We start from the raw sequence: 60,948 nt of genomic DNA, 5'->3' as shown, positions 1-60,948 counted from the left end.
TTCACGTGCTCTGCTTTGGCAGCCCCGGGTTCGCAGGTTCGGATCCCAGGCGCAGACATAGCACTGCTGGTCAAGCCACGCTGTGGTGGCCTCCCACATAAAATAGAGGAAGACTGGCACAGACGTTAGCCCAGGGCCAATCTTCCTCACACACACACACACAAAAAGGTAGACACTCTGTCTGCACTGTCCAATATGGTAGCCAAAAGTCATACGTGGCTAAGTTTAATTAACATTACAGAAAATTAAAAACTCAGTTCCTCAGTCACACTAGTCACATTTCAAGTACTCAATAGCTACATGTGGCTTATGGCTACTGTATCAAACAACACAGATTCTAGAACATTTCCCATCATTGCAGAAATTTCTATTGGACAGCACTGCTCTAGGATTCTTGGAATTCAACTCCTTTTCTTTTACCTCATACATTGTGAATATGGACATAGCGAAAAAGGTGAGTCAGAATCTTCATTCATTTATTCAACAAACACATACTAAGTGTCTACTCTGAATCATACATCGGTGTAGGAACCAGGATGCCGGGAGGGCTCTTCAGGTCTTCTGGTCCAGTGGGTCTCACATTAAAATCATCCAGGGAGCTCTTAAAAGCAGTGATACCCCGTCCCACTCAGCAGAGATCCTGGTGAAATTGGTTTGGGATCGGGCTCGCACACCCGTAGGTTGGAAGAGTTCCCCAGGTGATGCTAATGTGTAGCTGGGCTTGAGAACCACTGCAATCGGGGCTGACCAGTGAAGTGATTTGCTTCTGATAACCTGAAAACCCGAATCCACGTGGGTCTGATCCTCCACTCTGGGGTTCTTCCGACAAACTCAGAGTTCTCCGTGGCTTTGGCATCTGTCTGAATCGAAAGCAAATTCTTGGAGGAGATCAAGTCTACTCCTCCTTAATCCAAAGGGAATCCAATTCGCTTCAAATACAGTGCCAAAAGAACTTCTGTTTTTCGTTTTGTTTTGTTTGGTGAGGAAGATGGGCCTGAGCTAACGTCTGTGCCAGTCTTTCTGTATTTTGTATGTGGGATGCTGCCACAGCATGGCTTGATGAGTGCTGTGTAGGTCCTGCCCAGGATCCGGGCCTGCGAACCCCGGGCTCCCGAGGCAAAGCACGCAAACTTAACCACTACACCACCAGGCCGGCCCCAAGCACTTCTGGTTTTGAATTGCCTCTCTCTCAAACTGTTTATGTGTTTCATGCCTGGGAACTGCATTCTTCAGCCAAGTTGGAGAAATCCCTATAAAAATAGTCCCCTTTCCTGAGTGCCTGGTGTAGTTAAGGCACTTGACATGCAGTTTCATTTAATCCCCAGAACCCTCTTACGAGGTGAGTTTTGTTGACACCAGTTTATAGATGAGCAAACTGACATGCAAAGAGGCTAAGGATTCTAACCTGTGTCTAAGCTGATACAGCTGGGATTCCAACCCAAGCATTCATGTGCTTCCCCTCACCACCTGTGCCTCCCGCGCTGCCCAGAGCACGGGGCAGCTGGCAGACAGTGGCGTTGTGCCCTGGATCCACAGAGGAAAGATGACTCTGTGAAGGTGAGATGCAGGGGAAGCCCTGGGGCTGATGCGACTCGGACACTGTGTGCAGGGAGAGTCCTGGGGGCCTGGAGGGAAGGGGAATTCAGGGATAAGACAGGTGAGGGGATGTGGAGTGGGGTCTCCTTTTAGTTAATGGTGGTTCTTGGATTATGGATTTGGAGGGAGCAGCTCAGAGCAATGTTGTACCTGCAGCAGTGAGCTCTTAGACACCCAGCAATTATGGTGCACGCTCGGTGTAGGCATTATCCATTCCTGGCCTGGATTCCTGTGGGCTGGCAGTGTGTCTGTGTTGCCCTGTATCTTTGCAATCTGAGTCCCTGCCTGATACTTCCTGGGCAGCCTGGCCTGACCTCGGGGGGCCGAGAAGGGGCAGGACTCATTATGTTCACTCCAAAGAACTTTAACAGTGGGGGTGCTGTCTCCCCCCGCCGTTCTCTGGGGGCCACCTTGTCCAGTAATTGGAAACCCCGGCCTTGGAGAGAAGTAAGGACTGGACTTGGGATGGATCAGGGCTCATCTGTACAGTATTCAGCAGGTCCATGTGGGAGCGAAGCCACGGCTGGCCATAGAAAGAGCATAAAATATCAGAGCCAGAAGGACCCTTCTCGTCCAGGTTTCATTTCACAGATGGGGAAACTGAGGCTCAGAGAGGTGATGGGACTTGCTTAAAATTGCACAGCCAGTCAAGGGCAGGAATCACACTTGCACTCAGGTCTCCCACCTGGCCCAGTGTGCCTGCCCTGATGTCTTCTCTAGCAGGGGAGAATCTGGCCGTAGATGAGCCCCTGAAAGCTCTGCCGGAGCCAGGGGGAGAGGTGGGCTCCCCATGTTGTTTCAGGGTGTGGCTGAGCCGCGTGTGTCAGTGGGTGGGTGTGGACTGGGTATGTATGTAGGAAGGCTCTGTTCATCACCCAGGAGGACTGGGTGATGGCCCCTCTCATTTTCTAGGCAAATCATACACATCCAGACTTGTGTCCCTCCTATCAGGAAACTGGCCTTTCCTTTGCCTTTTTGCTCCACGCACTATACCTGGGGTTTGGCTGGGGACGGGTCATCGGGTCAGTCAACCAGGAAGGGCCGGGCTGTGGTCGTTGCTCCCAAGCAGTGGCCAAGGCTCTGGGGGGGCGGGTCCAAGAAAGAAGCAAATGGCCAATCTCAGTCTTCCTGCTCACCGGAAGGGCCCGAGACTGGGTGAGGCTGTTCTGAGGTGTTGGTGCATCCTGAAGACTAGATCAGAACATTTAAAGTTGCAGGACTTCAGGGCTCTGAGGTGGGCTGGGTTTATTTCCTGAGCCTGGGCTTCCGGGGGAACACTTCACTCAGGTTCAACAGCAATTTCTGAATGCCTGCTGTGTGCACGGCATAGCCTCAGATGCTGCAGGCGATGCAAAGATATGCAAGCCATCGCGATGGCCTTCTGGATTGTACCTAGTAAGACATGTCCGTGTAACTTATTGAGCACTTACCCTGTGCTCCCCACAGAGTATTGTATGTAATCCTTACCATAACCTTGCGAATAGGGATTCTAATTTCCATTTTTCAGGTAAGGAAATGGTCTCAGAGAAGCTAAGCGACTGTTTCTGGGTGCTAGCCAGTAGGTAGCTGAGCCACAATTCAAAGCCTGTGCCTTTCTGTTGTACCAGCAGGCCACCGGCTAACTAGAACTCCTGGCAGACTCAGGCCAGTGCCCCAAACCAGGGTCAAATAAGGTGTACAAAGAACATAGAGGAGGAGGAGATTCGCTCTCATCCAGACGACGGTTGGCTTTAGGCACCATTCATATTCAGGGCCGCGCAATCCTTTGTCGTGGGGGCTGTCCTGTGTACTCTAGGATGGTAGCAGCATCCAGACCTCTACCCACTAGATGCCAGTAGCAAGCCCCCCATTGTGACAATCACTCCCAACTGGGCACTACTGGCTTTAGGCAAGAAGTGGCCTTCCCCTAGGGCCTGTGGGGATCTTGTAGACAAGACAAGGATTTGGGCAATGGTGAAAAAAGGAGGAAAAAATTCATTTGTTGAATGTTTTTCCGTTTCACAAAGAGCTTCCACTTACATTTTCTAATTTGGTCTTCCCACTGGCCCTGTGGCTTGCTGGTGCCAGCATACAAAGCGAACAACAGCCACAGGAAGTGGCCGTGGGTCTGCAGTGCAGGCTGGGATTGCGGGGTTGCTCTGTAATCAGCTCCTTCCTGGCCTCTGTTGGTTCAGCTGGCACCTAATGCCTGGTTTTCATCCCCTGCCCCTCTTGCTCTTCCAGGGGGCCTTTCGGGGGCCTGTTTCATCAACCACCACCCCCAGGTACAAACAGCCAGCACTTATCTGGGGAGTGGCTGTGTGTTAAGGGCTATAATTATCATGGTCAACTCATTCGGTCCTCACAGCATCGCTGAAGGAGGTGTTCTTATCATCCCCATTCTACTGGGGAAACGGGGGCTAGAAGAGGGGAAGCAACATGCCCAAGTTCACGCCACTTGCACCCCAGACTTTGCTCACTCTCCTCTCTGAATCGCTGCGCTCTGCTGCCTTCCAAGGGTGCCCTTCCCCCACTGTGCTGCCCACTGGGCTTTATGTACCCCTTGATGAGTTCCCAGGAAATTGAGGGGCAGTAGCTGGCTTGGCAGGGGTGGGGTGAGGTTGGGTGGGAGGTGTTAGGGCTGTGGGAGTCAGGAGTAGCTAGAATGCCCGGCCCACCCCATCAGTTGTGTGGAGAAAGGGAAGGCAGTGTTTCTGGGAGATCTTCCCCATGAGGGCAATCATCGGGCTTGTATGGTGTTGGGCTATCAGGGAGGGCTTCCTGTGAACAGGGCAGAGCGCCCAGTCAGGCTGCAAGACGAGTGGGCGGCATATGTGCTCCAGATCAGCACACAATGGGCTTGTTAGTTTGCATCTGCCGGCATGAAATAACACTCTATTATGGGAGGAGGCAGAGAATAAATGAACACAGCATTTGGGGCTGGGTTCTGAGTTTGTTGTTTCTCTGTCCTCCTTTCTCTCTGGGGTCGTGGCCCCTTTGGGACCATTCGTTCTGAAGCTTGGGGGTTTTAGCTGCGACAGAGTCAGACCAGCAGGTGCAAACAGGCCCTAGATGAACCCCCTCAAGAATATCTTGACGTTCATGCTCTGTCCGGCTCACAAAGGACCCTTGTTCCATCCGTTCGGGCTGCAGGGAGAGACAGGGAGTGAGTGATGGGACAGCTGAGGCGTCCGTGGAAGTGCGAGACAAAGTGGCCTGGCCTGTTCTCATCTGTCACAGACAGGCTGTGTTAGAGACCACACAGACGGTCAGGTTCCGAGGTTTCAGCGGAGTCAGGAATAAAGCAGCCTCTTGACAGCATTTGATGGATGAGCTAAAGCAGTGCTTCTCAAACTTGGGTGTGCATCGGAACCTGGGGGCTCCTTACAGCACGACTGGCTGGGCCCCACCCTCAGAGTTTCTCTGGGTGAGGTCTGAAAATCCGCATCTCTCAGGTGATGGGGCAGCTTCCGGAACTGCACTGTGCACATCACTATGCTACAGTATACTTTTGAAAAGGTAAAATTATGGCTCTCATATATATATTAAATGAACTTGTTTTAAAGATTTGACTTCTTTAGCTTCTTAATTAATGAAGGAACCAGAAAGTTGTTAAAACCAGTTAAGGGGAAAATTGGAACAGACATATATAATCAGTAATACTGAAATGAATTTGCCGATGCATGTAAAACTGGTTAATATCTTATAGGGCAATGAACTGGAATGGGGTTATCTTTTCTTAAAACCAGTGTATCTCTACTGGACAAAATTCATTTGCAATTCTATGGACAAGAAAAATTTGCATTACTATCAACTTTTCTACCACTAAACTTCTATCCTTAGCAGGGTCGTAAAATAATCTAGTCTGTAGAAAGACAACCATAAGTACGCACCTTATGGAATCAGATAAGCCCCAGAGAGCCCCTCCATCCTTCAGAGGGCTTGTAAAAACACAGATTTCTGGGGCTGGCCGAGTGCCACAGTGGTTAAGTGTGCACGTTCCACTTTGGCGGCCCGGGGTTTGCTGGTTTGGATCCCGGGTGCAGACATGGCACCACTTGGCAAGCATGCTGTGGTAGGCATCCCACATATAAAGTAGAGGAAGATGGGCATGGATGTTAGCTCAGGGCCAGTCTTCCTCAGCAAAAAGAGGAGGATTGGCAGCAGATGTTAGCTCAGGGCTGATCTTCCTCAAAAAAAAAAAAAAGAAAAAAGAAAAAAATTACTTAGAAAACAAAAAACAAAAAAATATAAAAAAACACAGATTGCTGGGTCCCACCCCAGAGTTTCTGCCAGGGTCGAGGAGGGGATTTAGAGCTCTAACTTCTTCTAAAGACTTTCAGCCAATCTTCCTGTCCTTCCTGCCACCTTCACCCTCACTTCTAGAGGTGTCTGTGCCTAACGTTTGGAGTGAGCTACATTCCTTCTTTCCCCAGTGTTATTTTAGTATTTAACTTTCTCTACTAGCTAAGCCATTTGCTAACTGGCTGTCTATTTTCCAGCTTCCACATTTTGTTGCTGTCATTTCCTTTCCTGTTGCTTTGTCATCATGGGTTTACGATCCCCCCTTTAAAAATCCACATCCCTTTATTGTCACTTTAGTAGAGTTCAGACGGGAGGGGAGCACACTACATCATCTTGCCTCTTGAGCCCCAGAACAGCACGCTGAGACGTGTTGTGCCCTGATTGTCATTGTGCCTGTTTTATAAGTGAGGAAACAGACTCAGAGAATGTACTTGACCAAGAATCTACTTTTTCAGATCTCATTCCATATTCCAGGCTCTTTCCACAAGAAAAATAGTGCTAGCTTGTTCTGGTTTTCCAAAACACTTACACAGTGTTTCTCTCATTGGCTCCTCATCACAATCCAAGGAGGCTGGTCAGGCAGGGGTTAGAGCCTCCGTTTTATGCCTGTGAAGACAGAGATCGGAAGGGGAAGGGACTTGCCCAAGGTCACAAAGTGTAATGTGCTTTGAGCCCACTATTTTGGAGTCCAAGTTCAGGGCCCTTTCTCCTGCTGACTCTGGAATAGCTTTAAAGACATCGCCAAATGATAAAACATCCAATTACTCAACAAATATTTATTGAGTGCCTACTATGTACTGGAAACCCCACTAGGTGCTGGGCATATAGAAGGGAGCAAGATGACTGGGGGTAGCAGATGCTGCCAGTGCCACCTACATGCTGGAACCATCCCCAAGGCCACGTGCAGACAGATCCCGAACATGTTCATGGCCTCCTGCCTCTCTCTGCCTGAGGTGCCAGGGAGTGAAGACCGAGGAGCGACCCTTGACAATGAGGCATGGGAGGTGCTGGGCAAACCCAGAGCTTCCTTGCCCCTCAGTGGGATACTTTTTCTTTTTATTTTTTTAAAGATTTTATTTTTTTAAATTTTTTTTCCTTTTTCTCCCCAAAGCCCTGCGGTACATGGTTGTATATTCTTCGTTGTGGGTCCTTCTAGTTGTGGCATGTGGGACGCTGCCTCAGCGTGGTTTGATGAGCAGTACCATGTCCGCGCCCAGGATTCAAACCAACGAAACACTGGGCCACCTGCAGCAGAGCGCGCGAACTTAACCACTTGGCCACGGGGCCAGCCCCTCAGTGGGATACTTTTGAGGCACATTTTATACCGTCTCTACCAGTGTCCCCCAAAGACCCTGCCTCCGTTGCCCACGGTGGTAACCCTCTCATTAACGAACTCTCTATGGCTTTCCTCCTCCCCTGTCACTTCCCCACTTGCTCACCTCTGCTTCCTGGGATCACTTCCTCAATAAGCAGCCTACTCTCACATCCTTATCTTAGAGTCTGCTTTTCGGGGAACCCAAACTAAGACCCCAGGCTTATAAAATCCTTTTGATTTACAACCGATGGTCCCAATTCCCCTGCCCTTGTCCCTTTCTCTGGGGACAGTCACCTCTCCCCCCAACAATGTAAGCTGCAAGAAGGAAGTGACTTTTGTTGCACTGTTCATTGCCATATCTCAGGTGCTTACAAGACTGCCTGGCATGTGGCAGGTACACAATAAACATTTGTTGATTCACTAAATAATGACTATTGCTATATTGATCACGGGCGGATCCAAGAGACTGGAATGGAAATGATGTGGGAGTAAATGACAGCAAAGTCTTTCTCCTTTGTTGTGTTCTATAAGTACTCTTAGTGTTTCAAAGGCTTCATTCCTGGCCATTTTCTTCTCCAGACTGGAAAGAGGATGGAGGTGAGAAGCAGAGCTGTGTCTGTGGCAGGAAGGGCTTGGCAAGTAGAGGACGGTGCCTGTGAAGCTGGGCTCAGAGTAGGGGGTGGGAGTCACCAGTTCGCGTTCAGAGGCAGCTGAAAGCGAGAGCATCAGCATTGCCAAGACTGTTCCCAGGAAAAGGCCAGGTGTGGCCTTAGTCTGTTCTGCAAATGAGAATTCCTGTGAAGGTGGGAGGCAGGCAGAGAAGCTGCGGTACAACCTCAGCCCACCAAGGGCTGGTCTAGGCTAGTTTTCAGCAACAGTTTCAGGAGCTCATGGATTGAATGAGACCTCGTATCAAGTTCCTGAGTTTTGATTGTATGATGTGCTTTTTGAGATTTTTTTCCCCCTGAGGCCATCTGGTGGCTGTTGGGTAAAATTCAAACTCAGGTTGAGAACTTGTTTTTTCTTAGAGTTTATTCCAGGTCAGGAATTCTCTTCTTGGCCTCTGATGTCCCCTTTTTGGGCTGTCCTGGTTGCATAGCCTCAGCATCTTGCTTAATCAGTAGCTACTGGGAAAGATGCCTTAAGGGTTTGCAGAATGGCTTTCCAAGATGATGTGTGTAGTAGTGTGGGTGAGAAAGAATATCTCAAATTTGTGTAAAGTTTTACATTTTGCAAAGTACTTTGCCCGAACATTATTTCCTTTAACTAGTATCTTTCATATTTGCCCATTATAATCACCTAAAAACATCACACATCTAGGAATAAATCTAACCAGCACATGCAAGACTTCTTCACTGAAAACAGCATATGATTATTGAAAGAAATTAAAGAAAACCTAAATAAATGGAGAGCTAGACCACATTCATAGACTGGAAGATTCAATAAGCGAAGATGTCAGTTCTCTTCAAATTAATCTTCTGATTTGACGCAGTCCAAGTCAAAATACTAGCAGATTTTATTGTGTAGAAATTGACCGATTCTAAAGCTGATGCTAAAATTCATATGGAAATTCATTTAGAATCTAAAACTGATTCCAAAATTCACATGGAAATTCAAAGAGCCCAGAAGAGTAAAGATAATCTGGAAGAGGTATTCCAGAAGAATCAAGATGTGCTATAAATCTTTAGTACTTCAGACAGCATGGTATTCCTCCGCCTGCCCCGTTTTATGTTCAATTTTACTTGTTTGTATGATTCTGAAGGCTGGGATGCAGAGTGTGGGAAGCATGGAGAGCCCAGTGCCCATCTCTGATGCTTTCAGTTGTCTAAACCAGGCTGGAATGTCTTAGCATAGAGTTTATTGCTACATGACAGCCATGACCAGTGACTTAAGGGCCACTACTGGAATTTCAGGCAATCCATTCTCCACATAGGAGCAAACCACCCCTTTGCTTAAAACTCTGGGATGGCTTCCCACTGGAGTAAGGGCGGTGGTCCCAGCTCCTTACCTGGACTTAAACTCTGGGATGGCTTCCCACTGGAGTAAGGGCGGTGGTCCCAGCTCCTTACCTGGACTTAAACTCTGGGATGGCTTCCCACTGGAGTAAGGGCGGTGGTCCCAGCTCCTTACCTGGACTTAAGTTGCCCTTCACACTCTAGCCCCTTCCTGCCTTTTCAGCTGTACCTCCTGCCACACTCACCAACCCTTCTGGACGTCTTCAGTTTCCTAATGACTCACAGACTCTGGTTTTAGATTCTGGGCATTAGCACATCCTTCTGTCTGGTACATTCTTCTTCCTCCTGATCCCCCCCCCTCCCTGCTTGGCCCACTCCTACTTAACTTCTACGTCTGGGTTTAAACTTTCATTCCTTGGGGAGGCTGGGTCCTTGAATTCTTAGACTGGGTGCAATCCCCTTGCCACACCCACTCAGTGCACCCATTGCTTCTCCCTTTTCAACAAGCACCTTGCATCCTTGTTCAGTATCTCTCCTTCCAGCAACATGAGAACTGGGACTGTGTCTGTCTTGTTTATCACTGTGTCTTCTGCTCCTAGAAAAGTGCCTAGCACAGAGAAAGCGCTTAATCAACACTTATTTAACACATGAATAAATAAGTGAATGTATGAATTACAAATCCATACTTGAAAGGCTGACTTTGTAAAATCAAACCTATTGAGTCTTAACAAACTTCACAGTTTGGCAAACATCACCAGTTTATGATGCCCTGGTGCCATGAGTGAAACTCTTACTACTCCAGCAGAAGGAAGGAAAAACTTCCTCCTTGCCCAGCAACAGCTCAGCCAATGAGAGACTGCCACAACTCAGCCAATGAAAAACCACTACACTTTGAACTCCCAGTCTCTTCCAATGGACTCTTCCTTTACAACAGGTCCTCCCAACTTCATAAAAGAAATTATCTCTGCTTTGTTTTCTCCTGACTTGCACATGGCTTGCAATAGCCAGATGTCCTCAATTGCATGTCTTTGTTGTTCTCCAGTGAACCCATTCTGTTGGTAAAATGAGTGGCTGTTTATTTGTTTTACGTCAACAAAAGCCAGTGTGGTTTGGTGGTGTGCGTCTTTGTGTGTGAAGGACACGACATGGACCCATTCCCTTGGGTAAGCCAGAGAGCTCCTTTCTTCTGAAAACCAGAGATTTTGTCTTGTTGGTTGGTTACAGCAGGAAGTCATCTGAAGGGCTGGACCTGCAGGACCCTGGATGCCAAGCTGTGTCCCATGGGGATGCTTTAAGGTCCTGGAGGGTGTTGCCTCTAGAAGCTGCATTTGCTCTCAGTTTTGTGTGTTGGCATTGCATAAAATAGGCCATTTATTTTTTATGTTTACCAATTTCTTGGTCCAAATAGTTTTCATTATCACAAAGGAATAAACCTTTGGTATTGAAAATTTTAAAAATGCAGATAGGCAAAAAGAAGGAATTAAACCTACCATTAACTCAACAATAAAAAATCGGTAACAACAACAAAAAAAGAAGGAAATAAAACTGAAGTAATCTCAATACTCAGAAATCAGGGCTGACTTATCTAATAGCCCCAGGAGCCACAGAGACTAGGGCCCATGAAATGTTTTAATTTTAATTTCTCTTCTAATAAGAAGAAAAAAATGACTACAGTAATGAACACATAACAATGAATCTAGCCTGGCTGGATTCATCTTTATACCAAAGCCATCATCAAATATAATTCCCCACATTTTTTTTAATGGAGGAAGAGTCCACAAGAGCAAAAGCTCCTAAGGCCAACAAAAGTCATAATGCAACCCTGGCACAAATAACCGCTTTTAATGTTTTGTTGTATATCCTTCCAGTTCCTCTGTATCCTGTATACAGAACACACATGCTTCCACATATACATGTTTACATAGTTTTTACAAAAATGTGATATTTGCTCAGTTTTATAGTATTTTTTAACAATATATTGTGCATCCCTTTCTGTGTTATCAAATGTTCTTCTAAAGTATTTTTCTTTCATGTTTTACTATTAAATATAAAAGTAACATATACGACATCATTCTTAATGGCTGCATAGTGTTCCAATGAGTGGATATATTGTAATATATTTAACTAACCTCCTATTTTTGCTGTTTCCAGGGTTTTGCTATTATAAATGACAGTAAGATGAACATTCCTCCAGCAAACTCATTAAATTCATCCACGATTATTTCCTTGCAATAAATTCCTAGATATATAATTTTGAAACTTGATACCTTATGCATATTTAACCGTGGGAGAGTATGAGTGCAACACGGGTCATTTATGATGATGCCCAGAAGACATCCCGGAGCCTTGTCTTACCATGGGCAGTGCTGCAACAGCCTCTCCTTGGGTTAGCATGGACCTCTCTGAGTGCAGATGGATCCCTGGGAGCCTGGAGAACCAGCGTGTCCTCAGGGCATGTCTCAGTGTATGGCACACGGTGGAAGCTCAGTACCTATTTGTCAAATGAACAAACGGATGACTGTATAGTCTGTGTGAATGTTAGTCCACAAACTCAGATGTTCAAGACTATTACATTTCTTTGCATTTTTAAAATCAGCTTGGGCTTATCTTACCTGTGAATTGGTCAGAAGTTAAATTTCCGTGTTTACTGGGTCTCCCCCACAGCACCCCACTTCTCCAGGTTAAACAAAGATCTTAAAACCTTAAGCACTAAAGCCTCATCTGAAATACTCTGCCGGTCTTGATCCCACTGGCCGCTCTGAAACCCCTGTGTCTCAACCACGTGTTCCCTTTAGGCCCCTGCCCCTGCTGCATCTTTTCAACTTAAAAGGCCTGTTATTTAAATTTGCCTGTTATTTTACCCTCAAAATGAGTTTATTTGGGAATAGCCAAAAAAATTGCAATTTGGATGTGCCTGCTCTGGCAAAGGATAGGCAAATACAGAAGACAAAGGAGAGGAGTTGCCTTTATTATAGAGAAAAAGAGGGAGTAGGCAGGGAAAGTTCTAAATGAAAGTCCATTGGGGGAAAGCAACAGTTCAGGGCCACACTGGCTTCTCATTGGCTGGGCTGCAATGTTTCTGATTGGCTGGGCTGTTGCCAGGTTGGGAGAGAAGTCTTCCTGCAGTAGAAAAGTAGTTGTACTTCCAGTTGGTGTAATTGATAATGTGTGATAGGACTTGAGTGCTCCCCCTACAGGCCTTCCCCACTCCAATTTAGTTAAGGTTTCTTTTACTCATTTCCACAGTCTGTGCCACGTTTGGGGCAAGAGACTCTTGGGAAGCTTTGAAGCCTTGGTGCCTGGGCGTCAACATCCCTACGTGCACCAATTGGCTATCTATCCCTTCAGATCGTGCCAGAAAGAGATGCATGGCTCCCCACTCCAGACTGGGGAATTCCTTCTTCTGCCCTTTGCTACTCTCACTCCCCTCCTGGAGTGGGACACACCTCTTCACTACATTTCCTTAGTTCTTGTCCCCTCCACCAACGAAAAGCAAGAGGCATTGACTTGAAGCTGCTTGGTTTCTGCTCTGCGAAATCCAGGAGGTAAGAAATTCCAAGGGGCCTAGCTACCTGCTTGAAATCAGAGGAAGGATGAATATAAAAGAGAAGAAACCCCAATTAGAATCTCAGATGATTCTGCTGCAAATGGAATCATGAAATGTTAACATCAAGGGTAATACCTTGAAAAAGAGAATCACGGTAGTAATTGAGCTGCCTTTGGGACATGCTGGATAGTGCTGTATCTCAGCAGTGGAGAAGAAAGGGCAGCTCTGTGGTCGTTTAAGTAAGTTCTGCACTTTGGTAACAAGTACAAATGCCACGGATGCATAGTTAGGCAAAAGAGGGTGTTTTTCCTTGCTCAATTTTTTCCTATTTCTCTCCTTCCTTAGGATTGATATTCTCCAACGCAGAGCGGATCGATGCACGTAATTCTTGCAGATTTCCTTTGGCTTTGCGCCGTGAGGGAGGGAGACAGTTGGAAACGTCGTGATTTTGAGAGGAAGCCGGTGTTTCCTGAAGCCTTTGTTTTGGGTGCGCCTTAACCGCACCTGCGTTTCTTGCAGCTTCTTACAAAGAAACTTCTTTTTTTTTTTTTGAGAGTCAAAATAGTTGAACTGAAGTTATTTTCAACCGGAGGGAAATGTTTGAAAGCTCAGCCTTTGTGAGCCCAAAGAGCATTGTTTCATCGACAGTGATTGAAACAGTCATTTCCTTTGGGAAGTCTTTGCCATTGAAGCAAACTTTGATTTTGGAAGCAAAAGTTTTGGCTTTAAAGATGGGATCCAAGTGTTACACCTTCTTCTCATAGCTCCCCGGCCATTTATCGGAGTGCTGTGATAGTAAGGTTGTTTGCATTTGAACAGAAAGACCTGCTCTGGCCAGCTGGGCTGATGCTAAGAGGCAGTATAGTTCAGTGGTGAGGAGCACATCCCTTACAGCTGGGCTGCCTGGGTTTGCCTCACTCTGCCACTTGCAAGCTGGAATCTTCGGCAAATTACATAACTGTCCTGAACTTCAGTTTCTGCCTTTATAAAATGGGGATGAAGATAGTATTTATTTCCTATGATTTTTTATAATTATTAATTAACATAATAAAAAGTACTTAAATCCAATAAGGGTTGTAGTTTAGTTAATAGTATTATATCCATGTAAATTTCCTGGTTTTGATCATTGTGCTGTTATTATGTGGGATGTTATCATTGAAAGAAGCCGGGTAAAGGGTACACAGGAATTCTATGATATTTCTGTATGTTCTTCTAGGTGAGTCTAAAAAGATTTCAAAATAAAAAGTTAAGAGGGGGCCAGCCCAGTGGCATAGCAGTTAAGTTTGTGCGCGCCACTTTGGCGGCCTGGGGTTTGCAGGTTTGTATCCTAGACGCAGACCTACACACTGCTCATCAAGCCATGCTGTGATGGCGTCCCACATACAAAGTGGAGGAGGACTGGCACAAATGTTAGCTCAAGGCCAATCTTCCTCAAGCAAAAAGAGGACGATTGGCAACAGATGTTAGCTCAGGGCCAATCTTCCTCACCAAAAAAAAAGAAGAAGAAGAAGAAAGTTAAGAGAAAGCACTTAGAGGAACTATATTTGATTGTGTGATTCTTTGAATAAGGTTTGTCTTTGATACGAGACTGTAAGCTCTCTGAAGTTAGGGACCATGACTGTTTTTACCTTCTAGCGCAGTGCCTGGCACATAGTAGGCCTTCAATAGATATTTGCTGACTGAATGAATACAGAAGAAGTTGAGATGCTGAGGGCACTGGCTTGCAGGAGCTTAAGCAACAAAAGAGAGACAAAGCAGTTCCTGCCTTTGGGGGTGAGAGGAAAGAAGTGAGAGGGCCATGCACCAGTTTTTTAGAGCCTTCAGCACACACACACACACACACACGCAAAAGCACACTCGCCCCGTGCAAATTGGGGAAGGGGTTTGAAACCACTGCCTGGGTGGACAGTATGTGGAGTAATGGCTACATGAGCAGGAGGGCGAGATGATTCCTAAAGTCAAGCAATTCAGCCGAAGCAGCTCAGAGCCAGAGGTGACCACAAGAATGTGGGATGAATCAGTATCATGGGGACCTTGAGTGGCTCAGTAAGCCCAACCAACAGTCTTCGTAAATAAACACAGACGACTGTGGGGGAGGCATAACTTCACCTCTACCCTCTTAGGGTCTACATCTGGTCCTGAGAATTAAATTGACATAAGGCAGATTAGCAGGAGAGAAGCATATAGAATTTTGCATGTACATGGGAGCCCCCATAGAAAAGTGCAGACCCAAGAAGCAGATAGGCCCAAGTGCTTATACACTAAGTTGAACAAAGAGTAGCAATTGTGGAAAAGTAACTAAAATATATGGGGAGACTAAAGGAAGATAAGAGTTATAGTAACAAGGTCTGTACAGATGTCTCTCGCCCTCCACTCCCGGATCTGGTGATGACAATGTTTCTTTCCTCCTGGTGTGGGGACGGCACCTTTCACATGGGAGTATTAACTCTTGCTTTCAGGAGAAAAGGGGAGATCAGAATGACATTCTTGCATCTGCTGTTCTTCAAGCGTCTTTAGCTCAAAATAGTCCTTATGCCCAGGTGACATATTTTGGGGTGACACATTCCACTGCCCTTCACCATCTTTTTCTGTACTCAGATGTCAAATGTAATCACAATTGTTTTAACACTGTTCTAGCACGAGGAATGCTGGACTGCTACCTGTTTTGCTAGAATATACTGGGAAACAGGGAAAGAGGGTCAAACTCAGGAATTAAGCTATGCTCCTGGCAGCATCAGAGTCACACCAAGTGAGTTATGAGCCTATGAGAATATCACAGAGTTCAAGCTGATGACACTATTTATGATTTGGAAGTATTCTAGAAATTGAGAGATCCTTTAATGTATTTATGCCTCTAAGAAATACTAAGGGTTCTTGTATGAATTAAGTTTCTATATTATACACAGAGAGTTAAATCAGACTTTTCAAATAATCCTAGGTAAAACTTAAAAGCCTTAAAAGCATTTCTAAAAGGTATTCACAATGCCTGAATTACATACTCTGTCTATACCATATATAATACAAAAAGTTTTGTTTAGAGTTTTATAAAGCCAATACTTTTGGTATTCTCTCCCCCCCCCATATACCATATTGTTTTGCAAATATTTGGTAGATTTTTTAAAGCTCTCCACTGTACACAGCATATATACTCTTACTAATCAGTTGCATTTATAAACATTCTTAGTGGAACTCTTGTAAAAGAAATATGTGTTCATTGCAACAAATGTAAAAGGTACAGAAAAGTGTAAAGAAAATAAAAATCAATCATAACTCCACCATATAACAATATTCACTGCTGACAGCTTCACATTTAACCTACGCTCAGTGATATTTTTCTGCATAAGAATGGATTTATATAATATACAGTTAATAATCTTTTCTTCCTGATTATTATCTAGAGAATTCCTATCATCAAGTACACTTGAACATCAAATCTTTAATGACTTCGTAATATGTATGTACAGGCTGTAATTTCCATTTATGTATGGGCTGTAATTTCAGCCCCTATTGTTAAGCATTTAGGGTGCGTCCACATTTTCTCTATTATATGTTACAGTTCAGTTGATATCTTTGAACACACTTCCTGGGGAAAAATTTCCAGGAGAGGAATTGCTATTACTTTCAGTTTAAAACTTGATTATATTCTAAGTTGTCTAATTTTGAAGGACATTGAAAACATGGACATACGTCTAGTTTTCCCACCTTGACTATCAACTTCTAGAACAGAAGGAAGAGGCCAAGGCTTGGATGTCCCTGTATCCTTTGCAAATCCTAGCACAGCCCTGGGTGTTAGAAATGCTTTTGGCTGCGAGTTCTAGAACACCTGCAAAAGAGGAGCTTCAATAAAAGGCCACTTAGTTCTCTCTCATCCTCAAGAAGGCTGGGTGTGGATAGTTAGGGGTTGGGGCAACAGTGCAGCAATGTCACCACAGACCCAGGCTCCTTCTCTCCTTCCACCTTCGGCAGGCTTTCTGTCCTTGGGCTTGCCATCTCACGGTGGGGAATGACTGCCTCAGCACCAGGCAAGTTATCTTCCATCCCCTCATCCAGAGAGGAGACTTATGAAACTTTCCTTCTCTTGGTGGCCAGAACTGGGTCATAAGGCTACTTCTAGCTGGAAGGGAGGCTGGGAAGATGAATCTTGGGCATTTTCATCCCCTCCCATAAGAGGAAAGCTCATGGGAGGAGGGAGTCAGGGAAAGGCTGTTGGGTGGGCCACCAGCAAGGGGGTACAGTGCCAGAGGTGAAAATATTCCTCGAGTTAGTATCCAGAGCGTCTCCTTTTTCCCCTCCTCTTAGTCTCTCATGAAGGAAAACTAGTTCTTGTGTTGTCACAATAGCTGTGGGACCCTCTGGGATAAAGTGGCTGTGACTGACAAAGATTCTCTCCTTGACCAAACTTGAGTCAGGCTCTTCTGAGCCCTCTTCTTGACTAGGCCTCAACCTCAGCTCCATCCTTGCTGGGCCTACACAGCCCATTTGTAGCACGAATCTTGCTGGGTCAGTTTGGAGAGAGTCCCCCAGCCCTTGATATCTGATCACCCTGGCTGCCTTCAGCAAGAATCCCCCACCCTTGATGTCTCCTCTTAGTAATTTTCTATCCCCTGACCCACCCCTCCCTCCAACCTGCTCATTGGCTATAAATCCCAATTTGTTCTTGTCGTATTCAGAGTTCAGCCTGATCTCTCTCCCCTGTTGCAATAGCCTTGACACCTGTGGCGATAGTCCTGAATAAAATCTTCCTTACCGTTTTAAGAAGTCTCAGAATAATTTTTACTTTAACCGTTATGATGCCATGACTACTTCTCTTCCAAGCATTTGGTGGGGCTTTCCTTGTTCCTGTGAGCGTTCTCCAGAGGAAACTCTGGCTTTATAAGAGGCCTCAGGCTGTGGCAAGTGGCATCAAGTCCTTCTCAGGGACTGAGGGGGACTTGGGTCACCTCCGGTTTTAAAGGCTCCCTATAAATTAAAAAATGAAGAGTGGAATCCTAACAGCATTCTAAAATTTGTGATTCATTTTAAATGTCTGCCTTCAGCAGATTCGCCTGTTAAATACGAAGGAAACATTGGGATAAAACTGGATGCAATGGGGGCCGGCCCGGTGGCGCAGCGGTTAAGTTCTCACGTTCCGCTTCTCGGCGGCCCTGGGTTCGCTGGTTCGGATCCCGGGTGCGGACATGGCACTGCTTGGCAGCCATGCTGTGGTAGGCGTCCCACGTATAAACTAGAGGAAGATGGGCACGGATGTTAGCTCAGAGCCAGGCTTCCTCAGCAAAAAGAGGAGGACTGGCAGTAGTTAGCTGAGGGCTAATCTTCCTCCAAAAAAAAAACAAAAAAAAAACAACTGGATGCAATGATCACTAAATTTGTGACTCATGGCGCACTGCAGCTCGGGGCACCCAGGGTGGGGACAAGCTTCAAGTTGAAGGTTGAGCATCGTCTTTGTAAAATGCAGGTCTGTGCCTCTCAGTATTTCATTTGGAGGTCTTTGCAAATCTAAATGTGTGGCGCTACATGAATGTGAGAGCGGCACACAGCCCTCCTAAGCCCCCTGTGATTGGCCCCCAGGCAAGAGCTGACCAAAAGAAGGGGAGGCCTCAGGTGCCAAAGTTTCACAATTGTTACTCACTCGTTTCTCTCTTCCTGTCTGATTTTCCCTTCCCCATCAATCTGCCCCCCACCTTTCTCTTCTGCTGAACTCTCCATTCTCTTAGGATCCCTTCTCCCCCTCCCCTTCTTTCCTTCCTTCCTTCCCCCTTTTGAAAGTCTGGTCCTCTTGGGAAGTGGAAAAGACTGGAATGTGAGATCTGTCCAGCAGCCAGCAGGGGAGAGGGAGCACCTGCAGGGTCAGCCCAGGGTCACATCTGCTGTCCAGGGAAAAGAGGAAGTGAGACTGGGGAAAGAAGAAGTGAGGCTGCGTGTGCTCCCCTCCCCCGCCCCCTCCAGGCAGACCTCCCTCCGCCTCACCGGCTCTGGTCCCTGTTGCTGGGCTGCGGTAACACTCAGAAAACACTTTGCTGGGAAGATCGGGGCTTATTTTATTATTTATTTGTTTATTTTTTAACAGGAATATAGGATTTTTTTTAAAGATTGGCATCTGAGCTAACAACTGTTGCCAATCTTCTTTTTTTTTTTTCTGCTTTAGCTCCCCAAATGCCCCCCAGTACGTAGTTGTATATTCTAGTTGTAGGTCCTTCTAGTTGTGGCATGTGGGTCACCGCGTCAGCATGGCCTGATGAGCAGTGCCATGTCTGAGCCCAGGATCCGAATTGGCAAAACCCTGGGCCACCGAAGCCGAGCGCAGTGGAACTTAACCACTGGGCCAAGGGGCTGGCCAAGGGGCCGGCCCCAGGGCATATTTTAAAAGCAACCCTACCATCTGCCATCCCTGCATCATTTTGCTCAGCATCGCTCTTTATTGAGGAGTTCCTTACAACCCAGTGTAGGATTGTTATTGTCTCCTATGGAGTGGCTACCTCCAGTGATGGTCAGGAGTTTGATTCGTCTAGACTGACAGAGAGGAGACACTGTCCTCCTGACACAGTCTGGGGAGAAATCCTGGAGCCTCCTCCGCTCTGAGTGTCTGCCCCGCTACCTGCAGCACCAACTCTTCCTCTTTTTTTTTTTTTTTTTTAAAGTTTCAGGGTCTTATGGTGCCAAGACCCTAATGGTGTCAGGGCATTTGGTTGTGGTTATTGGTCCCACAGGGCACTCCTGAGCTATCCCTCAGTCTTGTCCTCATGGCCCTGGGGAGGGTGAGGGACTGTCTGCTGCTTTGTGGCACAGGGACCTCAGAGCCCTGCTAGGACCCTCGGGGCCCTGCTAGGACCCTGTCTGCTGCCCTCTTGGGACCCATGCCCTGCTTTGTTCTCATCACTGCCCCCTCTACCACTGGCCCAGGGAAAGCTGTGACCAAACCTAATGGGTTCGCCTCGTGGTGAGTGCAGAGCTGAAAAAGCACAACCAAGGCAGAAGTGGGTGAAGAAAAGCTTTATTGCCTGCACAAGCAATGGAGAACACCTGGGATGTTACCCAACGCAGTGTCTCTCCGGGCTCAGTGCCCCTGGAGACTTCATCCACAAGAGAGCAGAGGAAACAGGTCTATTTGTAACAGCCATGTAACAACTGTGCTCTTTCAGGGCACATGTGTAGCAGGTAAACATGCCACTGTGTACACCCCCTGATCTGGAAATGGGGGCTGGGACCCTCCCAGAGGAGGAGAATTTAAGATGCTAATGAGCTTAAGGTAGCTTTAGGACGCTTGGAGCTGGAACAATTTGCAGGGGTCTTGGGGCAAGTGTGTTAATTTCTCTGCAAGGTAGCAACATCTGCAAACCGGGAACATCAGTTTCTGCAAAACAGAACATAGAGTTTCTTCTTGTTCTGAAAAACATTTGACAGGCCATGTTAGTTATGGATAAAATCCTCAGTAACCCTTTCTTTGCCTGGTTCCCCGGCCACAAAGCCTTAACTAGATTTCTTGGTCTTTCCCTATATCTTCTCTGTTCTTCCCAAGTGTTTGGACTTTGGGGATTGACAGCTGGGACTTCTCACAGGCTAGTCCCAACCTTCTTCCCTTCCACTGCTTTCTTGAGGAAAGAACATGGATCTGCTTATAAGGGGCAGAGGGCAAAAGGGGGCAAAGATCTCAAAAATGTGACCCCACTTCTGAGCACTCATCACGTGGCACAGTGCCCAGCACACAGTAAATGATGGTTAAAATGAATGAGCGGGTGAGGGAATGAATGAATGCGGGATGCCTGGCCCAGAGCTGCAGGACTGGAATTCAAATCCCAGCCCCCTGCTGACCTACCCCTGTGAGTCCCAGTGACCTCATCCATACGGGAAGGAAGGCGTTAGGTCATCTCCTGGATTCCTTCCAGCCCCCAAAACTCTAGATTTTTCCATATAGGAAAAAAGAAAGAATATTTATGCTATCATCCCTCTGAACTTGAGCAAGGAAGAAACCCTCCTGAATAACTCAAGCTCACATACACAGTTGCCTCCAAATGTCTTCTCTTTCTATCGAATGCCATCTCCCCAAAATCACCAAGACTATTGATAAGACAAGGCTGAGTTTATTTTTCCCAGGGCCTCAGCACCTCCCACAATGGGAGGGCAAATTTGGGGTATTTATTGAGACTTGGAAGCCTGGTTTAACGTGGCTCTTTCAATATGGAGGTGGTGTGTTTGATCAGAATTGGCGAGGATCACGATATAATATTGGGAAATTTTCAAAATAAGGTAATTTCCAAAGAAAGCTAAAATCATGACTCTCGTACAGATGTAAGTGAACACATGTTAGAGACTTTATTTAGCTCGTTATTAATGAGAGCTGGTAAGATGTTACAGCCAGTTCGAATGAGAAGTCAAAGAAGCACCAATTGATACGGAGCAAAGGAATGTTGAAATAAATTTACAAATAGAAGGAATCTGGCTTTTCCGTAGCGGATAGGGAGGGAAGTCAATCGAACATGCACGGGGACAGAAGTTATTTTTATGTCTATAAAGAAGAGTTGTTTGCATTGCTACCAGTTATCTATAATTTAGAGAGTTGTAAAACAGCTCAAAGGCAAAGAAAAGGACCCCACAGTATCTCGATCAGATAACCAGAAGAGAGTGGTCTAATGATACATGCTTTTCCATCCAAGCACACATTGTTTCCTACACAACATTTATAAAGTACTTAATACTTGCAGGGAGCAATCTAGTACATTGAACTGATAGTCTATTTGCAGATTTAAGACACACAGAGCTGAGCTATTTCTGTCAGTCTGATCAGTAGCATCTTGTTTACACATGCTCCAAGTAACAAAAGATATTTACAAATTGGGTTCCATCCTAAAGTTTTCCTTTGGGGAAAACAAAAGTTTCTACTGCTTTAAAAAGTTTGACAACTCTGATTCATGTCCAGCTGCTGCATTTTGTGGATGAGAAAATGAAGGCTCAGATGGGGGAAGTGACCTGCTCCAGGGCACACAGCTTGTTAAGTGATCTCTCGTTGGAAGACAGGGTTTGAGGGCCAAGAAGGCTTCCTTTTGGCATTCTTAGGTGACACAAAGAGCTCTCCTGGAAGGAAGGACTTAGGAAGCAGGCTGTGACAGATGGTTTTCATCTCTTGTGCTTTGGGAAATCTGCTACCACCCCTCTAATTGGATGTTGGGAGCTTCAAGGAAACTCGCAATCTACATGGTATCATTGTTCAGTATCCCTAATTATACCTTGGAATTTGGCTTAAATGCAGCTTAGAGGATGTTCATTAACAGTGTCGACAGGGACACTCAGCATTTAGAAAATTCTTTACAGTAATTTAAGCCCAACATTGTTCTGGTGCGTTAAGGAAGCATGTTCGCTCCCAGCTGAAGGATGACTTTGAGTTCAGAGGATGGAGCCTGGCTGCCTGCGAGTTGTTTTGCTCACGTTCCAGTTTGAATTCGAAGCTTTACAATCCTTATTTTCATCAGCTCAAGGAAGCTCCTTGCTGAATTACATTCAGGGCTTAATTCACTAAAGTCGGAGTGATCTGCCCTTGGCATGTCATAACCAGTCTCAGTTTCCTATCTTTTGGTCATCGTGTTGTCAAAAACCTCATATTCTTGTTTGCACGACCAGTTTAAAGAGAAGCTTTGTCTCCACAGACAGACCATGGTTCCATCTGGCCCTGCCACCAAGAGCCTTGTGATTCCAGATGGAAGAATCCCCACCCCTCCCCCTATTTCCAAAGTGGCCCCCACCCCAATTGTTTTATCTACAGCCAGCAACACAAAGCCTCCACAAACAGTCTCTGCGGGGTGGAAAGAGTCAGTAATGGGGGAAACAGCTCATCTTTCCTTCCACCCTTAAACCCCGTGTCATGTGAATGGAAAAACTCACACATCTGGGGGCCGGCCCGGTGGCACAGTGGTTAAGTTCGCACATTCCGCTTCTCGGAGGCCCGGGGTTTGCTGGTTCGGATCCCGGGTGCGGACATGGCACCGCTTGGCAAAAGTCATGCTGTGGTAGGCGTCCCACCTATAAAGTAGAGGAAGGTGGGCATGATGTTAGTTCAGGGCCAGTCTTCCTCAGCGAAAAGAGGAGGATTGGCAGTAGTTAGCTCAGGGCTAATCTTCCTCAAAAACAACAACAACAACAACAACAAACAAACAAAAAATGCACCCATCTGGCTGGATTGGTTGAAATGAGGGGTGCTGGAAGCAGACTTGTCTTTATCAAAGAAGACGTTAGGAAAAAGGCTATTCTTACTGCCAAAGAAAATTATAACCTTTCATTGTGACTGTAGCTATTCAAGCGTCTAAACTTTTCTTTCTCTTCAAAAGATATCTTTCAGGAACCCCAAGGATGTGGCTGGAATCTTCTGGTGGTGGTCAGTTTTCTGGATATTTCGGTCAACAATATCCTCACCCACCTGCCAATTGAGAGAAAGAGGGAGAAAAGAATAGACGGGGAGAAGGGGGAGATGTCTGAATTTGGGGAGTAAAATTTCAGCTTGCCCAAAGAGCTCCTGGAGGTATGTCCGCTCCCCCCACCCTTCCTTCTCTGCCTACTGGGGACCTCGTTTCATCACTTATTTCCTCCCCTCTCAGCTACAGGGGAGGCCAGATTTTTGGTAACGTGTTGACCATGTTGAAGTTTATCTGAGCCATTTGCTTCCAGAGAGCCTGGATGGTGGAGAGACGGCAAAGGACCACCTTGCCTTCACATACTCAGCGTTTTCTCATCCCCCCTTCACAAATGACGACTTGTCCACTCTGCTTCCCACTCCCTTGCCTTCATAAAAACCCCAGGCCATCCTTCCTTCCCTCTGAGATGTTCCTCTGCGTTAATGAATGTCCTCCCTGTTGCAATAGCCTGAATAAAATCATCTCTTTAATTATCCGGTGCATTCCTGTCGAACTGTGCTGCCCATCCCGGGAGTCTGAAATAGAGCCATAAGCAGACTTTGAGTTAAGAGGGGGAGTCACCCTGGATTGTCTTGGGAAATCTGTGGACAGGACCTAGTTAATGGACTGAAGGTAAGGATTCCTTGAGGCTCCCTGCATCCTCCTCCTGGCAATGTTTTTCACTTCGAAAACTAAGAAGCAGTTACCCTAAGAGGGAGTTTATTATATGCTTATGAAGCAAAACACAATCCACATTGTGGGTTGTGGGGGCAGGAGAGGAGGGGTGCTGTGGAACGTCCTGGTGAGGGGAGATGCCGTTTGTTCCCTTCACAAAGGCCCCTTGTTGCCTGCTCGCAGGCTGAGCTCGCTGACCACTTCCCATTCTGGCCTGCTCTCTCAAGTGCTGCTGCGGCCGGGGCGGTTGTGTGTTTAGACAGATTTGCCATTTGTTGGGGATTGTTCCCAGAGGCCCACGAGACAATGACTTTTGTTGGGGTCTGCTGGAGGAAGTTGGCTTTTCAAAATCGGGAAGCTTTTTAGGTTGTTAAATGGAAAAAGACAATGGCCTCTTTGCCCCAAGTGTCAGAGACCTGAGGAGCCAGGTCTTAAAATGCTAACTTAGAAATGCCGCTTTGAAAATATGTAGCAAAATGGTAATAGCCACAGTTCAATTAAAGAAAAACGCCACCCATAATCTCAACATCCAAACACAATATAAGAAATGTTTAGTGTTTTCATTTTCATATATTAGCTTCCAATCTCACCTTTTTTAAATTTATTTTTTATTGTGGTCATAATAGTTTGTAACATTGTGGAATTTCAGTTGTACATTATTATTTGTCAAGTACCACATAAGTGTGCCCCTTCACCTCTTGTGCCCACCCCCTATTCCCCTTCCCCCGGTAACTGTTAAACTGTCCTCTTTGTGCATAAGTTTATGTTCAACAAGTAAGTGAAATCATTTGGTGTTTGTCTTTCTCTGTCTTGCTTATTTCACTTAACATAATACCCTCAAGGTCCATCCATGTGGTTGCGAATGGGACGATTTTGTCCTTTATTAATGGCTGAGTAGTATTCCATTGTGTATATACAATACATCTTTATCCAATCATTGGTTGATGGGCACTTGGGTTGCATCCACGTCTTGGCTATTGTGAATAACACTGCAGTGAACATAGGGGTGCATAAGCCTCTTTGTATCATTAATTTCAAGTTCTTAGGATAAATACCCAGTAGTGGGATACAGTGGGATGGCTGGATCCTATGGTATTTCTATTTTTAATCTTTTGAGAACTCTCCACACTGTATTCCATAGTGGCTGCACCAGTTTGCATTCTCACCAGCAGTGTATGAGGGTCCCCTTTTCTCCACAATCTCTCCAACATTTGCTATTTTTTGTCTTGGTGATTATAGCCATTCTAACGAGTGTAAGGTGATACCTAAGTGTAGTTTTGATTTGCATTTCCCTGATGATTAGTGACGTTGAGCATGTTTTCACGTTCCTATTGGCCATCTGTATATCTTCTTTGGAAAAATATCTGTTCATATCCCCTACCCATTTTTTGATTGGATTGTTTGGTTTTTTGTTGTTGAGTTGTATGAGGTCTTTATATATTATGGAGATTAAACCCTTGTCAGATACATGATTTGCAAATATCTTCTCCCAGTTGGTTGGTTGTCTTTTCATTTTGATCCTAGTTTCCTTTGCCTTCCAGAAGCTCTTTAGTCTGATGAAGTCCCACTTGTTTATTTTTTTGATTGTTTCCCTTGTCCCAGTAGACATGGTATTTGAAAAGATCCTTTTAAGACTGATGTCAATGAGTGTACTGCCTATATTTTCTTCCAGAAGTTTTATGGTTTCAGGTCTCAGTTTGGTCTTTAGTCCATTCTGAGTCTCATTTTTGTGGATGGAGAAAGATAATGGTCAACTTTCATTCTTTTGCATGTGGCTGTCCAGTTTTCCCAGCACCATTTATTGAAGAGGCTTTCCTTTCTCCATTGTACGTTCTTGGCTCCTTTGTTGAAGATTACTTGTCTGTAGATATGGGGTTTTATTTCTGGGCTTTCAATTCTGGCCCATTGGTCTGTGTGCCTGTTTTTGTAGTACCGTGCTGTTTTGATTTCTGTAGCTTTGTAGTATATTCTGAGGTCTGGGATTGCAATACCACCAGCTTTGTTCTTGTTTCTCAGGATTGCTTTGCCTGTTAGTGGTCTTTCGTTGCCCCATATGAATTTTAAGATTCTTTGCTCTATTTCTGTGAAGAATGTCATTGGGATTCTAATTGGGATGGCGTTGAATCTATAGATAGCTTTAGGTAGAATGGACATTTTAACTATGTTTATCCTTCCAATCCATGTGCATAGAATATTCTTCCATTTCTTTATGTCGTTATGGATTTCTTTCAATAATGTCTTATAGTTTTCCTTGTATAGGTCTTTCACCTCCTTGGTTAAATTTATTCCTAGATATTTTATTCTTTTTGTTGCAGTTGTAAATGAGATTATATTCTTGAGTTCTTATTCTGTTAGTTCGTTATTGGAGTATATAAATGCCACTGATTTTTGTAAGTTGACTTTGTATCCTGCAACTTTGCTGTAGTTGTTGATTATTTCTAATAGTTTTCTGATGGATTCTTTTGGGTTTTCTATGTATAAAAGCATGTCGTCTGCAAATAGTGAGAGTTTCACTTCTTCATTGCCTATTTGGATTCCTTTTATTTCTTTCTCTTGCCTAATTGCTCTGGCCAAAACCTCTAGTACTATGTTGAATAAGAGTGGTGAGAGGGAACACCCTTGTCTTGTTCCTGTTCTCAGAGGGATGGCTTTCAGTTTATCCCTATTGAGTGTGATGTTGGCTGTGGGTTTGTCATATATGGCCTTAATTATGTTGAGGTGCTTTCCTCCTATACCCATTTTATTGAGAGTTTTTTCATGAATGGGTGTTGGATCTTTTCAAATGCTCTCTCTGCATCTACTGAGATGATCATGTGGTTTGTGTTCCTTATTTTGTTAATGTGGTATATCATGTTGATTGATTTGTGGATGCTGAACCCTCTCTGTGTCCCTGATATGAATTCCACTTGATCACGGTGTATGATCTTTTTAATGTATTGCTCTATTTGACTTGCCAATATTTTGCTGAGGATTTTTGCATCTATGTTCATCAGTGATATTGGCCTGTAATTTTCCTTCTTTTTGTTGTCCTTGCCTGGCTTTGGTATCAGGGTGATGTTGGCCTCGTAGAATGTGTTAGGCATTTTTCCATCTTCCTCAATTTTTTGGAATAGTTTGAGAAGGATAGGTAATAAATCTCCTTTGAATGTTTGGTAGAATTCTCCAGAGAAGCCATCTGGGCCTGGACCTTTATTTTTGGGGAGGTTTTTGATTACTGTTTCAATCTCTTTACTTGTGATTGGGCTATTCAGATTCTCTATTTCTTCTTGATTCAGTTTTGGGAGGTTGTAAGAGTCTAAGAATTTATCCATTTCTTCAAGATTGTCCAGTTTTTTGGCAAACAGTTTTTCATAATATTCTTTTATAATCTTTTGTATTTCTGCAGTATCTGTTGTAATTTCTCCTCTTTCATTTCTAATTTTATTTATTTGAGCCTTCTCTCTTTTTTTCTTAGTGAGTCTGGTTAAGGGTTTATCAATTTTGTTTGTCTTCTCAAAGAACCAGCTCCTTGTTTCATTGATCCTTTCTACAGTCTTTTTTGTTTCAATTTCATTTCTGTCTGCTCTAATCTTTATTATTTCCCTCCTTCTGCTGAGTTTGGGCTTTGTTTGTTCTTCTTTCTCTAATTCTGTTAGGTGTAGTTTAAGATTGCTTATTTGAGCTTTTTCTTGTTTGTTAATGTGAACTTGTGTTGCTTTAAATTTCCCTCTTGGGACTGCTTTTGCTGCATCCCATATGAGTTGGTATGGTGTGTTCTCATTCTCATTTGTCTCCAGATATTTTTTGATTTCTCCCTTTATTTCTTTGATGATCCATTCGTTGTTCAGTAGCGTGTTGTTTACTCTCCACATTTTTGTTCCTTTCCCAGATTTTTTCTTGTTATTGATTTCTAGTTTCACAGCATATGGTCAGAAAAGATACTAGGTACGATCTCAATCTCCTTAAATTTATTGAGATTTGCCTTGTTTTCCAATATATGGTCTATCCTTGAGAATATTCCACGTGCACTTGAGAAGAATGTATATTCTGCTGTTTTTGGATGGAGAGTTCTGTACATATCTATTAAGTCCATCTGGTCTAGCTTTTCATTTAATATCATTATTTCCTTGTTGACTCTTTGTCTGGATGATCTATCCATTGATGTAAGTGGGATATTGAGGTCCCCTACTATTGTTGTGTTGTTGATTTATCATTTTAGGTTTGTTAATAGTTGCTTTATGTACTTTCGTCCTCCTGTGTTGGGTGCGTATATGTTTAGAAGTGTATGTGTTCTTGGTAGAGTGTCCCTTTTGTCGTTATATACTGCCTCTCTTTGTCTCTCTTTACTTATCTTGTCTTGAAGTCTACTTTGTCTAATAGAAGTACGGCAGCACCTGCTTTTGTTTTTGTTTGCCATTAGCTTGGAGTATCGTCTTCCATCCCTTCACTCTGAGCCTGTGTTTGTCTTTGGAGCTGAGATGCATTTCTTGGAGGCAGCATATTGTTGGATCTTGTTCTTTAATCCTGCCACTCTGTGTCTTTTATTGGAGAATTCAGTCCACTTATGCTTAGAGTGATTATTGATATATGAGGGCTTAATGCTGCCATCTTATGGCTCGTTTTCCAGTTCTTCTGCATTTCCTTTGTTTCTCGTCTCATGTGTTTCAAACTACCAATTTGACTAGATAGTTTTCTATGGTGGTTTTCTTCATTTTATCCTTGTTTATCATATGTGTCTCTGTTCTAATTGTTTGTTTAGTGGTTACCATTAGGTTTGTATAAAAAATCTCACAGATGAGTTAGTCCATTTTCTGATAGACTCTCATTTCCTTAGACTATGCCGATTCTGTCCCTTTCCTCTTCCCCTTCTAAGATATTTATGTCATATCTTATTGCATCTTGTATTGTGAATTTTTGGTTAAAATGATGAGATTATTTTTATTTTATTGTTTTCCTTCTCTTTATCCTTAATGTTAAAGTTGAGTATTCACTAACCTGATGTGGTAGAGAGCTGCCATTTTCAGATTATTGCTTTCCTATTCATCTCCTTGCTCAGGGCTTTTTAGCTCTTTTCCTATTTCTTTTTTCAGGTATGAGGGGCTTCTTAAAGATTTCTTGTGGGGAGGGGCTCTTGTGGTGATGAACTCCTTTAGCTTTTGTTTATCTGGGAAAGTTTTTATTTCTCTATCATATCTGAAGGATATTTTCACTGGATAGACTATTCTTGTCTGAAAGTTCTTATCTTTCAGAATTTTGAATATATCATTCCACTCTCTCCTAGCCTATAAGATTTCTACTGAGAAATCCACTGAAAGCCTGATAGGGGTTCCTTTGTAAATTATTTTCTTCTGCCTTGCTGCCCTTAGTATTTTTTCTTTGTCATTGACTTTTGCCACTTTTAGTACTATATGCCTTGCAGTAGGTCTTTTTACATTGATGAAATTAGGAGATCTACTGGCTTTATTCACTTGTATTTCCAGCTCTTTCTCCAAGTTTGGGAAGTTCTCAGCTATTATTTCTCTGAACAAGCTTTCTGTTCCATTCTCCTTCTCGTCCCCCTCTGGGATATCTATAATCCTTAAGCTGCATTTCCTAATTGAGTCAGATATTTCTCTGAGAGTTTCTTCATTTCTTTTTAGTCTTACTTCTTTCTTCTTCTCCATTGAAGCATTTCTATATTACTATCTTCTAAATTGCTAATTCAGTCCTCCATATTGTCATCTCTGTTGTTTAGGGAATCCAGATTTTTCTTAATCTCATCCATTGTGTTTCTCATCTCCAACAATCCTGATTGGTTCTTCTTTATAGTTTCAATCTCTTTTGTGAAGAAGCTCCTGAATTCGTTGATTTGTCTTTCTGTGTTTTCTTGTAACTCATTGAGTTTTTTTATGTCAGCTATTTTGAATGCTTTGTCATTTAGGTTATGAATTTCTGTGTCTTCAGGGTTGGCTTCTGGGTACTTGTCACTTTCCTTCTGGTCTGCAGATTTAATATACTTTTTCATACTGATTTATGGAGTGGATTTTTGCCTCTGCATACTTATTATCTGGTCACAGCTTCCACCTGCCGCCACTGAATGGGGATTAGGCACTGTGTGTTCTGGGCCTGGCATGATCAGGGGCCCTCCAGCTCCAGGTGCTGACATTTTCTCTCTGTGCGATGCTTTGACTGATGGCAGATCTGGGGCACCAGGCAGAGGGGTGCTTTTTTTCATTGCACCTTGCCAGCCTCTGCTTTTCTCTCTGTGTGGAGCTCTGGGGGATTGGAGGGCTGAAGTGCTGGATGGGGGAAAAGGTGCCTTCTTACACCTGCCCACCTTTCCCAGCCCCCACGGCTCCCTCTTCTCGGTGCTCTGGGCGATCCTGGAGACCTGTGCACCCTTTCCCAGATGCTGCCTCTCTCTCCGCTTGGTGCTCTGGGCAATCACAGGGCTGGAGTGCTGGGCTGGAGGAGGGACACTCTCTTTCTCCTGTGCAATCCCAGTGTTCTCCCTGGGCCCTCACCAACTGCTCTCCTGGGGTGCTAGTTTGATGGAGACACCCGCACAACAGCTCAGTCTCCTCTATGTGTGGGACTTTCCCTTGGGCTGTGAGAAAACTCGGAGAGAAATGGTGTTCGCATGGAGGGCTGCCCTTCCCCCCTTTCCTCTCAGAGCCAGGCATGGTCCTGAGGTCACTGGCTGCCCTTGGGAAGAGAAAATCCCCCTTACCAGCTTCCGCTTCCTCTGGGGGATCCAGCCCCACCACCTTCAGACATATGGCTGCGTGGGTCTCTCAGACGTCTTTTGTGTTGTGTGAATGTCCTCAGTTGGTGTATGAATGTCCTTTTGGTTGTACTTTAGAAGGGGGAGTTCAAGGGGAGAGCTGACTCTGCCATGATGCTGATGTTACTCCCCAATCTCACATTTTTACAATTAGTGGCAGTAGTGATTTATGTCTTTTTACTCTTAACACTATGTTGTATAATCATTTTATTATTATAAAATACATGTTCTTTAATTCCATGGGGTGAGTGGAACATATTTAGTATTATTAAACCTTTCTTCTGGTATTAGACATTCGACTTGTCCCTTTTTCTTTGCTAATGTAGATAATGCTGAAGTTAACATCATTGGGTACATAGCTTTCTGTGGCTGAAGAATGAAAGATAAATAACAGTGAGCTACAAAAGGGTTAATTAAGCCCCTACAGCATCACTTCTCAGACTTTTTGGGTCAGGACCCCTTTATACTCTTAAAAGTGGTTGAGAACACTTTTGTTTATGTGAGATTTTTGATATTTGTCTTACTATATTAGAAATTATGAGAAAATTTTAAATGCTTATTAATATATTTTAAAATGACTGTAAAAACCTAGCACATGTTAACATAAGTTACATAGGTCTATGAATAATATATAATATATAATAATGACTGTATTTTCCAAAACAAAGAAATCCATGAGAATGGCATTGTTTTATGTTTTCGCAAATCTCTTTAGCATTTAGTTCATAGATTTCACAGCCACTTCTGCATTTGATCTCTTGTGATATGTTGCTTTGATTGATGTATATACAGAAAATCTGTCCTCACACAGACACATGGTTGGAAAAGGGAAGGGGACCCTTAGGGGTCCTCAGACTACACTTTGAGGACCATTGTCCTACAGTATTCCTGGCACTCTACGAGGCATTTCTCGTCTATATTTTGCACTTAGAGATTTACATGATAGTGTAAATTCAACATCCTCATTTTTGAAATCGAGGTCCTGAGAAGCAAGTCCCTCTTGGTGAAAGTCATGCAGTGGGTTTCAGGGACTCCAGTGTAGTTTGCTTCCACCAACTCCAATGCCTCCTCTCTCCTCTTGCTGGGCTTGTGTAAGGCTTGTGGGAGCACACAGCTGAATAAGGGATCCCAGACTTCAAGTCTCTCATTGGTCAAGTGATAGTCAAACTCACAAATGATTATAAGACCAAAACTAGGAAAACATCCCACTCCGTTTGTGGAAGTTATTCTCTCTCTCTGTCAGTACTACATGCACACAGAAAAGCATGCAACTTGTAACACTGCTCTGCAGAAACTGAACACACTTGTGTCATAGCTCTTTTTAAGGAGATTTCGGATGGCTTTGTCAAGAGGCAGGGTGGAATAACAGAAAAGCAAGCTGGCCTGAGAGAATTTGTAAATCTGGGTCTTCTGACCTCTTGGGCTCTCTCGTTCTTCTGTAAATGTAAGGTATGGACAACAACAACAACAAATTCCCCAAATTTTTGTCCACCCTTAACATCCGATGAGTCTGAATGTGTTTGGGTCTTTGGAGTGGTTTGTTGGAGTGCTGGTTGGGGCTTGTTTATCCATTTAAGATGGGTCGAGAGGGAGAATCGAGCAGGAAGCCTGCTATCTAGTGGTGAGCATATACATCGCTCTTTTGCTTAACCTCTCTGAGTTTTCAGAACCAGAGTCCTTTTCTCTTCACCCCCACCTTCCTTAATTACGCGGATTTTAATTGTGCCACAGTCACAATACTTAATTGTCTTAGCTACATTCTAATGAGTGAAGGGAATACACTTGTGGTTTGGCTGACCTCATGAGAGCGGAGGCCTCTTGTGTTCATAGTTAATTGCTCTAAAACTCTGCTTGCAGGCTTTGCCATGCCCTCCATGTGCACTCTAGGCATCTAACAGGAAGGCTAGATTGACAAGTGTCCATAGATCCTGTCTCTGCCTCAGACCTCAGGCTCCAGGGAGGGACGCCCAGTGGAGTTCTTTCTCGGAGCATATCTTTAATAGGGGGACTCTTGGTGCTCTCCCCCAGCCTGTTGGTTCTTGGGTATTTACTCGTGAGATGAGCTATAACAAATAACAAAACTCTGGGCAGAGGCTCTGGGCATAGAAGGGGCCAGAGTCGGGGAGCAGCACTGAGGGCTGGCTTTCAATGGAAGAAGTGGCCGGGGTGCTGGAGGTGAGTGTGTGCAGAGACTGGGGAACCCACATGGATGTTCCACGGGTTCTTGAGAGTTCTATCCCCTTCACGTGTCCGTCCTCAAAGCCTTGCTGTGGTGAATCAGGGAGGGACAAACATCTCAACAGATAACCCATTCCTGGCTGGTGAGAAGTACTGGAAACTGCCTGACTGACCAAGTCTTGGCAGGAGAAACTTAAGAGTTGTGGTGCCCGGCCTTGAGAGACAAAGAAACCAACCTATAATACTTATGCCTAGCCAAAAAATACTTCTTAAAATAAGAATAAAAGGCACTTTCATGTCTACCTACCTCTTAGGGGGATAAAACAGCAATTGGTGGGTTATGAAATATGAAAAGCTGATAACCATTGGCCTAACTAATTATTAATTTAAAATTATTATTGAGCATTTCCTAGGGGCCAGAACCTGTGCTGGATGTTGGGGTTAAGTGTGGCAGAAATGCACAGTCCCTATCCTGGTGGAACTTACGGTCTAGAGATGAAGACATTGAACAAATAATTCTACAGGATAGACCTGAGGAGTCAGTGACACTGGTGATACGTATAGTTAGCCAGGGAGAGTGTGCGTGTGTGTATGTGTGTGCGTGTGCACGTATGTGGGGTGTTCCAGGCAGAAATAAAAGCCAGTGTAAAAACGCTGAGACAGGAAGGAGCAGGTTGCATCCAGGGAACTGAAAGATGTCGGTTCTTCCTGAGAGGGAGGGAGAGTGCATGAGATGAACCTGCAGCATCAGGCAGGGGCCAGCTCACACAGGCTGTGTCATCTTTATCCTTGGAAGAGTGGGAATAAACAAGAGGGGCATGATCAGGTTTGCATTTTGAAAGCTCACTCTGGCTGCAGTGTGCTGGACAGATTGCACAAGGGCACGAGGAGGGGACAGGAGCAGACAAAGGGAAGCCAGTTAGGAGGCCTCTGTAGGAACTCTGGAGCAAGGTGATGGCGGCCTGAGCCAGGGAGATAGAAGTGAAAGGAGTGGAGAGAGAACTGGGCTTGTCTGGCCTGCCCAGTGACTGCAGCTCCAGGCTATCTGTAGGCTCCTGGAATGAACGGCCACAAGGGCATGACCTCCGTAACTTCCTGGGCTTGGGGCTAAGGGACTCAGGCTACTTTGGGTTCTGAGCAGTGCCTGAGAGAATCATCCACTTGCTATCAATAGTAAGACAAGGTTGTCTGTTATCACTGCTAATGTTGAACATATTTTGGAGGTCTCACTAATGAAATAAGAAATTAAATAGTCAGTTTGACTATTACTAAAGAAGGGAAAATTATCTTTTTTTTGTCAGGTTGGATTACAAACTCGGTCTAACAGCAAATGGTTAAAATTAATAACAATTAAAATTAATACTAGAACTTTGAAAGGTAGCTGTAAACAAGATAAATATACAAAAATCAATAGCTTTTCCCTATGTGAACAAATGCAGAGACATTCCATGCTGATGGATGAAGGACTTATTATAAAAATATAAATCTCCTGAAATTACTATATAAATTTAATCCTCTTCTAGTCGGAATCCCAGTGCGTGTGTGTTTGTGTGCCTGTGTGTGTGCTTAAATCAGGATTAAATGATTTTAAAGATTTTATTTTTCCTTTTTCTCCCCAAAGCCCCCCATCACATAGTTGTGTATTTTCAGTTGTGGGTCCTTCTAGTTGTGGCATGTGGGATGCCGCCTCAGCATGGCCTGATGAGTGGTGCCATGTCTGAGCCCAGGATCCGAACCAGTGAAACCCTGGGCCGCCGAAGCAGAGTGTGCAGACTTAACCACTCAGCCACGGGGCTGGCCCCTGGGATTAAATGATTTTAAAGGCCTAACTTGATGATTAAGTTATGTAGATTTCTATGACTTTGCTTAATTTTTGTCCATTTGATCTGTCTCATATGGAGAATAGTGTGTTAAATTCTCCCTATAGTGTGTTTCTCTCTATTTTTCTTTGCTTTTCTGCTTTATATAGGTGACACATTTACTATCCCCAGCCAAGGATAACCTCTCTCTTTACTTATGACACCATAGATTAATAATTTTGCCTGTTTTGTCCCTAAATAAATAGAATCATGTAGCATACGTGCTTTTTTTGGTTCTGGCTTCTTTTGGTCAACAGTATGTTGTAAGATTCATCCACACGGCTGCATGTGGTTATAGATTGTTCACTGCGGTGTTTCATCTCCTTGTATTTGTATACTACAACTTATTTATCCTTTCTACTATTGTTGGACTTCTGCGTAGTTTCGAGTTTTGGGCTGCAGCAAATGGAGTTACTGTGAACGTTCTTGTACATATCTTTTGGTACGTATTTGTGTGCATATCTGCTGAATATACACCAAGAAGTGGAATTTCTAGGTTGCACAGTGCCAATCGACATTTCCACGTCTCACTCCTAAGTATGAACAGATAGCCAAGGTCACCAAACATTTGAGGAAAGCCTGTGTGAAAGACACAAGCAAACACACATGCAGCAAACGAAGCGACAAATACAGGTGTATCTGGTTTTTCTTTCTCCAGTCCCAAAGGACTTCATCCTCAGGCATGGCCTGACCCTTCTGTTGTCTTCCTTAAACATCATGGTAATAATAAACGTTGAGGGGCTGGCCTGGTGGTGTGTAGTGATTAAGTTTGCATGTGCTGCTTCGGTAGCCTGGGGTTTGCAGGTTTGGATCCCGGGCGTGGACCTACACACCGCTCATCAAGTCACACTGTGGTGGCATCCCGCATACAAAATAGAGGAAGATTAGTACAGAAGTTTGCTCAGGGCCAATCTTCCTCACCAACAAATAAAGAAATAAACATTGGAGTGGGTCCAGTAGCCATCATTGTACATGTAGAGTTTTTAGGCTGTTGGCCTGTGGTGCCGGTTTGTCACATTTTACCGCTCCTTTTGGAACTGAAGGCTGATGCACTTTTCCTTTTGGGTTTTGGTGTCATACGTGTAGAAAATTTCTTCAATTTTGGTGGACACCATCCTGGTTACATACAGCCTACTGCATGCCTTAAAGGCATTGCTAGCTGCAGGGCAAAACAGGCTGGTTTCCCAGAACAGGGATGGTTGGAAGGTGGTCTTGTCGATGTTGGCCAGGACGATGTTACCTGCCTTCTTCAGTTGCCTATATGACCCGGAGGCCTGTGTCTTTGACAGAGAAGTCCAGATGTTGATAGGAAGAAAAACTACAGGCAAAGCGATTGTTGTAAGCTGTATTTGGCAGGAGGCTGGCTTGGACCTTGTTGGAAGTGACCCTCGCCCAACTCATGTTAGTGTTGATATAGTTATAAGAAAGCTGGTTCTTGTCATGATCACTCCAGAGCCATGTCCTTGAATTAACAGGCCTGTGGAGATGACAGCACTGGGCTGTTTTAATTTGGTGTTGTCTTGGTGTATGGAATGGCTAAGGATGACACGGGAAGAATGCATGATGCTTGGATACAGTGCCTTCCTGTCTGGTTCCGGGTAGAGGTCCTTCCCCAGCTTCCAGGTTTTGACAGGATGGTGCAGAGAACGAAAGGCTGGCTGAGGTTGCGGATGCCTCCGTTGGCACAGAGCCCTGGGGGATGTGAAAGGGATGGCCTCAGGATTTGTAGACATGGTGCACAGCTGCAGACAGTGCTGGCCCACAGCAAGTGTTCTAAAGGTGTTGGGGAGGAAATGATAGAAGGAAGCTGACTAGTGACCACTCTATCATGGACGGAAAGAACTTTGAGAAAGGAGACCTCAAAACTTTATTTTAGGGGTGCCCATTTTGTGGGGTTCCCAAACCTTGGGCTCTTCTTGGGTCATTGTATAAATCTGCTCGGGCTGCCATAACAAAACACCACAGACTGTGAGGCTTAGACAACAGAAATTTATTTCCTCGCAGTTCTGGATGCTAGAAGTCCAAGATCGAGTGTCAGCAGGTTTGGTTTCTCTGAGGCCTCTCTCCTTGGCTGGCAGACGGCCACCTTCTGGCTGTGTCCTCACGTTTCCTCTGTGCGTGTGCATCCCTGGTGTCTCCTCCTGTCCTTTCAAGGACACCAGTCATATTAGATTCGGGCCCACTCATATGAACTCATTTAACACCAATTACTTCTTTAAAGGCCCTATCTCCAAATGCAGTCATATTCTAAGGTGTTGGGGATTAGGGCATCCACATGTGAATTTTGGGGGGGCATGATTCGGTCAATAAGAGTCATCTGTTGAGGAGATGATCTCAGTAGGTACTTTGACCACTGGAGAGAAAAAGCACAGCCACAGCTCAGAGGTCCCAGGGACCTGGGTTTCTAGGTCACTTGAGTTAGGGTGTCACGGCCTTGAGTTGTGGTCCTGGGGTTCACGAGCAAACCTGCTGATACCGTGTTAAGGTGGGGTGTCGGGAACAGCCCTCTGAGGGGGGTTCCTGTCCCATCCATGTCAGATGTTGCCGTGTGTCCTCTGGAATTTGGACTTGGACTTGCTGGAGACCCAGAATGCATCACCGCCAGCTGGACCGCGATCACCAGGATGATGAAAAGGCGTCTACCTGCCCTGCGTCATCGATTTCCCAGGACTGTGGGACATCGTCTTTTAGGAGTTAAATCTTTGCTCACCTCACCCACAATCCAAGTATGCTCTATTTTTTAAGACAACAGTTAGGTTTCCTTCTGCTCTATTTGACTGGAAGCTCCTCAAGACCAGGAAGTGTATCTGTAATTTCTTGGGTAAACATTGCTCTTCTACGGCCTAATGTCAAACTCAACCCATACTGATTACATGATAAGTATTGCTGGCAGAAAGATGCGAGAGTTACGTGTTAGGAAAAGAGGATAGTAGAAAGTAAACTCCTGGAAATAAAACGTCAGCCTCACTTTACTGTATTTAAGGATAAGTAAGTTAGAATAGGTCTCCCTACACGATTATTAAATTTGCAAATATAAAATAGTAAAACCCAATGCTGGTGAAGCTGTGGGTAACAGGTTTACTCACAATAGTTACAAGTTACTGTTTGTGTCATATATGTACTGAATATGTGTATGTACATAATACTGTTCATATTGTATATTAGCATTACCCTTTAGAAGAACAATTTAACAATGTTTAGCACAGGCTATAAGACTATTGATAACTGTGATCTATATTTTTATTTTTTGTAAAATTCATGAGTTACTTTGGAGGCACAAACAAACAAAAACAAAAATATAAGGATGCTGGCTGCCTTTCTTACCAATGTTGGGTCTCTCATCCCCAGGGACACACTACCCTGGGGTTCTTCCAGTTTCTGTTGCCATTGAGTTGCTCAGTTTGGAGCTCCAGGACATGCCTGCTGTCACAGGGTCCAGTGCTTCTTGCCTCTGAGTGAGGGACGGCTCTGGGAGAAATCTCAGGGCCTGGGCAGGGGAGACCCAGACCCTCTCAGCGCCGTGCGTCATCCCCTTGCCCCCTGGGCCTGCCTGACCAGAGCTAAGTCTTCAGAAAAGTGAAACGAGGCTCTTCAAACTGAGCGACAGCCAAGTGATGCTGGGTCAGTCTCGGGACCTCTCTGGGCCTTTCTCATCTCAAAAAGCAGGGCTTGTAGTTAGAGCTGAGGGACTTTAGTTGTTTTCTGGTCCAGCTGCCTCAGTGACAAACATGCAAAAACAGCAGCAGCTAATGTTCCTTTACTGAGTGCCGGGCACTGTCCTAAGGACTTTGTAGATATTGACTTATTGATTGAATGATTATTTCTCCCAACAGCCTTATGAAGTTAGCAATAGTATCTTCCCGATTTTATAGATGTTGAGACCGAGGCTCAGAGAGATGAAATAACTTGCCCCAAGTCACATCACTAGCAAGTGGCTGAGCTGGCTCCCAACTCAGGCCATCTGACTCCACACCTTTCACCCTCCAGATGCTACACAGGGGCTTTCAAACTGTTTTGAGCATGGCACACAGTGAGAAGTCATTATTTATTTATTTATTTGATTTTATTGAGTTAATGATAGGTTACAATCTTGTGAAATTTCAGTTGTACATTATTGTCTGTCAGTCGTGTTGTAGGTGCACCCCTTCACCCTTTGTGCCCACCCCCACCCCCCCTTTCCCCTGGTAGCCACTCATCTGTTCTCTTGGTCTACATTTTTAAATTCCTCATATGAGTGGAGTCACACAGAGATTGTCCTTCTCTATCTGGCTTATTTCACTTAACCTAATTCCCTCATGGTCCATCCATGTTGTTGCAAATGGGACGATTTTGTCCTTTTTTATGGGTGAGTAGTATTCCATTGTATATATATACCACATCTTCTTTATCCATTCGTCTGTTCATGGGCACTTAAGTTGCTTCCACATCTTGGCTATTGTAAATAATGCTGCAGTGAACATTGGGGTGCATGGGACTTTTAGAATTGCTGACTTCAAGTTCTTTGGATAGATACCCAGTAGTGGGATGGCTGGATCGTATGGTAATTCTATTTTTAATTTTTTGAGGAATATCCATACTGTTTTCCATAGTAGCTGCATCAATTTGCATTCCCACCAGCAGCGTATGCGGGTTCCTTTTTCTCCACAACCTCTCCAGCATTTGTTACTATTTGTTTTGGTTATTTTTGTCATTCTAATGGGTGTAAGGTGGTATCTTAGTGTAGTTTTGATTTGTATTTCCCTGATGACCAGCGATGATGAACGTCTTTTCATGTGCCTATTGGCCATCAGTATATCTTCTTTGGAGAAATGTCTGTTCATGTCTCCTGCCCATTTTTCGATCAGGTTGTTTGATTTTTTGTTGCCAAGTTGTGTGAGTTCTTTATATATTATGGATATTAAGTCTTTGTCGGATGTATGACTTGCAAATATTTTTTCCCAGTTAGTGGGTTGTTTTTTTGTTTCAATCCTGTTTTCCCTTGCCTTGAAGAAGCTCTTTAGTCTGATGAAGTCCCATTTGTTTATTCTTTCTATTGTTTCCCTTGTCTGAGAACACATGGTGTCCGAAAAGATCCTGTTAATACTGATGTCAAAGAGTGTACTGCCTACATTTTCTTCTAGAAGCCTTATGGTTTCAGGTCAGTGAGAAGTCATTTTAACATGAGCACCCAATAGGCAGGCACAACTGAAAAACAAGTTTCACCCAACATACGATGCACATTGATGTTTTCGATGCTATTCTATTTCATATCATTCCAAGAAGCCCAGGTCTTGATGCACTAAATTGATCTCAACTGATTTGAGGACCCTGCACGACTTGAGGAAGGCACTGTACTGTCCATACTACTCTTCAGAGACCGTGAGTGGTGTCATGAATTGTTCAAGGTCACACATCCGTAGATGGCAGAGCTGGGTCTAGAACCCCGGTCACCACGATCGAAGTCCAGGGCGCCTTCCCTGCACCATCGTGGGAGGCCTGTGGCTGCTGCGTCTTCTCGGTGTGAAATAACCTCTTCCTGGGAGGTCACTGGGTCAGGGTGCATAGGGCAGAGGTTAAGGCTCTGCAGAAGCAGTGTACAAAGGCCCCCTTACCTGACCGAGGACCCCACTGGGGCACCTGCTCCCCACGCCCCCACGCCTTGCTCAGGGTCAGGCCCAGGTGCTGTAGCACCACCAGCTCTGCCCCGCAGTCTGGAGATCACAGCAGGGGGGCATCTGGCTTCATTTCAAGCTCGTCCGCATGCTTAGTTAGGCTAGTGATCTTTTGCACATATTGAACAATTATCTTCCCATCACTTTCCAGCTGTTAGAGGAACGTGCGTCAGACTCATCCATTGGCTACGGTGCTCTGAGTCAGCTGACCTCAGATCTTTGCTTAGGGGCTGTCCGCCTCACGTTCCCGCGCTGTCATTTTTAACATCCTTTCCCTTCCTCTAGCCTTCAAAGTCCAGCTGAAGCCCCACTTCTGCCCTAGTTTCTTCCCTGCCCACTCTGCCCTCACAAATCCTTCCCTTCTCTGAAGAACTTACTGTCCTCACTATGCATGTGGTACATTCAATAAACTGGCTTGTTTCATATTACATTGTATTTCATGAACGTAGAGACCTCGGCTTGCATCCAGGACACATCACTTACTGTGCGTCTTCAGTAAGTCACTTAACTTCTCCTTCCCCATCAGAAAAATTGCCACCTTTTAGGGCTGTTATGAGGACTACAGGAGGTAATGTCTGAAAATGTCCAACAAATTGTATGATCCTTATTATTCATCAAACAAACCTTTACCACGTCCTTACCATGTGCAGATACGGTGCTTTCCTCGTTGAAAAATTGGGCTGCCTCAGGTTGTGTTAAGTTCTCTGGAAATACAGTAGAAGAAATCCTGGTCCCTGCAATTGGCAGGCATGTTATACTCATGTGACACTGGGCAGTGTATGACTAAGTGTAGAAAGGAGCCTGGTCTGTAACAGATGTTAGAGGAGTCAGAGTTGCATGTATGTGGGAAGTAGACCAAACGCCAAGAACACCGGGATTTTGCTTGTTGGATGCTCTCGCCAGTGCCTGGAGCCCTGCTTGCCCTGGGTGCTCAGTAAGTAAAAGTGAGTGATGAATGACTTGGAGAGACCTTCCATATGTCTGGGCCACGCTCCTCAAACAGTCTGGGAGAGGAGAGGAGAGGGACTGACCCCCACAAGGTCCTGGGGAATCGGGGGTGAGCTGGGATGAGACCCTCCCGGCCATTTTCTTCAGGGCAGCCTTCCCTCTGCTGCCGGCCGGGGCGGGAGGCTCAGGTGAGACGTGCGCTGTAATCCTAGTCCAAGGATTCCGTGCACTTGTGATAACTTAGGTGAGGATTAGGCTGGTGTCTCTTTTAAACCATGCGAGGAGCCCCCAGATGGTACGGAATATAAACAGGGTTATATGGGAAATTTTTCTTCCATTTGAAAGTAGTCCAAGAATTTTAAAGCACTCTTTCGAAACAATCAACTTGCTAATTATAAATTATTCTTGTGTATTTTATCACCATTAATTAATTGGCAGCTACTGTAGCCTAGCAAGTTCCACACAGTTTTCTTATAAATGCATAGGATCCTCGACTTCAAGACTTTAAAAATATTCTGCATTCATGTGAGTGTTTTCCTGAATTGTGAATTTGAGAGAGACGCCTTCCCTCCAGTGCCTCCACCGCATCACACACAGAGGAACGAAGGAAAATGTGAAACACATAAGAATAGCCCACAATCCCCTATGCCCGCATTACCCACAGTCCCACTTTCCCCAGACCTCTGTTCTGAACCTTTTGGTCTAATTCCTTCTAGTTGGTCTTTTTTCCTCTGCTTCCCCAGCTAAGTTAGTTGAGCTCATCTTGCATATTTAATTTTGCCACCTGTTTCTTTAACTAACCTTAAAATGTGAGTTTTTCTCCCTTCATTTCAACTTCTTTGTAAGTCATTCTAAATAGTGGCACGATGTATAGCATGTAGCTGATGCAGGATTTTAAAGTGATTGTTACCGCACCAGGTTTGTTTTTGCCCGCCGCCCAGAAAGCCAAACACCAAGACGATGAGATTGCAGCAGAGAGAGGGTTTACTCACAAGGCAGCCATGTGAGGAAGCGGGAGCATGAGCCTCAAATTCGCCTCCCCGAAAATAGAGACTCAGGGATATTTCTGGGAAATGGGGCATTCTTCATCTCATTCACTGAATTCTTCAGCTCCAGAACATCTGTTTATTTATTTATTTAAAAAATTTCAATCTCTTTGGTAAAGAACTCCTGTTCATTAATTTTTTCCTTTATTTCATTGAATCGTCGTCCTGAATTTCTTGTAGTTCATTGAATTTCTTCATACAACTATTTTGAATTCTTTTTCGGTTAGATTGCAATATTCCATGCCTTTGAGTTCAGTTGCTGAAGAATTGTCATTTTCTTTTTGTGATACCATATTCCTTGATTTTTTCATAGCGTTTGTACATTTAAGCTACTACTTTCAAATTGGGAGCATCTCCTTAACTAAGGTTTTATGTCATCTTTGGTTCTTAAAATTCAATAGCCTCTGGGTATTGGAAACCTTTCTTTTGTATTCCAGAAGGTGGCGCTATAGCTCCTGTTTGTGGTTTCCCCCTTTCCCATTGGCCTTGGCCTATCTGAACACTCTCAGTGTCTACTGGAGCTAGCTCTTGCAAATGCACTGGGGAGCACACACAAGGAGGCAGCTGAGCAGGGAAGTATGTGGGGGTTTAGCACTTGGGGCTTTGGGGCTGCCTGTGGGCCCAGTGGGGGGATCCTTGAGTGGGGTACTACCAGAGGTTTGTGGGTGGACTTCCTGCTGAAGTCTTGAAGCAGACAACAGAAAATGTGTTCCTTTAGTGCTCTTTATTATTTTTATCTGCTTCCTTGCCTTTCTCCTCCTTCCTCCCAGTCATGGAGGTCCCTCGTCAGAAATCTGAGTGCTGATGGAGAAAAACGGGTTTCTCCAGCTGCAACCTGCCCAACTGGGACAGCTGGGCATTCACCACAAAAATTAACCCAAAATGGATTAAAGACTTGATTTTAAGACCTGAAACCATGAAACTTCTAGAAGAAAACATAGGCAGTACCTTCTTTGTCATCAGTCTTAGCAGCATCTTTTTGAATACTATGTCTCACTAGGCACAGGAAACAAAAGAGAATATAAACAAATGGAACTACATCAAACTGAAAAGCTTCTGCACAGCAAAGGAAACCATCAACAAAATGAAAAGACAACCTAACAATTGGGAGAAGATATTTGCAAACCGTATATCTGATAAGGGGTTAATATCCAAAATATATAGAGAACTCATACATCTCAATAACAGAAAAACCTAAGAACCCAATTTAAAAATGGGCAAATGATCTGAACAGACATTTTTCCGAAGAAGCTATACAGATGGCCGAGAGGCACATGAAAAGATGTTCAACATCACTAATTATTGGGGAAATGCAAATCAAAACTACAACGAGATATCACCTCATGCCCATCAGAATGGCTAGACAAGAATGGCAAGACAAGAAATAATAAATATTGGAGAGGATACAGAGAAAAGGAAACCCTCATACACTGCTGCTGGGAGTGCAAACTGGTGCAATCACTATGGAAAACATTATCGAAATTCCTCAAAAAATTAAGAATAGAACTACCATACCATCCAGCTATTCCACTACTGGGTATTTATCCAAAGAACATGAAAACATGAATGTGTAAAGATGTATGTGACTCTATGTTCATTGCAGCATTATTCACAATAGCTAAGACTTGGAAGCAACTTGAGAGCCCATCAAGGGACAAATGGGTAAAGAAAATTTGGTATATACACAATGGAATACTATTCAGCCATAAAAAAGACGAAATCTTGCCATTTGCAACCATATGGATGGACCTTGAGAGTATCGTGCTAAGCTAAATAAGTCAGAGGGAGAAAGTCAAATACCGTATGATTGCACTCATAAGTAGAAGAAAACAACAACAACAACAAACAAACGCATAGATACACAGATTAGGTTAGTCGTTACCAGAGGGGAAGGGAGGTGGGAGAAAGGGGTGACTGGGCACATGTGTATGATGATGGATGGTAATTAGTCTTTGGGTGGTGAATAGGATGTAATCTACACAGAAGTCAAAATAAAATGATGTACACCTGAAATTTACATAATGTTATAAACCAATGTTACCTCAATAAAAAAAATATAAATAAATAAATAAGAAAGAGAAGAGAGGGAGGGGAGAAGAGATTATTTAAATTAAGAGCTGAAAACTTTCCAAACTTGGGGAAGGACTTTGACATACAAGTTCACAAAGCTAATAGAACACCCTATTATTTCAGTGCACAAACACCTTTTCCAAGACACATTATAAAGAAACTGTCAAAAATCAATGATAAAGAAAAAAATCTTGAAGGCAGCCGGGAGTAGAAGACAGTAATCTACAAAGGAATCCCCATTAGTTACCAGTGGATTTCTCAGCAGAAACTCTATAGGCCAGGAGAGCGGAATGACATATTCAAAGTATTGAGAGATATAAATTGCCAGCCAAGAATATTTTATCTGGCAAAGTTATCCTTCAGGTACTGAAGGGAAATTAATGCTTTCCCAGCCAAATAAAAGCTGAGGGAATTCACCACCACTAGACCTGCCTTGCAAGAAATGCTCAAAGGACTTCTACAAGATGAAATGCAAAGACGCTAATCAATGGCATGAAACATATGAAAAGTGCAAACACTCTGGTAAAGGGGAAAAATAGACAGACTGTACGGATTCTCCCCCGGGGCCTCTGGAGGGAGCACTGCCCTGCTGACACCTTGCGTTTGGCCCAGTGATACTGATTTCAGACTTCCGGCCTCCAGAACTGTGAGACAATAAATTTCTGTTAAGTCATCAAGTTTGTGTTGGTTACAACAGCCACAGGAAATGAATACCTCCCAAATATGTGGAGTTTGGGGGTTCACACGCTAAGAAGCCTTGATTGGAGCCAACATCTGAGGTGCTGAAGCGATATGGCCCCACGGTTGCCTGCCCTCCCTCCTTCCTGCTGTCTTCTGCTCTGCTTCTCTCTTCTGCCCTAGATAAGCCCCCACAGTGAGGTGAAAAAATGAGGAAGTATCTCTACAGGAGGGATGAGGGTGGAGAGAGGGTTTATATCAGTCCTACAACCCCAAGCATGAATAACTCCCCCCTCTTTTTTCATCCACACACGAACACTCAGGGAAATATTCTGATTGGTCTTCTTGGGTCACATGCCCAATATTTAGGCCAATCATCACTGAGGCCAGCAGTAGGGCTCAGTACTGTGATTGGCAGCCCCGTCAGAACCCCATGGAGTGCCAGAAGGATAATGCATCAAAGGAAAGACAGGGAGATGGGCTCAGGGTGCTATCCTCAGAAAGGATGAAACGGATGTTGGGCAAAGCAACAGAAATCGAGATAAATATGTAATTCCTCTGTAAATGGAAAACTATACTTTTTCTCAGCCTCCGTGACCATTCTCAGAATCCCTCTGTGACGTTTAAATCAGAGTCAGGATCACAGACTTAGAATGTGAAGCAATGGCAGAGGTCATCTGGACCAATCTCCTCATTCTACTAGGAAACTGAGGCCCAGAGGAGGAGATCAATTTTCCCAAGGTCACACTGCTAGGAGGCTGCAGAATTAGGACAGAAGCTAGATCTGCTCTTTGGCTTCTCTGTCTCTGCCAGCAGTTAGCACGCTGTCTACCCTCAAGCACCTGCTACCCTGAATCTGGCCCCGGGGTCCAGGCTGGTTCTCCTGGAGTCTTTGTCTCTCTCCCCATCTCTCCGTCTCCCCACCTAGGAAGGTAGCTGTGGAAAGGATGCACTGGGACTGAGCATTTCAGCCCCAGCTATGCCATTCCCCTTGTGTGACTTTTGAACCCCATTTCTTTACCTGTACATTAGGGTTAGGAATTCTTGCTGGAAAGCATTGTTGTGTGGATAGAGTGGGATGTGTCTGAAATTACCAGCACCATGAACATGATTCTATCCTTTGCCTGTTTGCTGAATTTGCGTTGTTGGCAGTGACTTTGCCTAGTTCCTAAGACCCCTGTCTGCAGTAACTCAGCTTATTCAAATGAATTTTCTTTGCTTCTTGCCTAGTTTCAAGCTGCTGCATCTTTGTCCTTCCTTTTTCCAAGTCCACGTGTTAACTAGACTTTTCTGCACCTTATCATTTTTTTTTGATATTGATCAAGATCAAACCAGATCAAAATATTATTTTGTGTTGTTTTTCTATCATCGGTTACTCATTCCTTTCTGTCCTCATCTAATAAAGAAGCAACCTTTTCCTTTATTCTCCTCTTTTTTGCAATATATTTGAAGACTGCTTTTGTTCCCTTTTATATGCTCGGTTCACAAATTACGTTTCATTTTTTGCTTTGGTTTTCTGGGTGTTGTCTCTCTAAGCCTTCGCCTGTGTACCTCTCTTTTCCTTCTGAAAAAGAAGGTTCCACTTAAAAAAATAATCATTTCTGGGGTATCACGTTGACTACAACAATGCACAGTTCATGGAAAACAACCATTAATTGGTGATGAAGACAGTTAATTTAGGGTTTTTTGGTTCTTATGAATTCACTCACTCAGCCTTGAATTTACGTTGCAGTTTTGTTGGTCTGATTTAGGGAAAGAACGTGTTCTTGTCGGAGGTTCTAGTTGGAAGTTACGGAGGGTAGCTCTTTTGGAAGGCGTGTTGGGAAGCCCCCGGTTGTCTGGGAAGGCTGGGAATCAGTCTGGGCAGATATGGAGGCCAGGCAGCCAGAACTGCAGAGATGGCACCACGGACCAGCCCAATGATGATAGGGCTGCCACCACTGCTGTTAGACACTGGACACCCGAATTGCCTGGCCTCACTGCCAGACGCGGGCATGGGCTGTGGGCAAGGCCACCCTGCTGGCCCTGGAAACTGAGTGCTGCCACCAGGGTGGGATCTCCATGATCCCCACTTCTCTGGAAGGTTGGGTCCCAAGATTGGGTCACACGTCCTTGTCACAGCTTCCATGGGGAGATGTGAGTTATAAAAATAACTATCGGATATTGATGGCAGAAGCCCCATTATTCAGCGGTGACTGGTGCATTGCACGTTACTTCTGTGTATCTGTGTGTTGGATGGGGGAGCAGAGGATGTGTAATTTGGTAATCCCTCAGAAGTGCCAGTTAAAACTTTCTGCTCTGTTACTGATAGGGTGGTTCAATGGAAACATTATTGCAAGTGTAACCTAATAGAACAATTTCTAAAAAATTTTTTAGAAATTGGAGAGCCCATCTCTAAAATTTGCCAGCAGTTTTCTGTCGCTGGACGGCCACTGTCAGTTCACCCTAGGATAAAATCTGGTCGTTCTGGAATAATCTAACTTAACACCTTCAAGATACACAAATGGAAAGCAAGTAACTAGCTCATTGCTCTGTGGAAGTAGGATGGCCAAACAATTTTACTTAACCAGGGCCTGAGGTCCACCTGTGCAGGGTGTGGGGCCCCATGGCCACTCCCACGGATGCATTGGTAGGTGGAGCTTAGTAGTTGCTGGATAAGGTGTGGCATGGTTGGAAAGGAAGGAATCAAGACTCAGCCCTCTTTACTTTGAGATTTTGAAACATGTTGGAATGGACTGGGGCAGTCATGATCACCAAAGTGGCAAGGAAAGGAAATGGGAAAAGATTTTAAAAGGTCCTGTGATGATAATTCACTGTATTATTATCTATTGCTATGTAACAAATTGCCTCCAAAACTCAGCGACTTAAGACAGCAAACATTTATTATCTTAGTTTCTGTGGGTCAGGAATTTGGGAGTGGCTTAGCTGGCTGGTTTAGGCTTATGGTCTCTCATGAGGCTGTGGTCAAGATGTCAACTGGGGCTGTGTCATCTGAAGGCCTGAGTGGGGAGGGAGGAGCTGCTTTCAAGATGGTTCACTCAGGGCCATGGACAGGAAGTCGAGATTCTTCACCGGCTGTGATGGGGTGCTTCATTCCATGCCACCTAGACTTCTCCATCTGACATATCTTCACAACATGGTAGCTGATTTCCCTCAGAGTGAGTGATCCAAGAGAGAAAACAAGGAGGGAGTCTCAATGCCTTTTACGGCCCCAGTTTCAGAATCACACTGCGCAGTGCATTGGTGCTTGGCTCAGTTACCATTACACCTTGTACCTCCCTGCAATAGCTCTAGTCATAACTGCATATTTAATTTTTTTTTGAGGTTTCATGAGTATATCTGACATTCATTTGAGTCTCTCTGAGCCTCAGTGGGCTCATCTGTAAAATAGGGGTTTTAGAATGGATGATCGTTTAAGGAGTGGTGAATGTGTGCTTCTCTCTGGACATCCTAATATTATAGCTAGCATACAAGGCATTAGTATTTCTAAGTATTTTCTTGAACATTGAGCTGATCTTGGGCCTGTGAGCCCTCTGGTGTATTATCTGCTCTTTACACTGGGAGCTGATCTCTGCCATGTTTCCCAGACTCCCAGGTCATCTGGCTGTGTGAAGCCAATAGGAGGGCACTGGTGGGAGATTGGAGGGTGGGAGAAGCCAGGGTATTCCTCTCCCTTTTTGCCTCAGGCTGCATCCCCAGCAGCATCTGTGTACCCCCATGGCTCCAGCTCCTGCACGATAGATCTTCTGCTCTCTTGGAAGGTCCCAACTCCTAGACTGTGGTGTCACTACTTTTTCCCTTTGTTCTTCCAGCCTACGAGTGATATTGGCTCCCTGCTTTGCAAAACTTTGGCTGTTTCACTCACCTCTGTTGGCTTCTCAGTCTTCCATCACTTTGTGCATTAACTTCTCTCTGTTGTAAATACTCGGATTGGTATCTGTTTCCTGTTTGGACCCCCTCTTATTACGATATCTCCACAATTGGGTGAGATAGGTAGGGCAGGTACCGTGAGTCCCAAATATAGTTACAGAAACTGAGGCTCAAAGATAGGAAATAATATATGCAAAGAGACTACCCAATAGGAGGTAGACTAGGACCCAGACTTTTGACCCTATATCTGGTACTCTTGACCCCATATCTGATACCAGTGGTTTTGAATGGAGCTTGGGGATTTGATGAGACAAGGGACAAGTAAATCTCCCTGCCCTCGACTGTCCAAAGAACACATTTGACTAGAGCTCCATCTGAACATTCGGACATTTGGAAGAGAGAGCCAGCAGAGTGGGCAGGTGTAGGGGTGGATGAGTTTCTGTTAGGGGCCACATTGGAAAACCAGCCTAATTTTTTTAATACATTCTTAAGGCAGTAGGGAGCCACAGAAGATTTGTTAGTATGGGGACAGTGTGATCAGAACTGAGTATAAAGATGGAGAGTGGCCCAGAGTATGAAGAGCTTGCAGGCACCCAGGCCTGTCCTCAAGGGGCCCTGGCCACACCAGGGTAAATAAACGGCAAAAACCAACTCATTTCTTTAAAGTTTTGTCTTGACTGAGGGTTCTATTTATTTTACTATCTGTGCAAAGGAGTAGATGCTGGGGCCTCCGTAATTATCACAGGAACACTGTTCCTGGGGAAGGAAGTGGAAGGTCCAGTAGGAATCAACTGTGTCCCTGGCCTTTAGATTTAGGCTCCTAGGTTGTTTAAAATAAAGATTTAATGGCATTTGCTTAGGGATACACGCATAAGCTCTCTCTTACACACACATATATGTATAGATAGAAAAAGAGCATTAAAAATGCATGACAGGACTTCTACTTCTGACCAAGAGGGAGTAACAGTTTCCAAAATGACCCTCCCACCATAAACTGGCAAAATATATGTAATTTACTTTTTTTGCTTAGAAATTGTAAATATACCCAATACTCAAGGAAATGAGCAGATAAGCCATAGACTGGGAGAAAATATTTGCAAAAGATACATCTGATAAAGAATTATTATCCAAAATATACAAAGAACCCTTAAAAGTCAACAATAAGAAAATGAAGAATCTGATTAAAAATGTGCAAAAGACCTGAACAGACAACTCATCAAAGAAGATATTCAGGTGGCAAATAAACATATGAAAAGATGCTCCATATCATATGTCATTAGGGAAATGCAAATTAGAACAACAGTGAGATACCACTATACATCTATCAGAATTGCCAAAATCCAGAACACTGACAACACCAAACCTGGCAAGGATGTGGAGCAACAGGAACTCTCATTTACTGCAGGTGGGAATGGAAAATGGTACCACCACTATGGAAGACAGTTTGGCAGTTTCTTACAAAACTACACATACTATTACCATACGACCCAGCAGTTGTGCTCCTTAATATATAATACAGTTTCACAGGACTGTGAAACTGTTCTGTATGACACTGTATTGACGGATACATATTATTATATGTTTCTCAAAACCCACAGAATGTATAACACCAAGAGTGAACCCTAATGGAAACTATGGACTTTGGGTGATGATGTGTCAACATAGGTTCATGGATTATAGCTAATGTACCACTGTGGTGCAGGATGTTGACAGTGGGGGAGTCTGTTCATGTCTGGGGGCATGGAGTACATGGGAACTCTCTGTACTTTCTGCTCAATTTTCTGTGAACCTAAAACTACTCTAAAAAGTCTATTTAAAAGGAAAAAGATCTGCCCAATACTCAAAGGCTTCATGAAAACAAGAATATAATGATGGGAGAAATGAATGATTAAAAAAATGAATCAGGTGGAACTTCTAGAGTTGAAATATACAATATCTGAAATTCTAATATTGCTGAATGAGATTAACAACAGAGTGACTAAAGATCAGCAAACTTGTAGACAAAACAATAGAAACCATCCAAAAGGAAGCAACAGAGAAAAAGACTGAAAAAGTGAACAGAACCTTAGTGACCTATTGGACAATATGAAGTTATAGTACCGATGTGTAATCAGACCCTACAATAGAGGGAAGAGAGGAGGAGAAAAAAAGCATTTGAAAAAACAATTAATGAAAAATTGCCAAATATAATGACAACTATAAACCCACATATTCAAGAATATTGACAAAAGCCAAGAAGGATAGACACAAAGAAAACAACACCAAGGCATATCATAATCAAACTGATGAAAATCAGTGATGAGAAAAATCTTAAAAATAACCAGAGAAAAGAGCACATTATATAAAAAACAAGGACTACAAATGACAACAGATGGGGCCAGCCTGGTGGCACAGTGGTTAAGTGCACACATTCCGCTTCTTGGCAGCTGGGGGTTCGCCAGTTTGGATCCCAGGTGCGGACATGGCACTGCGTGGCAAGCCATGCTATGGTAGGCGTCCCACATATAAAGTAGAGGAAGATGGGCATGGATGTTAGCTCAGGGCCAGTCTTTCTCAGCAAAAAGAGGAGGTTTGGCAGCAGTTAGCTCAGGGCTAAGCTTCCTCGAGAAAAAAAAAATGACAACAGACTTATTGTCAGAAATGACACAAGCAAGAACTATAGTGCTGAAAGACAAAAACGACGTTACCTTCAAAATAAATGTGAAATAAAAGACATTTTCAGACAAAAACTGAAAGTATTTGTTGCCATTAGATCTGTACACAAGAAATGCTAAAGGAAGTTGTTCAGGTAGAAGGAAAATGATACCAAATAGAAACTTGGATCTATGCAAATAAATTAAGAGATGTAAAATGATAAATATGTGGGTAAATATAAGACTTTTTTCTCTTTTATTGAATTGCTTTAAAAGATAATTCCAGGTTTAAAGCAAAAACAACAAGAACATGAAAATAAAAACAATAGAACTGAGAATAGAAGTGGAAAATGGAGGTACACTGTTGTAAGATTTATACATTATATACAAAGTGCTATAATATTATTTAAAACTTATTTTGATAAGTTAAAGGTGCACACTGTAAATACTTCAGTGACTGAAGAAAAAATGAAAAAAGTTGTAGTTAATAATCCAATTGAGGAGATAAAAAGGAAAACTAAAAACGTACTCAAGTAATCCAAAAGAAGACATGAAAAGAGGAAGAAGAAGAAAGAACAGAAGGGTTAACTAGAAAACAAATAGCAATATAGTAATTTAAACCCAATGATATAGATAATTACATTAAATGTAAATGGTATAAACTCTGATTCAAAAGCAGTGATTGTCAGACTGGATAAAAAGCAAGATCTAACTATTTGCTCTCTATATGAAACTCACTTTAAATATAAAAATACAGGTTATTAAAAGTAAAAAGATGGAAAAAAATATACCATGAAAATACTAATCATATGAAAGCTGGAGTAGCTATATTAATATCAAACAAAGCAGACTTTGGAACAAAGAATATTGCCAGGGATAGAGAGACACTTCATAGTGATAAAGGGGCCAATTCATCAAGAGGACATGGCAGTACCAGATGACTGTGCATTTAATAACAGAGTTTCAAAATACATGAGGCAAAAATGACAGATCTGGAAGGATAAGTAAACAAATCTGAATTATAATTGAAGATTTCTTTGTTTCAGTAATTGATACAACAAACAGGCAGAAAATCAATTAGAATACAGAAAATATAAACAATATTATCAATCAACTTGACCGAATTGTCATTTATAGAGAAGAATACACACTCTTTTTAAGTATACCTGGAACATCATCAAGATAGATCATATGCTGCCATAAAACAAACTTTAATAAATATTAAATAACTAAAATTTAACAGAATTTGTTTTCTGATCACAATGGAAATCAGTTAGAAATTAAAAATAGAAAGATATCTGTAAAATCCCCAAATATTTGGCGATCAAACAATATGCTTCCTGATAATCCAAAACTCAAAAGAAGAAATCATCAGGGAAATTTGAAAAATATTTTGAAATAAATGGAAATAAAAAAACAACACATAAGAATTTGTGGGATGCAGATATATATAAATATATAAAATCTGATATGTATGATACTATGCCATGACCAAAAGTGTATGTTCTGTGACTGCAAAGCTGTGATGTCCAGGTGATATCTACCAGAGGGGGACTCCTATTCCCACCCAGCAGTAACAAGGAGCCATTTCACCCCCAAGTGTCAAAGGAGGCAGGGTAAGGAACCTGAACTTCCACTCCCACCAGGCCGTAATGAGGTAGCACCCCTTCCCCTGGAATGGTGGCAGAGGTCTCCTAAATCAGAGGATTTAAATAAGACTCAGAGTCTCCTAACATTAAAAAAAAAATGGAACTGGAGCAATTGGACACCCATGAGCAAAAAAGTGAAGCTCACCTTGTTTATATCTTACAAAATTGACTCAAAATGGATCATATATTTAAAAGTAAAGTTACACGACTTTTAGAAGATAATATGGGAGAAAATTTTTGGGACCTAGAGCTTGGTCAGGGGTTCTTAGATGTGACACCAAAGGCATGATCCATAAAAGGAATAGTCAATAAATTAGACTTCAAAAAGAAAAAAAAATTTTTCTCTGCAAAAGATGGTGTTAAGAAGATGAAAAAACAAGCTACAGACTGGGAGAAAATATTTGCAAACTAGAAATCTGACAAACGACTAGTATTTAGAATACAATTTTTAGAAAACTCTAAAAACTCAACGGTAAAAAAGCCAACAATTCAATTAGAAAACGGGGCAAAAGTCATGAAGAGACGTGTCACTGAAATATATATACAGATGGAAAATAAGTACATGAAGATATTCAATAGCAATAGCACCAAGGAACTGCAAATTAAAATCACAATGAGGAACTACTACGCCTGTATCAGAACAGCTAAAATACAAATTAATGACAATATCAAATGCTGCTGAGGATGCAGAGAAACTGGACTTTTATAAGATGATTTCCAGGCAGGATGTGGAAAGTGTCAATTAGTTTCTTTTGGCTGCCTATGATAAAGTATGAGAAAATAGAGATGAGCCAAAGAAAGAATTGTTCAGTTTGCTAGAAGAATTTAAAACAACTATAGAGAATCCAGGACTTAATGGGCTGGAAAACAAAACTACATTTCAATTCTAGTCCCTCAAGCCAGTAAGTTATTTTTGAAGTAATGGTCTCAGGGAAAGATCAAGTCAAGAGCGTGGCTATAGGACCTTTAGATAAGACTTCTGAAGTTTTATGGTGGTTCCCATTAGACACTCTCAGCTAGACAAAAGGGTTTTAATTTCCCAAAAGCAGTGAGAGGCCTATCTAAAAAGAATTGTGAATATGGCTCCATGGCATGAACAGACCAGAATCAGAGAAACTGGAAACCCACAATATCTTTATGAGAGTTGTATTGGCAAAAGCACCACCAGCTAGGACTAAAAGGCACTGAGACAGTTCAAAGTACTGTATGTTAATAAAAACTAATTAATTGTAGCTACATATATTAACATAGTTATAATCACCAATTGGGTTTATCCTGTGAATGCAAATTTGGTTTAATGTTAGACAACTAAATAAGGTAATTCACCATATTAACAGGGGAAAGGTGAAAAAAATCATTTGCCAAAATTAAAAATTCAATCATTAGAAAAACTCTTAGCAAATTATGTATAGAAGGAATCTTCTTTACCCTAATAAAGGAAACTTAATAATATGTTTTTTAAAAACCTTCAACAACATAATTAATGGTAAGATGTTGAAAGCATTCTCTTTAAGGTCAGGAGCTAGACATAGATGTCAGCTATCATCACATCTATACAACATCATATTAGATGTCTTAACAATTATAATAAGATAAAAAAGTATAAGAATTTGAAAGGAAGAAACATCATTTTCAGATTATACGGTTGTTTGTAAAAAATATCAAACTATTTACAGATAGAATTTTAGAATTAATGAGAGCATTTAGCAAAGTTATTGGATGCAAAATCAATGTTTAAGCCAACTGCATTCCTATATACGAGCAACAACTCAACAGTTCCTCTTGTAAGGGACATATGTACCAAGGGACTTACAGAAGAATGTTCATAGTGTCTCTGTTTATAATAACAAAAACTTGGAAACAACCAAATGGTCACCAGTGGTGAAATGGATCAATAAGTTAGGGTATGTTCATTCAACAGAATACTATACATCAGTAAAAACTAATTAGCTGTAGCAACGTATATGAATATAGGTAATTCTGAAAAAAAAAAAAGGTTGAGTAAAAAAAAAAATCTCAGAATAATAATGCTGCATTATTCCACTTACATAAAATTCAGAACCAAGCAAACAAAAATATATATAGTTTAGTGACACAAATATATGTGGCAAAATTATAAGTAAAAACAACGGACTGAGTAATAAAACATAAGGATGATATCAGAAAGGGATGCTCAGAGGGACTTGAAAGATATGGAAGCTGTTCTATTTCTTAGATTTGGTGGTGAGTTCACTGATGTTCATTTATTATTTTTAAATGGTACATGTGCATCATTTATACTCTGTTCTCTATGATACATTGCACAGCAAAAAACCTTTTAAGACATATTTAATGAGACACCCCCATTATGAAGCCCTCCCCAAACCAACTTCCCCAAAGGAACAGGTGGGTCCCCCTCTCATCTATGTTCCCACAGATTCACCTCTTTGAAAACGTGACAAATTATCTCTCACGGTGTACTTGTGATGTTGCCACCTAAATGGTGAGCTCCTTGAAGACAAGGATTATTCTTCTTAGTCGTCTTCGTATCCTTGGCACTTAGAACAAGGTCTAGTTCATAATATATGCTAATAAAAGACTTGTTTTAGGGGAATGATGAGATTAGTTGTTGCTGAAAGTTGTAAACTATACACAACCATAGGTTCACATGGACAACTTATTTTCTTTTCAAATTTTCCTATTTTATAATCTAGTGGTTTTTCAAGACTTGTTTTCATCCTAATCTTTTTTTTTTTTTTACTTCAATGCTCTAATGGCTTTCAGGTGTGTGTGTGTGTGTGTGTGTGTGTGTGTGTGTTGGAGAGAGGAGGTTGGAGAGGATGGAGGAGTGGAGAGGTGGCAAGGAGGAAAATGAGAAGGTCTAGCTATTCAAAAGCGAATAATCCCTTCCTCCAGACTAAGGGCCCGTCAAAGCTGGGGTGTAGGTAACGTTAAACAGACTCCTAGGGTCCCCCACTTTCTTGTTCAGCTCTTTCCTCCCCATTCCCCACTCTACCCCTGCTCCCTACCCTCCTCTCTCTTGGCTTTGATTTCACACTCAAAGGGCTGACGTGTAAACCTCTTTTTATATGTGAGTTGAGACCTAATATATTTCCTCTCTTATGAACATTTGCTTTTGCGCCTTAAGGCAGAAAGCCCTGTAAGAACCCAAGAAATGCACCTCCAAGGTGTTGTTTAAGGCAATGTAGTAGACAGATGCAAGATAAGAGAAAATGGAAAGTTCTCCACCTAAAGGTGTCTACATTTCTGATTTCTGCCCACCTTCCTACAAAGCAACCACTCTACATGGTGGTGAGAAGCAGCCGCTTCTTTCCAGAGGTTGTCTACCCTCAAGCTCTCTTCGTTCATAAGCGTGACGCGTCTACAGGAGTTGCTGAGGCCCTCTCTACAGCATCCATACAATGTAGGAGAGAGGAGAAAGTTCTTCCGAGAAAGTGCGTCCAGAGAGCTTCAAGCCCTGCAAGAAACTCTTATTGCCTCTTTCAAGGCAACTTGGGTTGTGTTCTTTCTTTCTTCTTCTTCTTTTTTGGTAAATCTTCAGTGATTCAGTCATTGCTGCAGACTGTGTTGAAAGGGATCATAGAATATTGCTTGCTGGTGTGATGATGAGGATGAGGATGGTCATGAGGATGACGGCAATGATAGCTCCTTCTGTGATGTGCCCACATCCAGTGCCAGGCTCTGTGATGGGCACTTTAAATGCTTCATCTCTAGTCATTAGAACAATCCTACAAAGTACGTGGAATTATTACCATTTTACAGATGAGAAAACTGAGGATCCAGGGGGTTAAGTACTTGCCAGGATCCCTGCACTTAGGTGGTCTCCAGACTTCTATGATCGCACGCCCTATCAGTAAGAATTTTTTAGAACATGCATGCACCTCCATTAATGTCTATTTATTTATTCATAAAGCATAAATTAGTCCCATGATCATTAGTTATATCTCAAGGCACAGAATATGCCTAGGGCAAAGTTTACTGTGAATAATAGTGGATGTAAATCCACATTTCAAACAGCCTTCTTGATAATTTTTCATACTTTTTTTTTGCCAATTGCTTGTCAGATGTGATTAGATCAACATTATTTTTACCTCATAATATGGTTGACAAAGAGCTTGTACGAGGACTGGGAGAAGGCTCGGCTCTGTCATTTTTCATGTCAACTTGAGGTTTAAGCTACGATTTCTAATCGTGCTTTTCGTGAGAGTAATTCAGTTCAACCCAGATAATATTACCTGTAAATTCACCGAACGAGGCAAAGGCATACTGTAGTGGGACAACACACAGAGAGCCAACAAGCCCGACTGGACGCCATTGCTGACTTTTCTTCCTCTTTACAACGCCCCCCTTTACTCCAGACCCTAAGTCACAGCGGCCCTCGGACACACAGACCAAGGCAGAGTGACGCATGAAACTTTTCATTACACATTAGCAAAGCTAAATTTGCTTGTTTTTGTTTAGATTTTAGAAGTGTGTAAATAGTTCTAAAAGCTTCCAGCATTCCAGTGCTTCATCGTGTGCTCTCTCCTTGGCCCCCACAGCGGAGGTTGGTTAAGCAGTGATGCTAAGATCCAAACACAGCTCTCTCTCTCTCCAAAACCTGTGTTCCTTCCATGGGAGACCATCTTGGTGTTGGTGTTGCTTTTCATTTGATTTTAGAGCAAAACTCCTTGGAACCAGGAGTCAACACCCATCTGAACCATTTGTCTTTCTTTTTCTTCCCTCCCATATTTTGTTTTCCTGCCCAAACAAAAGAGATGGCCTTGAATTTGTGAGAAAAGCCCTGCAGTGGGATGGAGAATGCAAAGCTTTTACATCCTTTTTCTAGAAAGTATCATGTCTTGCTTGAGTTCACCTCAACATATTTCCCTGATTCTGAGGGACTCAGTAAATGTTTGTTGAATAAATGAAGGAAGGGAGGAAGGAAGGAAGGAAGAAATGAATGAGTATTTTGGGGATCCCTGAGATGGTTGAAAAAAGAGTAAAGCTGAGAAATAAATGATGGGTGGCAGGACCTGGGCACAGACATGGGGGCCTCAGAAGTCCTGGAGCATCCGCCTTTGAGAATTAAATGACATCTAACCTTGGTCAGCGTTTGGAAGGACACTTTTGGTTCAAAAAAGAAAAACGTTACAGTACACTGTGATAAGACCATTTCCTTTCTCACAGCGTCTCCTTTAATGTCAGGTCTGAAATATGAAGTCATTAGGGGATATTAAAACAGTGCTGACAAACTAATTAACAAAAGACATTACGCCGGATGGGCTCAATTTATCCTTTTTAATGGTTCTTATAAATGGGTGCCGCCAATTAAAATTAATAAAGATTTACCAGCGATTGCCCGGTGTACATTGCTGAGAAGCGCTGCTGAAGGTCGGCTTAAAGTCAGCTTTGTCGGAGCTGCAAGTTCAGCTCTGGGGCGACAAGTCCCACCGAGTCCGCCTGCTTCTGTGTCTTCCCCGGGCTGCTCCTCCTTCAGCTCCTTTCTCTGGCCTTTCTACCTTCTGCTCTGAGCTCTGAGTCCATCTCCCCCCATTCCTACTGTCAGCTCCGGCCCACCCGAGACTGACTGAGATGCAAGAAAATTAAATACCTAAAGGGAGAATGATACGCTGCCCCTAGTCTTAAGCTAGCTGGTTCTATTTGTCACAATATGCATCGCGGCGTTTCTGCTGTCACCTCCAGAAGGTGCCTTCTGGGTTGTTTAGCAGCACCCTTGCCTTTAGATCTGCCCAGGCTGGCTTGCCCCGGGGCCTTCTGGGTTGTTTAGCAGAACCCTTGCCTTTAGATCTGCCCAGGCTGGCTTGCCCTGGGGCCTTCTTGATGTCCTCGATTCTGGGGAGACCCAGCCGCATGGGTGCACCGATGCCATAGGTGTGGGCCTGAAAATGATGCTCAGAGAACTGCCCCCAAACTCACCTTCAGTGAGTGGAGCTCTGGAGAGAGTAGGGGTGGTCAGTGTTCACAGAACTCTGTGGTCACTCCTTTTTAAAAATCAAGTGCACGTTCCTTTTATTATGCATAAGACAGCCTCTGATTGATCCCTCTCTTAAAACAAGGGATACCAGCAATGTCCATGCAGACTGTGCCCTGGTTCTGAAGGCCTGCCCCACTTCTGACCACTTCTCCAGCTTGGGTGCTGAGCAGCTGCTCTGCTGGAACACTTTTTACGCCCAGATCCAAGCCTCTTCTATCCTGCAAGTGGGCTGGACTTGGCTCCACTCAACATCAGCCCTCCTGAGGGATGGGTGCCGTTATAAGGCAGCTTTCAAGGACTGGGGCCGGATGAGGTCCTGAGGGAGATCTTCCTTGCCTGGGAGGGTGGGCGGGTCAGCAGGGCTGAATTTTCACCCACTCCCCGCACCCCCCCCCGCCCCCCCGGGCTGGATATGGTGGTAGTAGCAAGGGCTGCGGATGTGACAGAAGGGGAGGCTCCAAAGAAGAGGCAAAATCTCGGAGGCCATTTTCCCAGGACCCTGCACAGCTGTGAATGGCTGATTGGAGGAGGTAGAGATGCAAGACCTCTATTCAAACCTCACAAGAGCCTGAGACAGTAAGGGAATTCCCTTAGGGCATAAGCTGACAAGTTGGAGTCATAGGAGCCTGAGGTGTGGCTCCCCACGCTGCCAGGATGTGATTTGAAGGAGTCAAATGGTCCCTTCTCCCTATAAGCTGATTGCCATCCCTGTTGCCTTGAAGTTCTCCGGGTGGAATCATTGAGGGTTGGATGCCAGCTACTGATCTTGGCTCCAAAGGCCGCAGTTAGTGCTGCTTCCCTGGCTCTCTTGCTGACCTCCAGGAACACAGGTGAGTTTATCACATGGACCATGTGGTACCTGGTGTCCTAGCGGCCTGAAGAACAGGGCAGGTGTGTCAGCAGGGTAGAAGTAGGGCAGGAGGGAGAATGAGACTCCCAGGCTTGAGATCACAAAGGAGCTAAAAACCAACTTTTCCACTTCACCATTTACCCAGTGCCTGCTTTTGCCTTGTGCACCCTTCATATGCGAGTCTGTGTCCGGGGACCCCGGGAGTGGAGTCAAGGACAACTGAGCAGGTCCTTGGACACTGCTTCTTGAGTGAGATCTAATTTCCCTACCACAGTCCCCAGCAGGGCTGTGTCACTCCTGTTGCAAATGGTGCCATTGGACTTTCTTTTACCCAATAGGTCTCCTGAGAGTGGGCCACACTTGGGATCACCCAAGGAAGAATACTAGGGGTCCCCAGATTGCGAATCCACCACATCTGGCTGTGTGAGGTTGGAGATAGCCGTATAAATGCCCAGCATATGATGATATGCAATACGTGTTAGGTCTCTTCTTGCAGCTTTTTCCTGGGTCCATGCCACCCCCACCTGTTTACAATACGGGGCTAATATCTGGGACTGTGTGGTTGGAGGGAAGCAACATTCTCGTCAAGTCAATTGGCTTTGTTAAAAGAACCCAAGAAAGACTCTAATCGTTTAGTCTCTGTAAGAAGGAGAGAACCAGGAAGACTTGGACTTACTTAAAAAATCAGAAAAATTATAGCACAGTGGGATCTGTTCGTTCTAGGTCATTTGAGTCATAAAAGCCAGAGCTGGACAGGCTTTTTGAAACAAGGGTTGAACAAGGATGAGGAGAGACAGCTTCCGTGGAAAGGGCGAGGCAGGTCCATTCTCACCTTGGAGGGTCCTGGGTGAAGTGGCCTTGCCTACCTTCTCCATTTCCCCCTCCCCACTTCCCACCTAATGCCCTGTCCACATGGAAAAGTGGAAAAGAGCAGGAGAGGCATCTCACAGCAGAGTCCCTCTCCAGGCCATGGGGAAACCGTGCATGGGCAATGAATTCATGGGGAATGTGACCTCCAGAGAGCCTGACTCCCTGGGAGGCATTAG

The 60,948-nt window shown here is 43.7% G+C and overlaps 1 long non-coding RNA gene across 1 annotated transcript; it reads left to right on the top strand.

Moving 5' to 3' along the window:
* The first annotated feature begins 22,586 nt into the window (after positions 1-22,586).
* Positions 22,587-23,568, top strand: LOC111770467 (uncharacterized). Its single transcript, XR_002803752.2, has 3 exons — positions 22,587-22,695; positions 23,014-23,204; positions 23,351-23,568. It is a non-coding gene; the product is annotated as an uncharacterized lncRNA (long non-coding RNA).
* Positions 23,569-60,948: the final 37,380 nt, after the last annotated feature.

Source organism: Equus caballus, chromosome 24 (assembly GCF_041296265.1).
Source record: "Equus caballus isolate H_3958 breed thoroughbred chromosome 24, TB-T2T, whole genome shotgun sequence".
Taxonomy (NCBI): domain Eukaryota; kingdom Metazoa; phylum Chordata; class Mammalia; order Perissodactyla; family Equidae; genus Equus; species Equus caballus.
This window is presented reverse-complemented; position numbering and strand designations above follow the sequence as displayed.